This window comes from Triturus cristatus, chromosome 2_1 (assembly GCF_964204655.1).
Source record: "Triturus cristatus chromosome 2_1, aTriCri1.1, whole genome shotgun sequence".
Classification (NCBI taxonomy): Eukaryota; Metazoa; Chordata; class Amphibia; order Caudata; family Salamandridae; genus Triturus; species Triturus cristatus.
Window position 1 is genome coordinate 72,448,641 of NC_140581.1, and position 72,089 is coordinate 72,520,729.

At 43.8% G+C, this 72,089-nt stretch overlaps 1 protein-coding gene across 1 annotated transcript; it reads left to right on the plus strand.

Annotated features, from left to right (window-relative positions):
• The first annotated feature begins 24,096 nt into the window (after positions 1 to 24,096).
• Positions 24,097 to 47,914, plus strand: LOC146863766 (uncharacterized). The gene is made up of 3 exons (XM_085627938.1): positions 24,097 to 24,288; positions 33,287 to 33,410; positions 45,200 to 47,914. Exons 2-3 carry the CDS (start codon positions 33,326 to 33,328, stop codon positions 47,284 to 47,286), a joined length of 2,172 nt encoding a protein of 723 aa, XP_085484064.1. The 5' UTR covers positions 24,097 to 24,288; positions 33,287 to 33,325; the 3' UTR covers positions 47,287 to 47,914.
• Positions 47,915 to 72,089: the final 24,175 nt, after the last annotated feature.

Here is a 72,089-nt window from a genome sequence, read left to right on the forward strand (position 1 = left end):
TTGGCGAACGCGGGGATTCAGGTAAGGCAATCGCACGCACAAGAGAATGTATTTTTTTACAGTGCGAGCAAGAAAAAAAATTCCGGTAAGATGCGGATTGCGGAAATTTTGACATTTTCGCGCTCTCTGCAGAAAGCGAAATTGGCAAATTATCGCAATTTCCGCGAGCGGAACGGAATTTTCACCCAGGCCTAATTGTGACTAGGGAAGGACAGTTACTTTCCCCACCCAAAACTCCTGCATCCCTTATGGTTGCGAAATACGAATATCATACTTGTATTTGGTTAGACAATTGGGTAAAATACACGAAGAATGACAGAGTTTTGGCATTTCCAGAGCACGGTTCGTTTAATTTAGCAGTTTTGAGAAATTTGAGAGAGAAAATGATGAATCTAGAACCAAGACCTAGACCAACACAGTTTGAAGCACTGACAGAATGGGAAGATGAGAAGCATGACAGAGAGAGACAGAGGAGTAGCGGAAGATATAAATACATCTTTGGTAGATAAGGGCATGAAAATCATGATGACAGATTGAGGAGGTGGCAGAATGCAAGTATGACTAAAGGCTTATTTCCTGTAAGAAATGCTGAAGAAGTTGGAGGTAGAAAATGTACGGAAAAGAGACATAATATAGAATCAGGAGGGTATGGAGTGCATGAATCGGCGGATGATGTTCTTGATGACATGTTTTATAAAAATCCACCCCGTATCAACCAGAATCTGAAATGTTGACACCAAGTGCCCCAATGAGAGAAACTTTGTGAATCATTAAGACTGAACCAGTACTAGGGGTGGGCGGAATTTGCGAAAGTCACTTTCGCAAATTATTGCGAAAATATTAAAAATCTCCGCAAACACGCGGAAATATCGCGAAGATGCAGAAGTTTTTTTCCCGCCCGTTCGCGGTATTTTCTGCGTGGTCGCGGCTCACCAATTTACCCATGCGGTTGCTCGCGGGCGCGGCCATCTTGTTTTCACTTGTCTCGCGGTGCATGATCGCGAGAAGAAAGACGTGATCGCGCGACGAATGACATTACTGCGGGCGCGAACTGTCGCGGGACAGCGCAAATGGCTACCACCAATCCAGCATTTCGTGGAGAACGCGACCGGATCGAGAAAACTTGTCAGCGAACGTGGGGATTCAGGAAAGGCGATCGCGCGCGCAAGAGAATGTATTATTTTACAGCGCGAGCAAGCAAAAAATTTCTGGTAAAATGCGGATTGCGGAAATTTTGACATTTTCGCGCTCTCCGCGGAACGTGAAAATGTCAAATTATCGCAATTTCCACGAGCGGAACGTAATTTTAGCCCAGGCCTAAACAGTACCCCAAGAATTAGTGAAAAATAATTCAGTCAGAGAGATAGAGAGAAAATCCGATAATAAAGTGAGTGGTGAAAATTCAGCAGAATTAGCGAAAACAACTTTAGAATTAAACTGAAAAGATGAGAGAATTGACTAAAAATGTAGAAGCTGTGATTGTTCCAGTGACTATAGGCCCAGTGATGCCTATTTTTGATAAACAGAAAGATAGTGAACACTGTTTAACAGTTCCTTATAACAGTAATAAACAGACTGAGAGGCCAAAGAAAAGTATGGATGAAAACCCATGCAGACAAACTATGAGTACGATCGAGCTAAATGTTCCTGAAGTCCAAATATAGCAGAAAGGCATACAATGACAATGGAATCAGCATTAGAGACTCAAAAAGACTTAGAACGAAGTAATGTAGAGAAACCAGTGGGTCCTACTTCAGAAGAATTGAGCGAATGGTTGAGAAGCTTGCAGAGAAAAGACAAAGAATCTCAATCAATAGATGTGGCCAAGCTACGAATGGTTCTGGAAGAATTAATAGTAAGGGTGGGCGTAGTTCGCGTAGCTGCGCTTCGCGAAGATGTCATTGCACTACGCAACTTTCGCGAAGCTTCGCGAGCTTGCGTAGTTGCTTGTGGCAACCTGTTCGCGATGGCTTTTTCTTGTTCACGAGCGCGGTAAGCATGTTCGGGGAGCTGTTTGCATGCTCGGGGGATATATCTCGCGATCTTACCCATGCGGTCGCCAATGGGCATGGCCATCTTGTTTTTCTATTGTCCCGCTCGCGATGCCTTATTTCCTGTTCCGGGTCGCGGATAGCGTGTTCGCGATGTGCATTGATGTGTTCGGGAGCGCATTTTACTTGTTCGCGATGAATAGTACATGTTCACGAGAAATATCGCGCGAACTTACTCACGCGGTCGCGAATGGGCGCGGCCATCTTGTTTTTCACTCTATGCTATGGTTCCGGGCCTACTTTTGTATCCTCCCTTTATCTTTGCCATCCTTTGTCTTTAAAACCTTTTTTCTGACTTTTTTAAATTATTATCTATCTCTCTCTTTGCCTAAGTTTATATTTTACATTTTATTTCTACTTTTACAGTGTTTTTGTTACTTTTATAAAGTTCTTTCTATCTTCTTCCCCCTACCTTTTTTTTACCCTTCTAACTTTTCTTTTCTGCCTCCCACCCACCCCAGAGCCATGGCCAAGGGCACAGCAAGTCCCAGTGGCAAGGGGCAAGGGACCTGCAGGAGCACAGAAGGCCCGCCTGCCTTGCGGCAGAATGCGTCCTGCAGGGGTGCAGGCCCGGCAACTATTTGGGGAGGAGGAGGTGGCCGCCCTTGTTTTTTTTATCCAGCGCCACCTCCCCTTGACCTTGGCAGCAGGCGGCAGGCCCGGCTCCGGCTACGCTACCCAGGAGCGGCACCGTTGGTGGGCGAAGGTGCGCCGGGCCGTGTTCCGGTGCTCTGGGGTCCGGCGCACCCACAACCAACTAGCCCACCGGTGGTCCGACGTCCTGGACCGGGAGTAGGACCTGTTGGACCTGCTAGGTGTCGAGGTCGTCGGGCTTGGTGAGTAACTTATTGTGTATATTAAATTTGATGAACAACAAGATTACTGCTGCGTGCCAGGCGTTGCGGGTAAATTAAGTTCCAAAAAGCAAAATGTTCTTTGATTTAAGGACCCAGGTGCTCGGTGGTAGTCTTACTTGTTTGCAACTTAGTTTGCACTAGCTTGTGCTGATGCTGATTATATAAGATTTTATTTTACAGAACTGAAGTTAGGTAATGCAATTTGTTCGAGAGACTCTAGTCCTTCCGTTGTCCTACTGTGACATAGTGGTGGATGGATATTGGATACTAGGTTTAGTTTGTTAGTATTAGTTAATAATTGTTTTATGCGGTCTGCGTGATGCCTCCTCTGTCACTGAGTGCTGCTTACCCCAGTCCCCCGTCGAACGTTTTGTACTTTGTTTAGTGAGTGGTAGGCTTAGCATGGTCAGTCAGTAGCAGAACTAGATCAGAATCATGCAACTAACCCACAATTAGTTGTATCCATGTATGCACTAATGTATGCATGTGTCCTCCATCTCATCTATGCATTTGATGGCTGAAATAAAATGGAAATGCAGACTTAGTGAACAATTGGCCCGTCTGGAATAGGTGGTGTAGGTCAGGTGGTACTTACTAGGCTTCGTTAGTATTTGTAATCAGAATTATTATGGAACACTGGAGTGTTCATAAATAACTAAGTAGACAGTCCGTGAATGCAGGAAGAAGCCAGTAGTCGATCCATCTGATTAGATAGGTCAATTTTATTGCAATTGTTGTTTCCTAAAATGTTGTTTGACTTATTTTTCCAAATGATTTATTATTATTTCTTTCACAGCACTCCTTAATGTTTGTCTCTTTCTTTATTATATTTTACATGATCATTAGCACCACCCAGGGGCAAGAAGACGGGGTCGGAGTCGGCGGGGGAACCACAGGAGGACCGCTCCTCTACCGAGGCTCCTGCTGCTGGCCCCAGTAAGTCCTCCAGTGGTTATTGACATTTATATTTCCTTAACTTTTACTGCATCTTTTTTTTTCCGAACTATAAATTATGGTTCCACTTTCTAATTCTATTTTTACAAAAGCTTACTTCTTTGACCTTGACTATCTGTTTACAAATTCTGTTTATCCCTGCCTCTAACTAAGTTGCTTCTAACTGCCTCTGCTATGACTCTCTGTACTACTACTACTATTACTATTATATTACTCTGTCTGTAGCGAAGCTTGCACGGTTGCCCACTCTTTATAGAAGGTTTTCTTTGGAATAATAAAACTCTGATTGACCAATAGCTCTAGCCACTGTGTCCTGTCCTTTGGGTTGTCCTCTTCAAGTCTTCTCAATGTTGAGGCTTTGACAATTACCACAAACAAAATGGCCAACCAGATATTTGACTAGTATTTTTGATCGGATAGTACATGATACTACTATTGTCTAGTGATTCTGCAGAGCCACATTCAGAACTATGCACAACAAAATAGGATGTTGCTGATGGGAGATTGGACCTTACTGATCACACCTCAGTCCGAAGAACCCAGGATCCCCTGACCGACTAGCTATAGTGTCTCACATTAGGGTCCCACTCCCGAACCCCCCCACGAAGATACAAAATGTTGATGATGACTGAAACAGACAACCCAGAACATAATAATACCATTTTGCACACTCACTTGTGTAAGTCCTCCCCACCACACCAAATACCACAGAGTCTATGTGTAAGTTCAAAAGGTTTATTTGAAACAAGTATCAAACTCGGTACATCAAAATTTATTTTACTACAGCCATAGTCAATAAGCCAGCAAAAAGCCTAACATTAAAACAGTAAACATTTACAAGTGCATGACAACAAGAAAAAGAGCCAAAATTTTTCGAATTCTGGAAGACCCCTCACCGTAGAAAGTAGAAATACTGGTTACATAATCTTGCATCATTAAATGTTCTGTAAATCTCTGGTTTGTAGAAGGGAATCATCCGCCTATATTATATGAGAAAAATGCTGCGAGTTAGCCGTTACATAGTATACTGGTGAGTGGAAGCATTTTGCAGTCATGGCAAAAATTGTAACATGTATGTGATGGCTAAGCAATATGAACTAAACAAACTCAATAAGTGTGTTTTTTCCAACCTCGTCATTTGTACGCAACAGTCAAGTGGCCTCAAAGGCATCTACTCTCCTGCACATCTCACTAAGCTTGCAGGTATAATTAAATATGCGCCAAAAGAGTAGTAGTCGACATGATGAATCTAAAAGGGTTACACACGGCTCAGGCTAACTTTCAAAAGAGTAGAGTAGGACTAGATGACCCTAGGAAGTGGAACCATATCACCACTAGTGTCTGTCTACTGACTGTACAGACTGTCTAGTGCTGATGTATGTTGTATTAACTTTTTGTTCAAAGTTCCAAGTGAACAACACTTTAAATAGGGGGAGGTTTCCAGGCATCTAAAAATTTGTGATGTTTTTTTCTAGGCACACTACCATCCACCAGTGCCATCGGGGCCAGCGATGCGGCCATTCCGGAGTGGGCAGGCGAACTGGCGGCACCTGCAGGCGAGACAGGGGGGGATGCAGCAGCAGTGGCCGGCGGCGGTAAGTTATATTCATTAATTCTTGACATTACTAGATGGAAGTGTGTTCACTATTTCACTGTACTGTGCGACTTATTATTATACAACGGTTGAAGAAGACACCCTTTACTTAGCATTAGCAGCGTGAGTAGAGTAACCAATGGCCTCTTCGATTTGACTCCAAAAACAGCTGTGAAGGTTTTATGGAGAAGACAAACTCAGATAAGATGACCTTGATGGATGTGTTGAACAAAGAGGGAAATAACTAAGGGTGGAAGGACGGGCGAGATAAATAATATGACTGACTGGCAGAGAAGGATATGTTGTTGGAAGCATGCATAGGTGGCTGATAGTGATAGTAATCAGATCAGATGCATGAGTTGTTGAAGGATGGGTGGAAGGTGAAAGAATGCCTGCCTGGGTGGGCGACTAAGTATGGGTGGATAGTGCTAGATAGCAAAAACCAGTGTTGTTTCGTTCAAATTCAATCTCAAAGCCAAGGCAAGCAAGGAAGGAGCGGAAGCATGGGTGGTTGTTGGTGAAACCAACTAAGTATGAGAGATATAAAAAAGAAGGATAAATGTTTACTTGAATGGATGTATTCCTGGATGTACTATAGACAGTATAGGATTGGAAAGTGTCACTGGAGATTCTTACTTTGAAAAAAATGTAAAAGAAACAGCGCGACATGAGCAAAGCCTAGGGGAATATAGGTAGTATTTTCTGAATACAGTACACTTGCAGTAGTTTGCAAGCACGTCATATATATTTATATATATATACATTATCAAGCGGAAGCCCCTTCCTCCCACTCTGGGGACCACTCCCTACCTATTATTAATGTATTTTCGCTTGTGGCAGCCAGCCTGCAAAGGGCGGCCTATCTGTTGTTTATGGTTATTGGTTACACAATCAATGAAAGCAAAGTACCCTCTGCAGTAGCGGTTGGTGGTGGGAGTGTTTGCAGGCGGTGACATGGGGAGGGGACGGGTGGGTGGCACTGGCGAGTAAACTGTGTATTACGGCCAAATACAGGTAATCAACATAAAAATGTAACAGAGTATGGCCAGTGCCAATGGCTGTAAGGCGTCATACAAAAATATGAGCTTCCCCACCTGCAGACAGTAGTAGTAAATAAAACTAACGTGAGTCTGCATCATGTGGCTCATATCTGTTTCTCTTGGGTGCAAGCTTAACTGACTGAGCTGGCATGCCGGCTACAATAAGGTTATGTAATTGGGCTAAACTACAGATAAGAAGAACAACACGACTGGTGTACCGGTCCGGAGTACATAGTACGATTATATTTATAATGTCGGAAACTCCCACAAATGTTATTGTCCAAGGAAGTAGGAGTAGAGAATAGATACTTACCACCAGATCTCAAATGTTATGAACTGTGTTTGCTAGTGATACTGTGACACTATGTGTTGAATGATTTTAGTGTTTCTGTTTTGCTAAGAGTATTGCCTACAACATGTTATTTTTCTTTCTTGATATAGATACTCCTTCCACACCCACGAAACCATCAAGGAAGGAGTTGGCCGCTAGGGCCCGGCGCCGGAAACTGGAGGCCATCTGTGAGCATTATCGCCGGCTGGTGGCTCAGGCGGAGGAGGAGGAGGAGGCGGCTGCAGCTGCAACCTCCTCCAATGCCCCGGGCCCCAGTCAGGCCCTGCCTCCACTTTCACGGTGCCGTTGTCCGGCAGCCGGCTGCCGGCACCCATCAATATCAAGCACTGCTGCCCCCCACCCTGCATGTAACTGCAGGGCATTTCGCCGCCAGCTGCTCCGCCGGGTGGCCCGCTTAGAGGAGAACCTGGAGGAGCGGGTAAAGATCCTGGTTGATCAACACCTTAAGGCCCGCCGACGATAGAGGACCTCGTCATTCGCCCCTTTTTTAATTCCTTTTGTTGGTGGGTGGGTTTGTGGGCGTTGGGGATTCATTCGAACATTGGGACTTTAGACTTTCGTTTCGTTTCGTTGTGGACATTGGTTGGGGTTAGGGAAGGGGGTGGGTTAGGTCAGAGCGGGATAGTTTATTTTTGTTAGGGAAATTAAAATATATACTATTTACTTATACGATGTTAATGTTTTGTGGTGGGTTACAGTTTTCCGAATTCAATCTAAGTTACATGGTTGTTTACTTTGTTTCCATGCTGCTACATGCCCACAGCCAGTGTTTGATTTAAAAGATCTGCCGATTTTGTAACACACAAACCAATAGATGCAGTACCCCTCACTGAGTTATTTTAATTGTCATAATAGTACTGTCAGTCTCTCCTCCTGGTCCATACCTTCCACCAAACTTATCTTACCTACAATTGATGATGAAGTTCGGCACACTGATGGCTGCATGGTTGGTTTCCCAAATTAACGGACAAGATGCCATTATTGTGGTGGTAGTAGTAGACACTGGCAATAACATTTGAAAAAAGAAAGAGAAAGTCACTTGACTGAGAGACTGTGGGAGGAGTAGTAGAACAGAACACAAAGTAAACTACAGCATGGGTGGGCTAGCAGAAGAAGATCCTTGCACAGCCTCAGTTGAAATTCAATTCGTGTTGCTTTCACCACATCTGCCCCAGCAAGCGTGTGATCAATTGGTGTACATTTAATGTAGTCATCACATCACACCTCAATATAAATCACACAGCCCGGGGGAAGAGGGTTAGGGATTGAAGAATGGATGGGAAGTGGGGTTTTGGGAAAGGTTTGAGAAAGAAAAACAGACAGTATGCATGGACACAACAAAAGTAAAACACAATCTTGTAAGACGACCATGATCCATTATCAAAGAAATCAAAGTATAAAGTGAGAAAAAGCAAATGCATGCATGCTGAGGAAGAGAACTTGATGGTAATGATAATGAGTTGTACTTACTATAACTACTATTACCCAATGAGACAGTACAGTCAGGGAAGAAATTGAAATTTGCTTTGCCTGTCTGCCGCCCTCAGAGCTCAGACCGAACCCAATTACATGATGTACCAGGCTTACTTTTATTTTTCAAGCAAGCAAAGGAAATAAAAAAATAGATGTAGGGATCAATTACCAAACAAACCACAAGACACAGTCGTAATGATTGAAGAGAAAAAAGCAATCAAATAAATTTAAAGACGAATGATGAAGGATACTAGAGTTACTGTATTATCCTTGTCCAAATGTAGAGTTGCATCATTATCGTCATTCCTCTTGGTCCTCCCTTCCATGGACACTCCGACTCCGCACATCAATCTTGGGTACCACTGCCTGCCAGATGCGGATTGGTAAGGTAAGTGTGAGTCGTTTCTCCTACTATAGCACAGGTTAAAGGCCGGCCTGTAAGTGTAGATGGAAAAACAAATGGGGTATTGAAAAATTACTGCATTTAAAACAATAAACTCAATTACAGTGGAGTGCAAGATGAGAAGACAACACTCTGGAAAGAACACTTTCAGACTGAGGCAGCTTGGATAGGATACATAAGTGTCTACTCTACAGCATTAAGGTACAACAACAACGGGACAGGACTCAGGAGCCAGCACAGCCACAGAACAGGAGAACCGCGGCACAGGCCAGGCACCCAACCCCTTAATTACATTTTGAGCGAGCCAGAGAAATGTCATATGCACTGCAGCAACCGAGCATTTTTCAAACGAAGTGAAAAAATCAATGCGCCACTGTCCCTCATACCACTACACTCTACTCCAGTCCACACCACTACACGGACGTCTAGCCTAGGTCTGTGGTCCTTGTTCAAACTGTTTACCTTTTAAGTCAGCCCATGAAACGCCGTTATTCCATCAATTTTCTCCGATCCAACTAACTGTGTGCAAAGATAGTATGCTCAGCAGCATCATGATGATGACCGTGTGGTACGTCTTCTCCAACACCAACTCAGTCTGTAGTGACTGATTAAGTTTAGAATATATTCCATATTACTAAATTGCAACGGATATTGGCCGGCACCTGCAATGGTAGGAGTACAATGTGGTTATTATTAAACAACAAGGAAACATTAACTGTCACCACACCTGAGTCACTTTTACTTTGTCGATAAACTAGTCTAGTTCTACTTCATGCACAATTATTCGTAGTCAGCCAGCATCCAATGCAATGCCTGCCACCATCATTCACAATAATCACTCATTACCTGTCTTGGTGTTCTCTTTGGCTGTCTGATCTGATGCCTGCCTAGCCTTCTGCCAGTCAGTGATGAGTTTCTTTCGGCTTGGAAACAAAATGGAATATTGCTGGAGTCACGTTTCACTTCTTATGGAGGTACTGTTAGAGGCAACATGTATTGTACTATTCTCCATCTCCATCCAATGTCTGGCTTGCTTGAAATGTACTTAGGGAGAGTAAGGAAGATGGAACAGGACCCTGAGGAGTGGAGTGGACAGTTATGCACAGACGTGCAACTTCAATAGGGAAATAAAAAGAGGAGACTGTTGATGGATTTGTTGTGATTAGATTTTGAACCATAAAAACAGATACACAGTCACACACAAATAAAGGAAGGGAGAACAATGTGTAAGCCTAGTTGTCAGGGAAGAGGAGCTCGTCCTCAAACTCTGGTGGTTCAGACAGAAGTAAGTCTAACAACCCACTACTTATGTCATCGAAGTAGCTCTCCTCTTCCTGCTGTGATTCACGTATTTTTGTACTCCGGTGGTATAAGGTGTTGATTCATTTTGATCATGGTTAACCTCTCAACGCTTTTGGGCGAGAGACTGGTACTTTTGACAGTAACAATGGCACCAGCAGCACTGAAAACACGCTCTGAAGAGACACTTGCAACAGGGCAAGTCACACACTTTATCGCCAGCCTGCTGAGCACTGGCCATTGGCTTCTTTTCCCATGCCAATACACCAATGGGCTTTCCTCCATAAAGACCTCTGTTGTGTCATCTAGATAGGCCTGAACCATCCGCTCAATGTTCAGGGGTGCTCCAATTTCCTGGGCCTCTTTTGCCTTTGCATCAGTCATGGACGTACAATACCCTTTCCGTAGAAACCAATCACCTGCCGTTTTTTTTAATGTGCCTGATGATCCTGTTGGTGCTGTTGATGTTATTGCTGGCAGTGTTGTTGACTGCTGGGAGGCAATCGCACTGCTCTTGGCCTCTGAAGTAGAACTTGGCTCTGGGTGCCCTGCAGTACTTTTTCTGCCCTGGGTGGGGGCGGGCCTTTCATGAAGATCCTTTCGTTTTCAAACTCAGTGGCTTCCTCAGCTATCAAAGTTTTGTACTGGGCAACATTCACTTCTGAAAAAGGAATGACTTAATTACTGTGCAGCAATAATTTGTAACGTGGATCTGAAATTGAGGCAGTAATGTAATGTGGATGTGACACAATGTTATTTTGAATCCTTGTATTGTGAGATAAGCGAGCGGATAAGGTGTCTGCCAAATAATATGCGTCTACTTTGTCATCCACACCTGCGTACATTTCTGACACCTCCTTCAGCTCTTGCTCTAGCATGTACAAAAATGGGATAGCTTGGCCCATAGTACAGTCCTCCCTGCTCACTTCACGCGTGAAGACCTCAAAAGAAGGTAGCATCTCTGTCAGGCTTTTGACAAGGTCCCATTGGGCCATCTCAACTCTCAAGCCTTTCACAGTAGGATCCCCTGACCTTTTCATGACATAAGCATTAAGTGGTATGTACTGCTCAAACAGACGCTCAAGCATGTAATACGTTGAGCTCCAACGTGTTGGCACCTCTTGGATGAGTGCTTTGACTGGCATTTTATGGTCACGTTGAATGACCCTCAGCTCCTTCCGGGCTTTAAAAGAATGGTTGAAATGTGTGCATATTCTTCTGCAGGTGGTCAGTAAGCTGCTGACTTTGCTTTCATTTTTCAGAAAGTCTTGAACAACAATGTTAATGCAGTGTGCCAAACATGGCACCCTGAAATAGCCACCATCTTTCATGGCCCTAACTACATTACTGCCATTGTCCGTGGCAACAAAACCAATGGTAAGACCTCTTGGTTGCAGCCACTCAAACACCTTGCTGTTAAACTCATCCAAAATGTTAGCAGCAGTATGAGATTTCTCCATAGCAAACATGGCTACAGTTGCATGTTTGCGAGTGTCTTTAAAAATCTCAGTGGTGTCAACAACACCGTCAGATATCTTATCATTAACACCTGAAAAAGAGACCCAGTGTTCAGTGATGCACATGTAATCAGTGGCTTGGTAACTGGTCCACATGTCTGTTGTCAGGTGTATACTCTGAACAGCACTCTGTTTTAAGGCTTTTCCAAGCAATTCCAGCACGTCGTGATGTAGTGCTGGAACAGCAACTCTTGCGAAATAGTAGCGGCTGGGAACTTTCCATTTTGGGCAGATGGTGGTCACAAACTCAAGAAAACCCACCCCTTCAACAGAAAAAAAAGGGAGAAGGTCCAGTGCTAACATTTTTGCCAGCTTTGCATTGTCCAAACGTGCTATTGGGTGGTTGCGTTCGTACTGCCCCTCCGGCCTACTAAACATGCTAAGAATGGTAGGCTGCATGGTATTCCTTCCTGTGGTCAACGTCGCACTTTTTGGGCCAGCAGTACTCCTTGGTGTCTCAGGCTGACTCTTACTCTTGTGCCAATGAGATGTGGCTGAGGATGTGGGCGTTACCACTGCAGTGCTGGGGACAGGGCTACTTTGTGTACCACTACCACAGAGAATGTCTCCCTCTTCTTCCTGTTCCACCGGGAGCGGACTTTCTACTCGTTTATGGCCAATGGTTCCAGTTTTAAAGCGACTAAGGTGCTCCTCCCACTGGATTGCGTGGTGTTTTTTCAGATGGGTCATTTGTAGGGGTGGGCGGAATTTGCGAAATCCACTTCTGCAAATTATCGCGAAAATGTTTAAAATTATCGGAAACAAGCGGAAATATCGCGAAAATGCAGAAGTTTTTTCCAGCATGTTCGCGAGATTTTCTGCATGGTTGCGGGTCGCCAACTTACCCATGTGGTTGCTCGCGGGCGCGGCCATCTTGTTTTGAGTTGTCTCGCGGTGCATGATCGCGAGAAGAAAGACGTGATCGCGCGATGCATGACGTCACTGCGGGCGCGAACTGTCACGAGACAGCGCAAATGGCTAAAAACAATACAACATCTCATGGAGAACGCGACCGGATCAAGAAAACTTGTCGGCGAACGCAGGGATTCAGGTAAGGCGATCGCGCGCATGCGAGAATGTATTATTTTACAGCGCGAGCAAGAAACAAATTATCACCAAGCTGCGGAAAGCGGAAATTTTTACATTTTCGCGCTTTCCGCAGAACGCGAAAATGGCAAATTATCGCAATTTCCACGAACGGAACGAAATTTTCGCCCAGGCCTAGTCATTTGGCCTCCGGTACCATAGTTTGTACCAAGCTTACCACGACTAACAGAGGTATGACAAACGGAGCATATAGCAATGTTCTCCTCCTTTCCGCTAACCGTAAAGAAGTCCCACACTGGGGAGCTTAACTTTTGTCTCCTGCTGGAGGTGCCACTCCCACTTCCAATGCCGGATGAACTGGAGGGTGTGTGTTGAATTTGACTCTGTGCAGAACCACTACCTACTTCTGCTGAGGTGGTGCTTGTTGTGCTGGATGTAGGACGCTGCCGGCGCTTTGCTAATGTAAATATGGAAGCTGGAGGTCGTGTACCTGTGTTGGAGGTATGCGTGCTACATCCCTCGCATCCATTTTGGATAGTGTAAAAATGTTGGTCTCCATCTCCTCAGGCCCGGGAGTGATGTTTGTGATGACTGGCTCATCATCATCATCATCATCATCATCCTGCTCTTCTAAATCAACATCCATAAGTGTAAGGCTTTCTGGAACCTTCCTTTTCCCATGCCTGCTCTTGTAATGTGTTTCCCTCTCAGACTCAGTTTGTGGATTCCAAGTGGCATCTAGATCATCAGAAGGGGGGCTTGGTGAAGAACTTGATGTACTAACCCTCCTTTTCCTTGCTGGGGATTTGGAAACCAATGGAACTTCTAAAGGAGTGGCTTCCTCTTCTTCCTCTGCATGAGGCTCAATTTCCTGAACTGCCCCTACTTCGAGAGGAACAACAGCTACTATTGCGGGCGGTGGCTGCGGCGGTTGACCACTTATCTGCTGTGTTGATGATGTTCCCTCCTGCGTTGATTGTGTACTACTTTGAGATAGCGACAAGTTTAGTTCAGGCTCAGCATCACTGCTTTACACCATAAGGCTGGCTACCTCTTCCACACTCATCTGCTTGGGCCTGGTTTGGTGGGTTGGGCCCACTGATGTGGAGGTGCTGCCCCCAACTTGGCCCCCCGACACCGCTGCTGCAGGCGTCATTTTTGGTGTACCAAAAAAGGTTTTGGGAGGCACACCAGACTTAAGTAACACTTCCTTCTTCTTCTGTTCCTTCTTCTCCATGGCAACTTTCTTGGTACTGGAGGACCTGCTACCGGCTTTCTTTGGGGGCATCTTCAACAGATGTCAAAACAGCACTCAGTTGCACAAGTTGCAGAGATGCCTGGTCAGGTCACTCACACGTCACGTTGTGTACAGCAGCAGGACGGCGGTCTGGCACCACAACAGTGGATGACACACCTCCTCTGTATTTTGTGCACCTAAAAGCAAAAAAGCCAGAAGAACATCAGTCAAAACATCCATAATATAATATATAACTTATTAATGTCTGGTGGGTGGTCATCACAATTATTAAATTATATAAAGTCAGTGAACGACAACAGTATAGCCAGCCACTAAGAGACTGACAAGGCCAGGGATCCTGTTGTATTTGTACTGTGTACACTCATGAAGAAGAATAGCAAGGAACAAAAACATAAATGTAGTCTAGCCTGTTTGACCTAAATAAAAATGTGGGAATCTTATGGGATGGATGCAGCATCAGGGAGCAACAACACAACGAACATATACACATAAAAACTAAAGGCGTTTATTTCCAACACCCAAAAATTGAAATCTAACCCCGTAAAAAAGTAAAGGCCACATTTTACAATTCAATCCAAAGCCATACATGATGTTGAAATTTAACGCACAACACAAAAACAGTTGTTTAAATTCCATGCACCCGTGATGATTGATGACTGAGTAGTACCCCTGGGCCTACTGTACGACTAGGCCACAAGCTTGGAGGCCTATGCAAAAAGCACAATGCCTGCCTTCCTAAAATGGCCGCCACACACATGCACAGGCCACCCACAACAAATAACCAAAAAGTGATTACAAAGGACAGGAACAGGAAGTTGTAGTGTCTGTGGAACTTACTTCCTCTCATAAAAATATTTTCCAAAAAATAAAAGCTTCTCCGTGCTCCAAACCTACAGCTCAATGACAGCCTGAGGAGTTTTTTTTGCAGAAATGCACAAAAAAGCGTTTTCGAGAAGGATCTATGTTGCTCGCGAGATATTGTTTGCCAGATTGCAAAAGCTGCGTGTTCGGGATCGCGAACTGTACAAAAAGGCTTTATCGCGTGCGCGACCATGCATATTGCGAGCGCGAAAATGACGAAAACTGTAAGTCCGCGTTGTCGCGCTGTGCAGAGTTACCAAAAGTACGCAAGCTGAATCCCTAGGCTTACATACTGGCTAAAAAGCCCAATTTATTTAACACACAACCAAAAAATGCTATTCCACCCCAAAACACACCTTTTGCAATAAAATCCAAAGCCATCTATGGTGTAAAAGAAAATCAACAGACAACACAAACTGTACATTTAAATAACGCACCAAAGATTGGAGGCTGACTACCTCTGGGCCTACTGGCAGACTAGGCCTCAAGCTTGGAACACTCAATGTAATCCTATGGCAAAAGCACAATGCCTGCCTTAACAAAATGGCCGCCACACACATGCCCAGGAGGACACAACAACAAGCATAATCCAAGGGGAACAAATAAAAGAAATACAGGCCTTTATGGAAAAAGAAGCACGCACTACTAAACTACCACCACAAAATTGCCACAAGCCACATGGGCACACAGTCACAACAGGCCATGGAAAACAATGAACTGAAGCAGGCCTATAATATATGACCGGACAAAGAAGGCCTGCTAAACAACACAGCTTTAATACACAAATGAAAATCAACAGGGCTACGAAAGGATTGATAAGAAGTTACACATCAAGCACACACATCCCAACAGAGAAATACACCACAGCCACATTTAGCATTTCAAATAATCCTATGCCATCCATGCCCTACATGATGTTGAAAATTCTACAGACACCACGAAACATGAACCCATGGGTACCCGACTGGCTGAAATTGCAGAGAAAAACAACTAGGCTCCTATTGAAAGCACAGGCCACCCGCCACAACAATAATTTTAAAAAACAATGAAAAACCCAGAAAAATGTAGGTAATACAAGCCCCAATGAAACAAACACACCAATTCTTCAACTTACTTGTAGTAAATTAAATCTCAAATCAAAAAGTCCTAAAAAAAATCCAATCCAATGGTATGAGCAGACAGACACAAAAAGTGATCCTTCCAGCTCCAAATCCAAATGAAAGTGAACAGCACATGCACAAAGCACTGGGAGGAGCCTGCTGGATAGGAACAGGAAGTTGTAGACTCAGGGGCACTTCCTTCCTCTGGAAAAGACTACAGCAAAATCACAATCTGAGGAGTTTTTCTGAGCTAAATAATCATTTTAGAGAAGGTTTTATGAAGATCGCGAGATACTCTTCGCCAGATTGTAGTTTTTGCATGTTCGGGATCGCGATCTTACCAAGACAGCCGCCGTAAGTCAGCTTTCACTTCCGAATGACGTGTTCGCGTTCGCACACTCTCGCGGGCTTGGGCAGCCATAGTACCAATCTCGTGGCGCTCGCGAACGGACAGAAAACCAAGTTGGCGTACGCAGAATCACGGTAAGACGTTACCGCGCACGCGAAAATGAATATTGAGCGCGCCAGGAAGCAAAACTACTACGCTACGCGCTAGATTGCATAGCAATCTGCAACTTCGCGCTCTATGCGAATCGCGAAGTTGCCTAAACTTCGAAAGCTCTGCGAACGGAGCGTAGTTCAACGCCCAGCCTTAATTAATAGTAGGAACTATCCCCACAGAGAAGTTAAAAACTTATCAGGATGAAGAGTTACTATTTCTGTGTAAATGTATAACTTGGAGAGAAAAAAATCTGCATGAAAGATTAGAAGAAGTAGCAAATGAAATGGGTATAGATATTGAAAAGGTAAAGGCTGTACAGAAACCATATTGAATAGATTTTACTAAAAAGATATTGAAAATGTGAATACCACAGGACGAATAAGTCAGATTAAGGAAATAATTATCTTGTTGAGAAAATGGGGAGATGTGGATAAATGGAAAAGCAGGTGGTACCGAAAACGAGATGATGCCTCAGATAAAACTTTTGCAGCATTCCCTGTAAGAGAAAAAGAAAAAGTAGTAACAGAATGCCGCATAAGAGAAATTCCAAGAGGAGGATATGTACATGTTCCATGGACTAGGCAAGATATTTTGTCATTTACCAATGATTTCCCTCGACTACGCGAAAAGCCTGTCAAGTGGTATTGGCAAGTGGACAGATTTGTGAAATTATTTAAAGTATTATGGATTGATCTAAGCAGTCTATTTGACATGATAGTACCAGCAGATTTATGGACAGAGTATAAGCTGATGATTAATTGGCCCACACAAGAATACCCTAAGGATCCAAAGACAGGAGTCCCTGACCCAGAAGTTATGAAGAAATATGAACAGGTTATTGCCTTTCTAAAAATAAAGTACCTCCCAAAGAAACTGATTGGGTAAAAATTGACAGAACTCATCAGGAAAGTAAGGAGTCAGTACATGCATATTACGAGAGATTAATCCTGGCTTTTAAACAGTTCAGTGGTGATGAAAATTTAAGTGGAAAGGATTTGAGCCATTTTGTATACTGATTTGTATATGGTTTACGTCCAGAAATTAGTGAAATGATCAAGCGATTGGCAAAACAAGAAAATAGATGAAGTATTGAGACATGCAAAACATTTTAGTGATGAGATTGAAGCCAAACAGCGTAAATGAAAAGAGAAAGCTATGTGGGCACAAGTAACGATGGCAGAAAGACAGGAAGCTCAGTTAATGGAACAAGTGAATAATACAGGACCCAGACTAAAATTCACTCCTGGGAAAAGTAAGGGAAATTTTAATATAGAAGAAGCTAAAAAGAAATTCCCATGTCATAATTGCGGAAGAGTAGGGCATTGGAAATCCGAGTGTAAATTTCCCCCAAGTACTAATAATGAAAATGCATCATTGAATCCACAGGTGCAGCATGAGGTGAGTAGTCAACCGCAGCGACAGCAGCAGGTTGTTACCCAACAGAATCAGGTGCCAAAACTGCCTTTTCCACAAAGCAAAAATTCACAGAAATACAGTAATGAGACAGGATTCTACAACAAAGAACACGTAACTAAGCTGCCGCACGCTAGTGCTGTTTTGCAGTATTGGCTACAACGCGATGAGAGCGAGTCAGAAGAAGGTTATTGACGGTAGCGAGGGGAGGAAGAAGAGTGCATACTTGGCGCAACTCAAGAAGTAGACCAGACAGGCCCATTTGTGGACGGAAAAATAAATAATGAAAATAATACTTTCCTAGTCGATACTGGTGCTAGTCAATCAACTGTTAGGTCAGCTGATGTTAAGAATCTTCCTCTCTCGGATTAAACAATCCAAGTAGTTGGTGTATCCAACAGACAGATTAAAACTTATCTTACAGAACCAGTGAAAGTTAGCATAGGGAAATTCTCTGCAATGCACCGCTTTGTTGTGTGCGGTACAAGTCCTGTGAATTTATTAGGTAGGGACTTGCTGTGCAAAATGAATTGCACTATTTTCTGTACCCCTGATGGTATAGCATTTGAGACCCCTGATGAAGACGTGCTGTATAAAATGACTATTGCAAACAGGGAAACTTAGGTTACTGAAGCCTATGCTGTATTTAACCCTGATGAATTGCCTAAAGAATTGAAACAGACTAAAAGCAGAAGTCTGGGATTTCATGGGAGAAGATGTGAGACTAATGATAAATGTGGACCCAGTAAAAATAACAGTGAAGGAAGGAATAAGCTACCCAAATGTCCCTCAAAATAAATAAATTGACCCCTTAGATAATTGAAGGAGTTACTCCTGTAATTGAGAAAATGATAAAACAAGGCATTTTGAGAGAAATAATGAGTAGTAGATAAACAAAATAGTTGTGTCATGTTGTCCCATTGTACCAAATCCATCTGTGATTTTGTATCAGATTCCTCATGATGCAGAATGGTATACTGTGATTGACTTATGCCATGCTTTCTTTTCCATTCCATTGCACCATGACAGCCAGCAAAATTTTGCGTCTCGTTTTGGCGAACGTATTTTGGCCTGGTGCCGAATCCCACAAGGGTATACAGAAAGACCCTCAATATTTAATCAGATATTGAAGAAATCCTTAGAAAGCCTAGAAATGCAATAGGATCCAGTGTTAGTACAATATATCGACGACCTTCTTGTGGCGTTGAAGACTCGTGAAGCTTGTGTAATGGACACTATAGCCTTGCTGAATCATCTGGCCGATGGAGGACTTAAAGTATCACCATCAAAGTTACAATTTTGCCAAAAAGAAGTACATTATTTAGGCCATAATATCGAAAAGAGACTGAGAAAAATAACAATAGACAGAATCAGGATCATAAAAGGAATGAGAGCCCCCATGACGCAAGGAGAGGTAAGAATGTTTCTTGGAATGGTTGGATATAGTCGCCAGTGGATAAGCAATTTCTCCCTGATTGTAGAGCCCTTGGTATGCTTGACAAGAAGTGATGTGAGAGATCCCATTTATTTGAACAAAGAGGAATTGGCAGCTTTTAAACGATTGAGAGATGGTTTGTGTGAAGCGCCAGCATTAGGAATGCCTGATCACGAGAAAGAATTTGAGTTGTATTGCAGTGAGAGGAATGGCTGTGCACTTTCAGTTTTAATACAGAAGCATGGAAAACTGAGGAGACCAATTGCATACTTTTCATCTATGCTAGACCCAGTAGCTGTAGCCTTACCTGGGTGCTTGAAAGCAGTGGCTGCTACCTGTAGGAGTTTGAAACAGAGTGAAGGAATTGTGATGGGATATCCTGTGAAAGTGTTTGTACCTCATGATGTGGCAATCCTTTTAACAAGGAGTCGCACTCAGTTCATGACACATAGTCGGCTGACTAAATACGAGAAAGTCATATTAGGTGCAACGAATGTGACTCCTTCAACGTTGTTGCCTGATGCAGAGAATGTGGAAGTTAGAGACGAAGCAGATCATGATTGTCTGGATGTACTCGATTTCTGTACCAAACCACGTCCTGACATAAAAGATGTACCATTGCCAGAAAATGATTTTGTAATGTTTGTGGATGGGTCTTGCTTGAGAACAGATGACGGAATGTTGAGTGCAGCGTATGCAGTATGCACGGTTGCAGCAGTAATGGAAGCATCCTACCTGAAAGGAGTAAGATCAGCCTAAGTAGCTGAACTTGTTGCTTTGACTAGAGCATGCAAGATTGGAAAGAATGTGAGAGTGACTGTGATAACTGATAGTCAGTATGGTTTTGGAGTGGTGCATGACTTTGGCCAAATATGGCTACAGAGAAGATTTTTGACATCAAGTGGAACTCCCACCAAGAATGCTGAAGTGGTTGGAAATTGCTTGAGGCGATACATCTGCCTAAGCAATTGGCTGTTGTGAAGTGTGCTGCACATAGTCAATCTGGCGATTATACTGCCATCGGCAACAAATACATCAACGATATGGCTCAAAATTGTGCACGTAATCAAAATTCTGTGAATCGGGCAAAGGAGAAAGATATGAATTCTTGCGCCTTAATGTTTACTAACATTGTGGGTACCTGGGAGGAAGTGAGGCAATTGCAGGAAGAAGCAGGAGATGAGGAAATGAAGCAGTGGGTAAAAGTAGGATGTGCACCAAGGGAAAAGGATCGTGTGTGGGTCTATCGGGATGGAAGACCACTTATGCCTGATAGCATGGTGTCTGCCATGGCACGAATGTATCATGGACAGGGACACATAGGGAGAGATGCTATGATAAGGTCATTTAAGCAGACCTGGTACAATGCAAAGTTTAGACTTGTAGCAGAAAGTCTTTGTCAGAGATGCCTTATATGTTAGCAGTACAACCCTGGAAGAAAGACAGTGGTGAGTCTAGGAACAATAGGTCGAGAAGGAGGGCCTTTCACCAGAATGCAAGTAGATTTCATTGAGATGCCTCCCTGCAACAGGTTGAGGTATGTTCTAGTCATGATCTGTTTGTTTTCTAGATGGGTAGAAGCATACCCAACAAGAAGAAGTGATGGAATCACAGTAGCTAAATTGCTTTTGAGGGAATTTATTCCTAGATTTGGGTTCCCAGTAACAATTGAGTCAGACAGAGGAAAACATTTCCATAATGAGATCAGAAAATTGATTTGTGAAGCATTAAATGTACAGCAAAAACTACATTGTGCCTATCGCCCAGAGGTTTCTGGTGTGTTAGAACAAATGAATGGTACTATCAAAAACAGAATAGGGAAAATGTGTTTAGCAACGGGTATGAAATGGCCTGATGTCTTGCCTCTAGTACTCATGACTATTAGATCAACTCCAGACAGAACTACAGTGTTAAGTCCCCACGAAATTATCATGGGTAGAGCAATGCATCATGTGTTCATATCAGTCAACAAAATGTTGCCTATAACTGATGACATGGTGTTGGATTACTGTAAAAGCCTGGCTGACGCAGTTCACTCTGTTTTTCATCAGGTTGGAGCGGATGCCACCACCCTTGAAAAGAAGCAAGCTCATGATCTGAGCCCAGGGGACTGGGTAAGAATCAAAGTACACCGATGGGGGGTGCTTCTTTGCATGTGGTGGCACGCCACAAGCATCGTCCGTGGGGCACCCTTTCAACCCTCTCAGCTCCCCCTCGCTCCATGCGTGTACATCGCGGGTACTTCTGAGTGCCCGGTGTGTGCACTGCTCCATGTGGTTGTTTATTTTACAATTTTTTCTTTCTCGCCGTTTCTTCAGATCTCTAATTGTTTCTTTCTTTTTTCCATGTGTTTCCTCTATTTTTCACTTCAAAACCCTAAGCTTTCTACTTGTTTTTAATACCTACATTCTTTTCTTGCCCGTGACAATACTATGTTCCACTCATGCACAAGGCCCCTTTGCTGTACTGTCTGTGCAAGTCGGTCTTTGCTGCCTGTGTCTGCACTCCGTCTCGTAAAGTTGTGACGGAGGCGCCCTACAGGGGGTGCTCAGATCTTGCCCCTAGGGGTGGCATTACTTTCATACGAAAGACTTGGCACCTCGGCTGGGACCCGAGAAGCGGCGCCAATGACCAGTTACTGCCACCCATTGTAGAGCAAGGAGCAGAATTTACAACTCCCTTGTGTGGTTGCGGGTGGGGTGGGGGTGACTTAGTAGCATGTTGGGGTACATGCTCGTGGTGGGGCGTTTCCGTGGGTTCTGCATGGGCTGTACACTTCTGGTTACACTTTAAAAATATCCGGCTGCACTACAACCAATTTTACCTCTCAACCTCTAAACCCCCCGCTCTCTCACACATGCGCACACACACACATTTTCTCACACAGACATTTTGAACTTTTTCTCAAGTTGTCTATCACACACATTCTCATGCACACGTTCTCTCAAACACATGCATCCAAGTTCTCTCACGCACTTATTTCTCTAACACATTTCTCTCTCACACATGCTTTCAGATGGGCTCCCTTCTCTCACAGACACTGTTAAACACTCTCTCTTGCTAGGACCCGCCTTCCTCATGCACACTCTACGTTTGCCCTATCTGATGCATTGCATCCCATGTGACCTTGGACATATTGAACAGGTGTAGCACAGGGGCTGCTTCAATTAACAGCGTAATTCATATTACAGTTGCACTTAGGACATTTTAGGAGTGGAATGACAGGATAAACTTTAGCTGGTGGTAAAAGTGCAGAATATCCATCAGGGTATAGAAAATGTACGTCTGTCTAACACAGTAGTTGCCACAAGGCAGCTAGTATGATATAACAAGCATTTGCAAAGCAATAGGTCTCGCATTTGTGGGAGTTTGATCTACTGCCACTGTAAATCACAATGTCTCCTATTTATGAGTTGGGTTTTGAAAACATAAATAAAATGCATTGTCGTTTTCAATGCCAGGAGCTTAAACTGTTGCAAATGCAAGACCTATTGCATTGCAAGTGCTTGTTTTACTTGCAGTTTATAAGTTAAAATCCTAACTTAGAACAGTGAGCTATTAACTGTAATATAAGAGCTGCATGCAAATCGCAAGGTGTATATGAGGGTATTATGAATTTTGTACCATGTTTCATTATCCTAATGTTGGAAAAATGGTTCATTTGGGTAGAAATCGGTTCTGATTATTTAAGAGAGCCCTCAGCCAGGGTGTTCCATTTTAAATTCTGAGTTTGTGCTTCCACAGACCAAGCACTCTTAAACTATACTGCCTACCATGATTGATTGTCTCTGTGTAGTGTGTGTGGGGTAAAGTGCTCTGAAACACTACACTGGTATGAGCGGTGCTATAAACCTAATTAACTGCATCTGAGAGAGATGTTATAGAGACTTGAGGGGCACTGTTAGAGGGTGGTAGTGAGGGAATCCGTGTCAGAGGCGGTCAATTGGAGGCACCCCAAAAAATGGTTGCACTGGGCGCCCCACAGTGGCGTTGCTAGATGTAGGCGTTTATCTCGTGAACATGTGCAGGTTCTGTTGGAATGTTAGGGGAGGAGGTGCCGTTGCTGCGGACTTCCTGCGTGAAGGACGTGCTCCCTGCTCACCCCTATCTGTGTAACATAAACTCAACTTTGAGAAGTAATTCTTGTGGACTCCTCACTACACACACATCTTAATGCAAAGCCTTTTTTGTGACATGCCCTGTAGAGTTGCAGCAGTTCCGCTTCCCGCCAGGCTCATATATTGTGCACGGTCGCATTTAGATTTGCGTCGAATGATGCGCACACTCGCATCTTGGCGCAGTGCTGCACCGGATGACAAGGAAACCCAGACCCAGATTGTTAGGTGTTCATTGCACTAAGATATACATTATTAGGCCCTTTTGTATAAAATGCAATAAAAATGAATAATGGTAGCCAAGCCAATAGTTCAAATTATGTTTTACTGCTGTTAAGTCACAGTTTATAATCACGCTTAAACATGTCCTGCCTTTCGACGTCACTTCCGGTCTTCCAGAATGTTATACATGTCCTGGGCTCCCGGACCTTGGGTGACATCCTTACTACATGAACCCGGGTACCTGCTTCGGCAGCATTAAGGGCTTCGTTTAGAGAGTGCACCTTTCATTGGAGTGGTTAAATATGATTTCATGCACAGACAGGGCTCTGCTATGCGTAAACGATGTGTGAGACCCATTTTAGATTTGTTCGCGTTTGAATCGCGTGTCTTACTCTCACAGTCCGGTCTGAGCTGCACGCGACAGGCCTAAACGTGATCAAAGAACATTTTTGCTCTCATATATTTGCCAAGATACCTCACTGTCTGCTGGCGCCTTGCAGGTGATTGATGGCTTCGGTTCTGTGGAAAAATGTTTTCCTCCCAGACCTCCCCCCTACTTTGCATTGCAGGGTCTATATCTAGAGAGATCTCTACTCCAGTATCACTCACCGAGTGTGGGAGATCCCTCCTGCGTTCACAGCAGAGAGCAGCAGGCAGAGGTGAGACCTGACACCATCACTCACCGAGTGTGGGGGATCCCTCCTGAGCTCACAGCAGAGATCAGCAGTCAGAGGTGAGACCTGACACCATCACTCACTGAGTGTGGGAGATCCCTCCTGAGCTGACGGACAGAAGGTGAGCAGAAAGGATGTGTAAAGGTTTATTCTCTTTGCAACTTTGTGTAGTTTGAATAGATAAAAAAGCAGATTTCACAGCAGAAAAATCTCTGCTGAATGTTTACTTGTGTGGGGAATTTACAGCAAAAAAAGAGAAACTGTATTTGCAACAAATATTTTGAATGAAACGTACATTGCAACCCCTTTTTTAATGTTTAGGGAGCTTGTAGACATGTCAGCCTACAGGAGGAATTCCTCCATCATAAGTGGTCCCATCAACTCACCAACATACTCTGCCCTGATATTTCCACCATGGGACCCTAAGAGGTTAAAACCGCTGCCCTTTCACCTCCAAGTGAGCTGCTCAGATTCTGGCCACCATCACTCCTGACACTATCTACATGGATCATGCAACCCCCTCAAACATCCTCGTCCCACAGCACCACACAGGCCTACAGGATACGGTGATTGAGAATAGGTGCTGTTGAGCACTGTTGTGACAGCCTGCCCCTATGCGCAGTGACACGGTGGCCATATCACCAGTACAGCTCTGCTGAGAAGGTCTGTGCACTGTATTAGTGTCTACATGGCATTCACATGTGGAAGCGTCAGCGCTCCATGGCACTGCGGGTCCACTGAGGCGCATTAGTACTGTCCACATGTAACATGTCAGTGCACTCCTGCAATGCATGTCTGATCTGTTGAGAAATGCTGGGATGGGTCACTTGTGTGTCTTGCAATGCTACTGGGATCGGCCTACACTGACCTACAGCACATGATGCCATTCTGCTGAAATCTGGCACCGCCCTGTCACAAAGTGCCATTTCTGTCCCCTGCTCCAACACACTGTACATACATCAATCCTGGGCCTAAGAGCAGGTGGTGGGAAGACTGCTGGCATTACCCTCTTCTAAGAATACAAATACATTGTCAGCATCTGGCTGCACACATCTGGAGATGTCTGGTAGCAGCACTAGTGAGTTCTATACTACCAGAGAAATGACATGTCACAGATGTTTTCATCACGTCTCAGGTGAGGTGGCCACAGTTACTTTCTGGTTCACAATTTTAAATCAAGGATTAATAGGGCCACCTTCTGAATTTGGGGTATTGCAGGCAAGCCAGATGTGCGAAAAGCTTGTTTTGTAAAACGATTATTTTAGCAAAGTTCTAAGTTTTGTAAATAATCAAAGCAACTATTACTCACTTTTTTGGTACTCAATTCATCAGTTTTAGAATAGTGAAAAGCTAAGCTGGACTAGACAAAACTTCAACTTGTGACATATATGCAACACAGACATCAGCAGCGAGCAGCAAACTCACCAAGGAATCGTGCTGTGTTGCATTAGTGCAACAAAGCGCAACACAAACCCAGGGGCATAGGTGCAAGGGAATTGCGCCACCAAAACGTCACTTGTTCCAACGTTCCGGCTGCACAATGCCCTGCACCATATTTACAAAGTGGAGTTAAGCCACTGTGCATGTCTTAACACCGCTTTGTAAATGTGGTATCCTTTCACGCAGGTTTTGCATGAAAGGGGCGTGCAACGGGTGCTGCTTTGAGCGTTTCGCCACAACACCCACTGCTTTTTTACGCTGCCCCAGATTTACAAGGATGTGTAAATCTTAGGCAGCACCAAAAACTAACACAATGCAAAAGCAGGTGTTAGATTGGTGAAGCGAGGAGGAACATTTGTTGTGCTTTTTCTAAGTCTGCTGAATTCTGCAACACACCTAGAAAGAGCAAAGCGCCAATAATGATTATTTATGAGCAGGAAGGTGTCCCTTTGCACAGTGGCACAACGGTGTCTATATTGGTGGTAGGCAGCTATTTTTAGCGCCAGTGCTATGGAAAACACAGGGGTGCACCATATTCTTGTAAATACGGAGCATCCCTGCATTATGGAAATGACCCAGCGCAGCCCTGCGCCGCACCATTTCCTTATGCATATGCCTGTTAAGGTACTACATGCTCCAATGCAATAAAGCACCCTTTTATACTAGTGCATCAATGTTATGACACACCTGTCCTGACAAGATGGTGGAAACGTGACGGAGCTGAAGAGGTCTTTCCTTGGGTGTTACTTTTCTTCTTCTGTCTTCAGGAATAATGTCACAGCTAAAGTACTCACTGACAATGCAAACATGATCTGTTCATTATCAAATACTAACAATAATTCTGGTAACATTATCTCCAGTCCACATATTTTACATTGTCCCCCAAATCTGACTCTGCTTCATGATGAGGTGGCAGAATGGCGAGAGCTTCCGAACTGAGGAAGTAGGGGCCAGATGTTTTGTTCCTAATAGTAGTGAGTAGGAATGTGATTTACCTCATGATTGAGGTAGGTCGCAAATTGCAACTCACAAGGATTAGAGGCCATCACAGGGATGGTGGGCTGTTGTGGACAGGAGAACACCATGCCTGCGATTGTTTTTGAATAAAGCAATATATTCTTAATGCAGCCTGTATTCCTTAATGGAAACAGAACTGCGTTTAAATAGAGCAGTTCTCTTTTTTTATTTGCTTATGATGTGGCAGTGATCCCCTGGACCACTGCCTACTCTTTAACAAACTTCTTTTTAACATGTCTGACTCCGAAAATGCGCTTAGTGCATAAAAAAAGACATTTTAATGGTAGCAAATACCAACCTGGAGAGGTTGTGTCCATTAAAATGCTTAAAAAAGCAACATGTGCATGTGATGTAAACTTCCTAATTCCTATGTAAAGTGCGGTGATGCCCTTGGGCCAAGTTTGTGCTTTATAAAACTGCAACAAAAATAATGAAGTGCACGTCCTCACCCCCATGGTTAACACACACTGTTCCAGTCCTACATCCACAGCTGGCTGTGTAATGTACAGCACGTAGATATGTAGCCTATTAACACATACTATATTTCGTCCTTTGTCGAGTGACCCAAAGACTAAAGATCCTTGAAAATCTTGGTTTGTATTGACCCGCCAGCCCAAAAAACAGTTTCTTTACCGCATGTCATTTCTGGATCAAGATAGCACATCAAGAAAAAAAAGATTTATGGCCCTTTGGGTGTGCCCAGCAAATCTTGAAATGTTCAAAATGGGCTGTATTCACACAAAATGTGTTGTGTCGATACACTTGAGCTTCTGGTGCCACAGATCTCCCGTGGACATACCTAGGGAGCAGATTCCTGGCACCCCTCATCATTGACAGATGTTGTGACATCTGCGCCAGGTAAACATCTTGTTACACTCTGGTAGGCCCACTTCAGGAAGGGGGAGATGTGCCACTTCTGCATTGCAACCCTTTGCTCACACAGGCCGCACCCTCAGGAGCTCATGACTATCTTAAGTGTAGAGGAGTAAGGGGGTGTAGTGGTGACCGCCTACGGACTCCCTGAAGTCACCTTGCAGCACTGCCCTACATCAAAGTGAAGGGGCGCAAATGCATTGTATTTATCCAATATGAAGCATTCCTGTCCTTTCCCCCGTGCTGGTGTCATTTCAGCAGCCTAGAGCCAGAGCAGGTACCCTTGCACCACGGTGCAAGGGTACCTGTGTTGTAGGCAGCAATTGTTTTTGTGCAGAAAGGACCACCTTCCTCTACAACAACAATCCTGGCAGGCTTTTTCCTCTTTCTATGTGTACTGCAGAATGCAGCACACACGAAAAGAGGAAAAAAGTAGGAGAAATGAAGTTATTTCTCCTCATTGTTCCTCCACTAGGGAGGAGTAAGCATTTGGCACAACTTCAGGTTTACATGGTTTTGTAAATCTGGGGAAGCATCAATACCCATTGGTGTTGCGTCGGAAAACCTACCATGATGCTCATGGAGCGCCTCCCTAGCGCAGAATCAGACAGCGCAGAGATTTGCGCTGCCTTACCATACTCCGCATCTATGAGGCCATTCAAAGCCACAACATCTGGCTTAGCTTGACCTCATAAATATGATTTTGTAGTTTCCAAAAAACTGGCACTACGATGGTGCAAGGGGCTCATAAATATGCCCGTAGATTTTTAGCATAAAAACACCACTAACAAAACAGAACAAATGTTCTGGAAAGGTTGGGTTGGAAGGTAGGTAGGGGAAACGCAGAATATTTAGGGAGGAGGGGAGAAATATAAAAGGGAGAGAACACAGAGGCAAGATGTGGGAGAGAAGCACAACAAGCATTTTCGTAGACAATATGTCTCACCTTTGGGACCTTATAAGTGTTTAGCCATTCAGCACATTATCCTGGGTGCTGTGCCACCAGGGATTGAAGAGCTATAAAATTACTACATACTGGGACTTGCAGATTGATGCAGGAATGCATGCTTGCCCCAGGAAACATTTGTGTACACATTCCCAGGCTTTTTAATGCATAGACAGAAAGGCAAGTGCCTTGATGCAAGTCAACAACACTATAACATTCTGGCCCTCATTACGATGTCGGGCGAACTTGCGTCTGCCTTACACCATTTTGGTGAGGGAACCGCCTGACCATAGTTCGGCGGTTCCACATACTGAATGAGGATGCTACCGCGCTTGGTGCACACGTGCATTTTACAATGGGAGCTTGTGCAGTGTTCCAAACCGCCGGCAGCACAAGCGCCCATCGTAAAATGAAAGTTTTTGCCCATCCCTGCCAGTGTGGCAGGCTGCTCACGATGAGGTGCCTGCCATACGGTGCAGGAATGTGAAGGGGGGCAGCCCAGGTCCCCAGCCCGAGGGCCAGGGGAGAAGGGGGCCATGTGAGGGGCCCTCAAAGTCGCTCTCTGGCAGCCTTTCCATGTTAGAAAGGCCAACATGGGAAGGCTGTCAGAAACCAACATCATAATCCCGACAGCGGAAATGCCGTCCTTAAGGGATTATGAGCGGCTTACGACTGGAGCCCATCAGAACTCAGTCGGTTCCCCCAGACGGTTAACACTCCGACCGCCGACATAATAATTCAGCGGTCGGAATGTAAACTTACCATGTCTGTTGGTAAGCGTCCGACAGGCGGGCAGAGGCTTACCGACAGACATCGTAATTAGTCCCTCTTTGTGCAACTGCATTGCTACAGTATTGAACAGCCTATGAAAATAATGCTTTTTAGTGTACAGACAGAAATATAAGTGCCTCGAGGCAAGTCAACAGCTCTATAATATTCTGTGTGTGACAGAATCACAACAGTATTGAACGATCTATGAAAAAAAGCAGTGAAGTACTTTCTAATGGCGGAGATGCCACAACCCTCCTCCCCAAGACCTGCATTCACCAGGCATCTTTCTCCAGAGTTTTCCATTCAAAACACTGCTCGTACCATCCGTTTACCAGCAGGCCCCTGACTCTGCCCTCTGTCCCAGCCCCTGGGTAATGGGTCACTGGACATAGCAACAACAACAAAATGCTTCCATTTGTTAGGTAGAAGGGCAGTAATGAATAAACAGGGAAGGCATGGGCATCACTTAATCTCCATGCACCCAAAAACAAAAAAATGAATCTGACCTTGTGTAATGTAACTAGAGCTCATTTACAGTGCTCCAAAACCTTTTGGCCACTCAGTTGGTATTATTTAAACAAGGGTCAGAGACAATGCGACAGGAGTTGCCCAATCCTTGCCCTTAACTGTGCTGCAAGGTTGGGCTGCAGAAGGTCCGGTGACCGAGGCTCGCTAAAGGAAAAGCAGCGAAGCGGGGGCAGTTTGGGGGAAATCATTGCACTTTGAAGTCAGGGAAAATAAAAGAGGCGATTTTGAAAACTGCATCTCAAGCGTCTATTTCTTCTCTGTATTTGAACGGTACAGGGAGAATAAGTGATGAGCGACCCAAGCTGAACCACTGAAGACGGGGCAAACAGTGACACGAGCAGGGATCAAAGAAAAAATAGTCTCCCGAATGACCACATAAGCAAAAATACGCAATGTTAACAGTAATTGGGCAGTGTTCTGTGAGACGAAAAGAAACACAAGATTTTATCATAAGTGCAAAGTGCAAGGGTGGTTACTCTCATCACCCACCTATAATCTGTGTGAGTGGAGCCTTTTTACAGAAATAAATATATTGCCTATGCAGTATTATTGGTGTTATCTGGATGTTGCTTTAAGGGGCTTTCAACGGATTTCATTGTAACAGATGCAGAGCACAGCTGAATGAACTGTAGGAGGAAGAGTGAGTGATTTTTGGCTGTATAGGACAGAGTTTTGAAATGAACTTTGTTCAAAGAGGTTAAGGTATTGCACACGATTAGCACATTTAATTATAATAATTAAGTTAATTTGTGTCATAGGTCCAGGGAGTTCAACAGATTAGCTCAGGTCCCTCGCTCCCAATATTAAAGGTGCTCGAGTTTCAGATATTTGCAGCTGTGTGCGTGTTATGACTAGAGCGTGGGCCGATCAACCTGAATTCAAAAGCATACATTGTTTGTTGGCCCTGACTGTTTCTGCACACAATGTTCAGACCAAGGTCGCGGTGCAGGTCTAGGGATGTGAACAACAGACCGTTCTCATGTGAAGAAAAGGCAGGCAAGCAGTTTCATATAATAACAACTATCTGCAGTGTCGTGCACAAAAACAGCAAAAGTGGCAAGATGGCGTTTCTAACTTCTAAGACGCTTATGCTAACATAGCAATGTGTGTATCTAAAACTCCATCTCCACTACACTGTGACATAATTTTGTCCTCCATTGCTTCATAATTCCAGTAGTCCCAAAGCAGTCATCATATGTTAAAAGTGCTTGTGCACGAAGCAGAGAGACTGTGAAGCTTGCAAACTTAGGGGCACATTTACAAACCCCTATCACCACATGAACGTCACTTTTTATGACGTTCCTGTGGCGATAAACCCTTCACCTTATTTACAAGATGGCATTTAGCCACTTAACGTGGCTTCACACCGCCTTGTAATAAGGCCCCCTTTCATGCTACACTTAGCCTGAAAGGGGCATGCAATGGGTGTTGTGATGGGAATTCCAAAGTAATACCCATTGATTTTGACGTTGCCTCCTATTTACAAGAGTGGTGTAAATAGGAGACGGTGCCAACATTAGGACTAGGTAAAACTTGGTCTTAACATGGCAAAACGAGGAGAAATGCTTAATTTCTCCTCATTTTTGCTGTTTCCGCACTGGAAACAGCTCTAACACCCACCGACCATGCACGCAGCCTAGGGGTCATTCTCGACTCCACCCTCTCCATGACTAAGCAGGTCAACGCTGTCTCTTCCTCCTGCTTCAACACCCTCCGCATGCTCCGCAAGATCTACAAGTGGATCCTCACCCAAACGAGAAGAACGGTCACCCAGGCCCTCGTCAGCAGCAGGTTGGACTACAGAAACGCCCTCCACCCAGGTGCCTCGGTTAAACTCCTGAAACGACTTTAACGCATCCAGAACGCTTCTGCACGCCTGATCCTTGTCATCCCTCGCCACAGCCACATCACACCCCACCTTAGAGACTTGCACTGGCTCCCCATCAACAAGAGGATAACCTTCAAGATCCTCACCCACGCACACAAGGCACTCCACAACACCAGACCAGCATACCTCAACAGATGACTCAGCTTCTACAAACCCATCCGCCAGCTCCGCTCTGCCAACCTCGCCCTCGCCACAGTCCTCCGCATCCGAAGAGCGACCTCCGGCAGCAGATCATTGTCCCACATCGCCGCCAAGACCTGGAACACCTTTCCCATCCACCTACGGCAGACCCAAGACCTGCTGACCTTCAGAAGACTCCTCAAGACCTGGCTTTTCAAGTAGTAGCAGAATTCCCCCCCCCCCCCCAGCACCTTGAGGCCCTCACGGGTAAGTAGTGCACTTTACAAATGCTATGATTGATTGATTGATTGGCTTCTATGCGCATCCCTGCCTAGGCTCAACCTAAAAAAGAGAGAGAGCAGCACAGGAGGAGAGAACCAAATGGATGAGGGACAGCAACACAGTGTGGGGGGAGAGAAGCACACAAAGGAGACAGCTGGAAAATACATGCATAATGGAAAAGGCAAGAAGAAAAGAGACATAGCAGTGTGAGGGGGAGAAAAGCAAATGGACAAGAGAGAGCAAGACAGAGTAGGAGGGAGAGAAAGAGTCACATGAGGAAGACAGGTGGAAAATACATACACTCTAGTGGAGTGCATAAGCAAAAATAAAAATGTAGCTCACCTGAAAGTGAGCAGTGCAAGTGAAGATGCTATTACCTAGGAGAGGAACAAACATAATATGGACAAGCCTAGTAAATGAATGAGAAGATAGTAACTGAAAATGACAATAAGGCAAAACAATAATAAGCAACAGGCCAGCTTTAAAGCCACTGTAAAATCTTGGTAAGCTGAAAAAGGTATTTTGCAATCAGAGAGCTTGCTCTCTCTGCTTTGCTTGAACCATAATAAGTAGATATTAGACAGCAAAGAGGTGCAGTGGTGGCTTTGTTATGTTGGAATAGCGGGTAATTTCCTTGGCCATCTAAACTTTAGTTATGAGTTGTACCAGAGTGCAGCCTCTCGCAGATGTCTATCTCTGTGAAAATGGTGACAGAAAATAGCCTCACCTAGAGACAATCCTCAACTCTTGGGTTATGTCTTATATCACAACTCCAGTGTCACAGGTCATAGAACAATGCAGACAGCTCCCTTGCAATATACAAGTTCACCCTGCTTGTCTATAACTCCTTAAAATGACATCAGGGACACAGTTGACACAGGGAGGGAGGTGAGTAGTTACTGTAAACCCTGCTTGTAAATGGGGAAGACTTTTCTGACATTGAATATCCGTCATGGAAGTGGTGGGCAGTAAATGTATATAACCTCTGTTAAACTAGGAAACAATGCTTCTGAGACAGTAAGGGGTATGTGTTCAGTCTCTAATCAGAATATTGGAGCTCTTCAGGGGAATGGATGAGCCGAGGTAGAGGCAACGTCCTGCAAACTTTATTACCTTTCCAAGAACAAATTTCCATCTCTTCAAATTTTAGGCCCAATACTGTTCTTGATAGTCGTTGCTTCAGATATTTAGGGTTTAAAGTTGTCTCTGTATCCTACATAAGTGATAAATGGTATTTACTGCTTTCCTATGCAGGAAGAAGACCCGGCTAGCAGATCACTCAAACCTTGCACCATGGGGACCCGAATACTGATTTACTCTCTGGTCATCGTGCTCTCCATCTTCGAAAGTTCCTATTCTGGTCCACTTGACATTTACAGTAAGTTTTCTGCCACAGGAGTCTGAATTACTTTATGATAAAGAGTGACTTCATGCAGTGATAACGGTGATCATAACACTATTAGACACCCTCCCTCCACAGCAAGAGGGCTGAAGGCCATCTCACCCTTACAAAGAGTAATCAAAAGAAGGGATCATGGACGGAGTGATGGAGATATTCTTTGGAGGTACCTTAGATTTCATGAATTCAATGCCACACTCCACATATGCTGCAGCTTGCAGCTTGAATGATGTCTCCATAGTACCCATGCTCTTGGTTGGTGATGATCACAGGAGGCTTTATTCTCTGAGCTGCTTTACCTAAGGTTCAGGAGTTTGCACCCGATTCAGGACCACCATTTTCCTGCAGGTTGTTTCCCACACTCAAATTTCTCCTACTTTAAAGAGGTTTGATCTACTGTGTTTAACAAATTGACACAGCAGAAAGTTGCGCCCTTTAGCATCTGTTAAATGGGAGCTCCGTTGCCACTGAACCCATCTCTTTTCTGGGCAAAAGATAGTACCCTATTTAGAAAATCAAGTGTGATCCCAACTGATCACCTGCTGCCTGGTTTGCTGCCTGCTGCCGCAACCCTACAAGAGAAGGGCACTTCTTCTGTTCCCCACAGAATTCCTCCCTGGAGGGCCCCCCTTCCTGCTGCCATTCGGTCAGCCCGGGTAGGTCCCCCAGTTCAGCCACTTGTTCCCCTGTAGGCTCCAGGGCATCCCCCTCAAAGAGTGCCTCCTCCTGGACCATGGGAACAGTGGGGGTCGGTTTCCCACACCCCCTGCATCTTCTCTTACTGGCAGGCACCTGGGCCACTGTTTCATGCCCCATGTTCTCTTGAATACCTTTACTGGCTACCATAGACAGAGTGGTCACACACAGCCACTCAGGTAGACCCAACATCTCCAAATGCGCCTGGCGCTCCACCTCCTTCAAGTGGGAACTCTCCAGGTCATTCCCTAGCAGACAGTCTACAGGCATGGATGGACTTACAACAACCTTCAAGGAACCTGAGACCGCTCCCCATTCAAAGGGAACCAGCGCCACCTTGCAGAGGTGCACTGAATTGTCTGCTGACATTACAGGGTGAAGCACATCGGGAATTACTTGCGCTTCAGACACCCACTGACACCTGACAGATGTCAAACTGGCTCCGTTGTCCCCCCGAGCCTCCACCCTCCATCCATTGATGGTCACCCACTGCCTGTACTTTTTAGTGTTCTCAGGCAGAGAGATTTCCTAGACCATCTCTCGATCCCCTAAGGAGACCAGGGTCATAACTGCTTGCTCCTCCCCATTCCAAGGACTCAATTCCTCCCTCAACACTACACTCACTAAACCAGGTGTTGGAGCACCAGTGGGTGCAGATTACTTTTTGGGGCATTTAGGGGAAATATGATCCAATTTTTAATAGAAGTAACGCATAGGAGGACCTTGGGGCTCCTTCTTGCCCTTGGAGGCCCAGGCCCTCTTGGCCTTGGGGGACTGGGACTCTTTCTTGGGGGAACTACCTTGGGGCCCTTTAGAGGACTCCTTGTGGTTACCCTTGTCCTCCCCCACCTTTGGGAGGGGACCCTGCATACTCTTGGCAGTGGTACTACCAATCCCCTTGTGGACCCGGGTACTAGTCCAGCGGTCCACCTCCTCAGCAAGCTTACTGGGATCAGTCAGCTTACTTTTCAATAGATGCTGGCGCAGCTCTGGGACACACAGACTACTCAAGTGCTCCCAACTGATTAAATCGCATAAGCCATTAAAATCATTGATGTTGGTGCCCAGCATCCTTCAATCCAGTGCCCGTGTGTACTCATTCATACATTCTACCCACGTACAGGATTCTAGTTTCTTGGAGGTCCTGAACTTCTGCCGCCAAATGTTGGAGGCCAGAGTCCCAGTCCCGCACCACTGTCACCAAATGCAAGAATTGGGACTCCACACTCAACGTTAAGCCAAGTAAGGACACTGTTGGAGATAGCTCTGCTCACCCGCTTAGTAGCTTGGCATGAGCAGCCAGGTCTATCTCAAAGGCACAAGTATACAGTATGTGCAACCACACCCACCCCTTCCGCCAAATGTTGGTGGCCAGAGTCCCATTTCTGCACCACTGTCACCAAATGCGATACCTGGGACTCCCCACTCAACATTAGGCCAAGTAAGGACACCATTTGAGATAGCCCTGCTCACCCCCTTAGTAGCTTGGCACGAGCAGCCAGGCACATCTCTCGAGTGTACAGTATGTGCAACCACACCCACAGCAACCCACTGGTGACACCACAAATGGACTCCACACAAGTTTAATAAAGCAAGTATAAACGTTATATAAAAAGATATATGATCAGACCACACGATACAAACGCCAACATATAATAAAGGGTAATATTCATTCCGGCTGACTGGTAGGTTCAAATCCCAACCACTGCATTCAAAATGCTATGCTGGTCGCACAGCTAGAATCACACATGTTGCAATGGACAAACAATAGTGCGTTGCATAATGATACAATCCTGTGCTAGGCAAAGGAGAAATAATACAATGTGTAACGATACACCCGGTACCTTGAAATTGGAGAAATAATGCAATGCGTACAGCTACAATCATGTACTGCGCAATGAAGGAATAATGTAATGCGTCACACCCCAATCACGTACTTTGCAATGAAGAAATAATGCAATGCGCACCGCTACAATCATGTACTTTGCAATTAAGGAATCATGCAATGTGGGCTGCCACAATCCTGTACTTTGCAAGGGAGAAATAATGCAATGCGTAGAGCTACAATCGTGTACTTCGATATGCAGAAATAATGTCAGGCATCACAAGACAGTCCGGCAGTTCATTAGCAGCAATATTTGCAATGTGTATTACGACAGTCAGCCTCTTCGATAACAGTTGCCCCCACAAAGATCAACGATGACATAAAGTACAGCTTCCCACTCTGGCCCCAGTACTGCCACTCCTTCCATTCCAGGTAGTGAGTTATAACTCGAGATGGCAGATGGCATTATCACTCATTCTATCCTCCAAACCAAAGCAGTGCACAGACTCCATCAGCAGACATTTAGAATTACCGATCAATCTGTGGCACCAGCACTGAAGGGGCAGTGCTTAATTTGTTAAAAAACTAAATGCCATGGACCCCCTTAGGAGGCCACTTATCCCATTGCTCCTGCCAGCACCGCCAACGACAGAATCAACACAACCACCGAACATCACACCCTACAAGTGTAACAATTCAGGCTATTCGGGGACCTCGAGGCTATGTGAATTACTTGGGTGGCAAGTATTAGTCGACTTATTAAACACCTGTTGTTCTGATCTTCTCTAATTCAGACAAACGGTGCCAGCATGTGGTTGGGTGCTTTTTCGTTGGTCTGATTGCAAACAACAACCCAAATATTAATGGTCTGTCTGATGACCTCTCATGATCCAAAAAGGGCCTGTGGACGGCTTGGTCACAGTGCAGGGATGTCTTCTATGAGTCACTGTAAATTAATATTGTTTTCAGAATGAGGTCTTGAAATAAATATTGTGTCATAGATATCATCCACAAAGTTATACCTCCATTGGAGTTGGTAACAGAAAAGCTGCACTCGCATGGGTCAATATTTTTGTAAACAATATTTAGGACACAATATTAATTTCAAATGACATTGTGACCCACCGTCCCCTTTAGATTCTGCCCTGTATCTTCTACAGATGGAACAGGTTCTTTCTACGCTGGTTAATATTTGTGGTATATCGATTGGATTGATACATTTTGCAGTACATTTTGAATTGTGAGTCTCTTACACATCCGGCAAAGCATGTATAATATTATACATTATAAACACACTTAAAAACCTCGGTGTGAATGATCCATGGTACAGAATGTAACTCAGCACCTGTCTCCCTGTTTGAGATTGTAATTTACATTAAGGTTGGATGCACTGGATGGGATCTGATGAGCCATTAATTGTAGAGACCAGAGGCCCTGTTATATTTTGGGCGCTCTTTCCTTGTTTGCACCACGGCGCACCATCAAACTGGTGCACCATGCACAAATGGGGAAATTGTGCCCAATTATGTTGAATGCATTGCTCTCAGGGCAACCGTGAAATCGTGCTGCCCTGGCGTCAGTGAATTCAAGCGAAATACTGAGCGACTGCTCCAAAACCACTCTATGTTTCACTGTGCAGGGGAAACCCCCCTGCACTTTCAAGAGGAGAGAAACATCATGTTAGACCTGGGGGTCGCTCGTTGGCTGAAGTGGGTACCTTAGGCCAAATAGAGACCCTTGCTTCTACATCAAGGAAAGGAAGGACACCTTCTCAGACAGCCCCCGCTCACCCACTTGGTAGCTTGGCACGAGCAGCCAGGCTTATCTTCAAAGCAAGTGTTTAAAATATTTGCAACCACGCTCTCAGCAACTCAATGATGACACCACAAATGGACTCCTCACGAGTTTCATAAAAACAAGTATAAATTTATATAAAAATATATACGATGAAACCACATAATATAAATCCAAGATATATGTATTTGTAATATTACTCCTGGGCGGTTATTAGGCCAGCAAGCCCTTGTAAGTTCTGGCGATATTAATAAGCAATTCTTAATGATCCACTGCAGTCATAATACAATGCTATGCAGTTCGTAATGCAAGAATCAGGCACTTTGCAATGTAAAAATAATGCAGTTCGTTATGCAACAATCAAGCAGTTGGTAATGCCAAAATAGTGCAATGCGTAACACAACAATCAGGTAGTTCATTATGCAAACTAATGCAATGCGTAATGCAACAATCAGGTAGTTTGTTATGCAAAAATAGTGCAATGCGTAATGCAACAATCAGGCAGTTCGTAATGCAGAAATAATGCAATGCATAATACACTAATCAGGTAGTTTGTAATGCCGAAATAATGCAATGCAAAATACACTTCAGGTAGTTCGTTATGCAGAAGTAGTGCAATGCGTATTATAACAATCAGGTAGTTTGTAATGCAGAAACAATGCAAAGCGTAATACACTCAAGCACCGATCATGGTGCCTTAGGCGGTCTCTCCGGCCCTTGTACTGACTCGCAGTCAGCGTCCATCAAAGATGCCCCCACACGGGTATGATGTAGCTCCGCATTCCGGACCCGATACTGCCACTTCTTGGCAAGTACGGGCTGCGATATGAGCCGAAGCAGAGGCTCGCTCTGCAGGAATGGGAGAGGCCAAGAGTGTCCCTCTCCGAACCCGCACCCTGCCCTAGGCAGTGACATATGTTACCTGGGAGGTGCAACCTCGCTCTCCTCTCCTCGGGCCCTCCCTCGACGGGGTTGGTTCGAGGTCCCGCTCTGGCAAAGGCGGGCTCAGGCTGGCGGCTCAGCTCCTCTGGGGCTGCTGGTCTGGGCCGTTGGTGCTACGAAGATCTCAGGCTGCAACAGGGCACACGCACACAGCGTCACTGAGATTCACTTGGGCTTCAGGTGTGCATGATCACAGGGCACTCCTCCCGAAGGTCTCAGGCTGCACGAAGCACATACACACAGCATCGCTGAGACTCATTTGAACTCCGGGTGCACACGATCACAGGCCGATCCTCATGAAGGTCTCAGGCTGCACAAAGCACAGACACACAGCGTCGCTGAGACTAACTTGGACTCCAGGCGCCCACAATCACAGGGCAGTTATTACGAGGGTATCAGGCTGGAAAAAGCACATGCACACAGTGTCGCTGAGACTCTCCTGGAAACTTTTGTGCTCCTGAGTTTCCGCAACAGGGAGCCAGCTCACCTTGGGCCCTTGGGCATAAGTTACTTCTGGACACAGCACACAGCAACGTCCTTTCACCTTTCAAGCAAGGGGACACAGCACACATCAAAGTCCCTTAAGCCTCTCCTTGGTTAAAGCGGCAAACCGCAGGCCAGCCCCAAAACACACAGCATGGGTCAGTCCTTTTCTTCAGTCTCTTCAGCTGTCTCTTCCTTGGCAAAGGTTCCTCTTGACCACGAAGTGGTTCAATCCTTTACAGACTTGATCACTTAATTTCTCCATTCAAAAGTCCAGGGGTTTCAGCTCTCACAGTTGTACCCCTAAATGGCTTAGAAGTCTTTGTGTTCAGGGGGGCACTGACCCCTGTTCATACCAGTTCTGGGTGCCTCCCTGCCAGTGACACCTTCCTTTGATTGGTGGGGTTCTGGATTCTCAATCAATCAGGAGATGGGACCATTGTTTTATGGCAGCAACCCAGGCCTCTTCACCTCTAGGGGCTACTTCTCCCCCCTACACTCCAGATGCAGGTCAGCCTGTTGCTGTCTCACCTCCTCTCCTCGGTCAAGACATTCCCCAGATCCTATCACTTTCAAATCCAGACACAGACAGTCAATCCATAACCAGGCAGAGACACACAGAAATGTTAGAGCACAAAAACCGAGCCACTTCTAAAAGAGTGGTTTCTAAACACACAATGGACAAACCACCTGCATAGATGTGGAAAAAGCAGTTGATGCAGTGCACTGGGCATTCCTTGATCGTACATTAGTAACATTTGGTATGGGGCCTAAATTTCTACTTTACAGAGCACCCACTGCCACAGTCAGGGTGAATGGAATGTCATCTTCAGCATTTCCCATTGGTCAGGGTACAAGCCAGGGGTGCCCCCACTCCCCATTTTTATTTGCACTCACCCTGAAGTCTCTGGCCTGTGCCATTCGTTGCCACACACGAATACAAGGTTTTAGAATTACCCCCACCAACTAGGAGGAAGAAAAGATTACCCTTTACATGGACAATGTCCTTCTTTATGTCAAAAATCCCTGTAATACTATCCCTGTTCTGTTTGATACAGTAGAAGAGTATGGGAGACACTCTGGGTATAGGATCAAAAATCTCACAATATACAACCCAGGCGAGATCTCTGCGGGGCTGTCTTTGCCCGTTGATTTGAAAGTGATCTCCGACGGCTTCCAGTACCTGGGTATTTTTATCACTCTGCATAAGGAACTTTGCAGGCAACGTAACCTTGGGAAGGTAATCACAAAATTCAAGCAAGACACTGAGAGATGGAGGGACTTTTCCCTCTCACTCCTCGGGAGGACCACTATTTTTAAAAGGATCACTTTGCCACAACTACTGTATGGTCTCCAGAACACGTACCACTCGCTCTCATGAGTGGTGTTTACTGGGCAGCAGGGAGATATCCGGTCCTTACTGTGGCAAGGAGGTCATCTCAGATATAGCTCTGGAAATGCCACAGCACAACCCCTACAATGGTGGAATCGGGCTGCCGGACATAGAGGCATACTATTGGTCCGCACATCTAATCGATACCAACAAATGGCTACACAGGGCACAGGATCATCCCACACACAGGTTAGACAGGGATGTGGAGGGGCCACATAACGAGTTGCACTACCTCTATAGTGACAAGGGGCAATCCACACTACTACCAGAGACTCAGGCTATCCTGGAGTTGTGGGACAGACCAACGAAAGGAATGGGATGGATGCAACAAGTTACAAAGAATACACCTCTCAGGGCGGGGTGATGGTTTAGTGAACTGAGAAAATTAAAGGGATTCAGGGCAGGGGATCTATTGGCCATATCAACGATGGGTGATTGTGGAAAAAGGCGAACTTAACACCGGGTCCACGTTCAGTACAGAGTATGGGCTCCATAGATCTCAGTTTCTCAGATATGCACAATTACGCCATAACTGGCAGACAGATGGAATATTGTGCACTGACTTACCCGAATATGCTCCAATGGAAGGGAGATTGCTACAAGAAGAACTTGTGAAGAAAGCAATCTCTACCACCTATAAAACAATAATCATTAACATACCAGACAACCTTGGGAGACTGAGTGAGAGGTGGGAGAGCGACCTGGGAAGCCTGGAAGTCATTCACTTGGAGGCGGCACTTATGCACCCTAGGTAAGTGGCCATTAAATCTAGACTGCACCTTGTCCAATACAAAATCCTACATAGGGTATACTATGACTGCATTGGATGGGTAGGGTGGGGATGCCATACTTCCTTAAATGCAGGAATGTCAAGGGGGACTTCTACTACACAGTGTGGGTTTGTCCCCCATTGCAGACATACTGAAAGAGAGTGGTGGGGAAGCTGAAGAAGACTTCAGGGGTAGCCCTGCCAGTGGACCCTGGTTTCATCCTACTGGGGATCCCGAGCGAGGTTGACATTGATAGAGCCCAGCTACTTTTTGCTACATTGGATCTGGCGATGGCCAAGAGAGATGTGGCACGTTGGTGGGGAGTGGAAGAGATTCCCTCGATACAGAAATAGAGGAGGGGGCTGGACCTCTACATGGCCGCCGATTGTACAACATATACCAGCAGGGGATGCCCATGTACATTTTATAGAATATAAAATGTGTCTGCACCCACATTATCACCCACCAGCCACACCAAAACCATTACTCAGAGGAGCCATCACAAGACTACTTATACACCCACCTGGTCATGATGAGTTCTTGGTTAGGATGTGATACTGGGGTTAGCAGATTGTTGTGCTATCCATGGTCTTTCAAAGGAGCACATAAGTGCTGAACGCGTGCTGTCCATATTGACTATAACTCACGAGACATAAGTTAGTGTTTTGATGTCAATATGTTTTTGCTGTTTACAGAAACAACATTAAGGTGGGTATTGAAACCTGTATGGAGGGAGATGGCTCTCATACCTGGCTCTTTTTCCTTCAGTAGGGGACAGCTTCCAAGTAGAGCAGTGAACCAAGAGGACAGATGAGAGATGACAAGAAAAATAGTAAATGCTCTTAAAAGGACTTCTGTTCCAAGCAAGCTCAGATGTTCCACTTTGGAAAATAACCCATAAATAGGAACATACAAAACCATTTTTTAATATATGTTCACACTAAAACATGTCAACACATGTAAATTAGTGAAGTCAATATAGCTGCTCTGTCTACGAGAAGGGAACCTTTGGCTTAAGAAACTGTGGATACACCAAGCAGTCCTGGCAGGCATGATCTCCAAAGGAACATGTCCATTCAAGCAGTGGTGATGCTCGACCTGTGGACTGATGCCACTACTTTGTCTCAATGATTCCCAGTGCCGGCAAAATATAAAGAAGGGTGCACATACACAACTTCATTTAATGTTCATGGATTCTTCCTTTACACAGTGTAAAATGTCTTCCGATGCCTTTGCTCTTTTTTCAACAGTATATGATTCCTCCTTTTTCATGGAGGCATCTAAGTCCCTTATAACACGTTTCACGTTTCCTTTTCATTTCGATGGGTCTGAAAACAGCAAACACCATCACCATAAAAGTTACAAGACACTCACCCTTTTATACAGACATTTTGACTGCTGAAATCTCCATGTGAAAATCCAGGTGCAATTAATAATGGACAAAATCTTTATCATCACTTGAGTTGGTGTTACCCCTAGCATCAGTAACTCTGGCTGTGGGAAATACTGCCCCATTGTCTGGTCTTCTCATAATGAGAGTCTGCAATGGATTGTATGTGATACCACAGTAAGTTTGAATCACTAAACTGAGGTGCTGCTGAAGCTGATGTCTTTCAGACAATCCTCATTACTGTGTGTCAGAGTCAGTATCAGCCTCTGATGCTCTGGACTGTATTGTGTCAGGCATATCCTGCACTATGTCTACTAGGTCCATGCCTGGTATCACTAGGTACAATTGTAGTATACATATGTCTGGTATCACTAGGTGCATGTGTAGTATGCCCATGTATGTTATCAGCAGAAGCATGTGTAGTATAAGCAAGTCTGATATCACTAGTTACATGTGTAGTATGCTCGTCCCCTGTATTACCAGGTACATGTGTAGTATGCCTGTGTCTTCTGTCACTAGGTACCTGTATAGTATGCCTGTGTCTTCTGTCACTAGGTACCTGTGTAGTATGCCTGTGTCTTCTGTCACTAGGTACCTGTGTAGTATGCCTGTGTCTTCTGTCACTAGGTACCTGTGTAGTATGCCTGTGTCTGGTATCACCAGGTACATGTGTAGTATGCCTGTGTCTTCTGTCACTAGGTACATGTGTAGTATGCCTGTGTCTTCTGTCACTAGGTACCTGTGTAGTATGCCTGTGTCTGGTATCACCAGGTACATGTGCAGTATGTCCGTGTCTGGTATCACTATCTACATGTGTATTATGCCCATGGCTGCTGTCACCAGGTACATGTGTAGCATGTACATGTGTCTGGTGTCACATGGTATATGTCTAGTATGAACATACCTCCTGGTATGAAAATTACACATTTGCACAGGGGTCGATTTTCTACTCTCTCCTTTTAATAAAACTTTCATCTTGAAGCCTGGGCAACATTGACTTTTTCTAGGCTTGCTTGAGTTGAAGTTTCGCTTATATTTTTTCTCGTAGAAAATATTATTTCCCTTGGGAAATGCCTTACCTGACACCACTTGAAGTCTGGGGTGTTCTTCTTACCCAGGAAATGTATTCTCACTCAACAGGAAAAAACCTCCAACCATTATTAGGATGAGCTGCAAATCCTGGTACTTCTCTCGTAAATGGTTTTTACAAGTGAAAATGACTTTGTGGAGTGGGATCAGTACATCTATTGTGTGTATTATGTCTATGTAAAGTATGTCTGGGTGTACTAGTATTTTTTAATGTCTACTATGTATCTGTCTTTTCTTAGGATCCCCATGTCTACTAGTATGCTTAACTGTTTCTGACACAATGATGACCTCTTAGTCACAATCTCCTAACCAGAGGATACTCCTCTGTAATGGCGGAGGAGCGTTGCCTCACTGCTCAGAGCATGGCCGGACTGGGAACATAAACCAGCCCAGGCAATACTGCTCGACCGGCCTGGGGGAGGGGGGGGGGCTACTGATAGAAGAGCCACCCTGGAGGGGGGTGGGGGGAGGGTTGGTGCTAGTTTCAAGCACAGCTGCTGCGTTTGTTACAGGGGGGGCGATATTGCAGCACTGCCCCATGGGTCAAAAACCGGCCCCCACCTTGACGGCCTACCGGGGAAACGCCCGGTGCCCACTACGGCCAGTCCAGCCTTGGCTCAGCACCAGCAAATGAAAAATGAAATGATAATAAAACAATTGTATTATCATTTTATGTTTCATTTTCTGACTGAGTGAGACAATGCTACAAGTGCAGGGTGGGGCAGGGCTGGGCCATCCTCCATGGACAGCAGGGAGGAGTGGTGGGCAGTCTAAGTGCGCATGTCAGTTTTTGCTGTCCATCTTTGGATGGCCAAACCGACATACACACTTAGATCTCACCTTCACTGCGACAATAACTTATGCCTAGGTTATGCTTCCATTTTGTAGTAGTCCCAATTTCAGTCAGGGCATGCAGATACATGAAATAAGGCATCACAGTGGGAGCAGCCATTGGACAGGATGTGCACTTGTGTCACCCGGAAGAGATTATATTCTCTATCATCTCCATTGCATGCAAGAGAAATAAATTCATCTAGATAGTTATGCTATATTAATGAAGTGTGCAGAGCATTTATTTGCCCATGCTTTCTTGCTGTTATGTAGTGTAGAGAAAATGTTCCATTTGTACCAAATAAATATCTTTTCAAATGAGAAGATGAACCTTGCTCCTACTGTCCTACAGGTGAAGTCTAGTTGTGAGAGCGATTACTTCAGCAGCAGGATCGGAAGATTATTTTTGTTGGCATTGAATGTCTGAACTAATGTGAGAACCCTTCCAACTGGACATATTTTGCACCAAATTTTTGTTGTTACCCCTAGTGTTCTCTCATGCTTAATGGTCACTGAGTTAATTAATACAACTTTTCTGGAATATGTTTTCTCTAGGACTCAAGAGGGAAGTTGACTGTAAAACATCAGAGTCTAATCTCAAGGATGCCGTCAGGAGCGTCACTAAAGCCCAGGACGTGAGGGCGGAAAATGAGCTGATGATGAAACCCTACGCCAACTGGGAAGAGTTCCTGATGCCCGCCCCCATCTCCATCGCCATTCTGGGAGAGCTGGCCGCCATTTCATCAGCTGGAGGGGACTTCTCTATCAATCTGAATCCACCAACAAATGGATTCAAGTACATGAAATACCCAGAGTCCTTTGCTGCCACCCTTATGCAGGTCTGCAATAAAGCCTGGATTTCCTTCAGCACAGCAAACAAAAACATGGATCAGATCAGGCTCCTCACAGGTTCCATGCCCAGTGCTAATAAAGAAATAGTCACAATTCTGTTCCAGAACACTGCTATTGTGAATGCCCTGCTCCCGAAGCGCCTAAGCGCTTTGCTCAGTGTGTCCAACGAGTGCATATCATTAGCGCAGTCCGTGGAGATGAGTTTTAGTGAAACCATTCATCTAGTCCAGGAGGTGCTTGAAGCTTGTCTGAACTCCAAGAGGGGCTACGAGAAGAAGCTGACGGATGTGACGATCGCCCTGGAACAGCTCACCATAAGAGAAGCATCTTCAAAGAAATCTGTGGAAATGGCAGAGGAGTTCAAGAAGACCACTGAGACACAACTAAAGGATGCCTCAGATGCTTATAAGCATGCTATGAATAATGTGCCCTCTGTGTGGGAAACCATGGCTGCTAATTTTGTGGGTGGCATTCTTGACGGACTGTCTATCTCTTCAAACAATGGTATGGACAGAAGCACTGACACGAGCAGCCCTGCTGGTGCTGCTGGCGCAGGAGATGTGAAGTCCACACATGCGACTAACAATATTTGCTCCAAGTCCAATCAGATGACCGCTATCACAGATGACTTTCGAAAAGTCTTAGACAGTAAGGAAGAAACTATTAACATGAAGATTGTTTACGATGACAGAGAGAACACAGTGACAACAAACTATGTAAAAAGACTGATATTGACTTTGAAAAAGGATATAGAGGATGAAGCTGAGTGTAAAGCACAAACACTGATGGACGCCATTTTACAATCTGGTGTTGATATGTGTGAAGACTTGGAAAGAGCAGCATTATCCAATAAAACAGACGAGAACTACTTAAAATTACTTGCTCAAAACATAAAGTCAGTAATTACCAGGTCACTAAAAGTTGATACTTATTGTAAATCAGCGACTGACGCTCAGCCTTTGCAGCAAAAGCCACCGAATGCAGCCAAAAGTGAAGGCAATGTCGGCATAGGCACGCAGTCGGCACAAATGGCACAGGCACGAGTGGACCAATCCCTACTTCAATTAAAAAAAACTCAGGACATGTACAAGGAATCCTTTGAAAACCTTAAAAAAGAGAATGAGAAACTAACAGAGATCCTGGTTGAAATGAGGGGCCATAATCTGGAAAAGATTGATTTTGAAACAGCTAAAAATATGCTCATTAAAGGATTGGACTCCCTGGGGAAGGTGAAGGAGCAGTGGGAGAAGATGGTCCGCTTCTTCCAGATGATATCCAGCCTCATCGGGTCCTGCCTCTCAAAAGAAGTCAATAAATTAGTGGAGGACGCCAGATCTACGCAGAACATTCCCAACTATTCCACTGATGCCTTTGTGAAGGACATGTTGTACAACCGAGCCTTCAAAGCCAGCAGTGTTGCCCACTTAGTCAACATGATCGCGTCTACCTACAGCGAGGTGTCCCAGCGCTACCTGATGGACCGCGTGAGCGCATTAGGACGACTTCTCACCATGACTCCCTCAAACCCACAGTTCCAGATCGAGCGTGAGAAGTTACAAAGTGGCTGTGCAGAGGCACAAAAATCAATCCAGGATTTGGTGATTGCAAAAAAAGAAGAGTTTGACATGAGTGTGGAGGCGAGAGTTAAAACGATCAATTGCCAGCTGGGCGCTGCCATCCCACCCATGCCAGCAGAAGAAAAGAACCGCATCAAGGAGGTGGTAAATGCAGGGGTAAATGCTGCAAAATGTTCAAAAAACACGGATCTAGACATATCTGGATTTTTCTAAGAGGGCCGACATATTCTCTCTAACTCGTGTTTAATTCTTTGAGCTTTGACTTGAACAGGATTGAATTGGATTCAGTGGGTGTAAATGTTTCCATTCCAATGGGTGTAGGTGGCAGGCAGTCTACAGTTGGTGTATCAAGTCTTTCGCTCTAAATACAGGCCCATTCATTTGAAATATCTCTGCCTTGGATTAAAAGATCTGTTAAGTATCTCTGTTCTTGACGCCTAAAATTAAAAGACCTCAAGATACATTTATGTTTGAATTTTAGGCAAGTCACTTACCTTTGTTCTTGGACTCAGTAGAGTCTCAGATATGGTGGCCTTTGATCTCAAAGTGGTGTCAGGTGCCTCTGAATGTCTTGCCTTGCCCTGACCAAGAATTCTGCATTTAAAGCACCACTACCTCAGAACATATCCCTGCATAGTAGATGGCTTCTAGATCAAGACCTGCACAGACCCAATGTGTTAAGTAGGAGTTAATCATTGTGCTTTCTGTATGTTATCATTCTTCAAAAGTTAGCTAAAACATGTACACCAACGTCTTTGTTTTTTATCCTGAATCATGCATGTGCTTTTGTTCCTCGCTATTGTGATCTGTAAATCAATAAAGTTCCCTGCATATGACTGAATATTGTTTTCAGTTCCATTTCTTTGGTAGGTAGGTTTTCTTATTTGCACATTTGTGGCCACATAATTATTCAATTCATTCAATCAGCACTTGCTCATTTTAAGGCACCAAGGACTGAATGTTAAAAAAATTCCAGGATAACTAAACTCACTCTAGTATTTGTTTATTCATGTTCGATTAATAAAAAACATTATATGTGGGTGAACTGGATGACACCATTGCCTATAACAACAGCCAGTCAGTAATGAAAAGCCACTTAAAAAGTTTTACCAACAGTCATTAAAATCGTTTTTTTTTGGAAAAATTAAAATAATAAATTCGACAATGTTTTCTTAAAGATAAGACGAAGTGTATGAGTGGAATGTAGGCAGTCCATAGAAAGTTACAATGCTCATTGAGTTTAACAGGTGGTGCGTCAGGATGTGCATCTGGGCAGATGTTCATTGGTGCTTGAATGATCCTCCGCAGGAATATCTCTCCTCCTGCCTTTATCAATGTCTGCAGTGCTAGGCTGTGTGCAGTGCCGCTTGGATGATGCTGTTGAATTTCCCCAACCTTGTGAGGGTTTGTGCTATCTTGTTAGTGAAGCATAAGTCTGATACTTACCTGCAGCACCTGTAGGAGTCACCCTGGCAGACTAAAATTATGAGGCAACGTCGATCGTCGCAAATTGGGGACAGCAGCACAGCAGATGTAGACAAGACTCAAAGTGGTAGCTGCACAGCCTGCATGATTGCTGCCAATCCCTGCGTGCCCACAGAGGATTATTTGAATGGTACAAAAGGGGGTGGTGATGGACGGAGCATCAGAACCAATCACACACTCACACCCAGTCAACAGATCTGGGTTTGATCCATCACCGTTCTTTAGCCCACTCTGATACCCCAGTTCAGAAATGGCCATATGCAAATCAATCTGACCCTGTGCCTCATGGGAACAGTCCAGCCCGAACTGCCAAGCCATGCCTTCCCTGGACCGGAAACAAGCTTCCTAGGACCGGTTTCTGGCATTTCAGCCGTCTTCAGCCAGGCTTGCTTGGATCCAGTGGCAAAGTGAGCAAGGGACTCACGTCTGAGCATACCCTGCCAACTTATGGTGAACAAAGCGGTACAAAAGGGGGTGGTGATGGACGGAGCATCAGAACCAATCAAACACTCACACCCAGTCAACAGATCTGGGTTTGATCCATCACCGTTCTTTAGCCCACTCTGCTGCAGTATGGTTGTGCTTTCTCCATGATGTACAAGGGGCTTGTGTTGAAGCCTTTCAATGTCCCTTTCATATGATGCTTGAGTGGTTTGCTTATTTATTGTTTTTTCCACATTGACAGGGGGATGGTTGGATTGGACAAGTTTCTTTTTTCAATTTTGAATGCACTGACGGCTGATTGCAGCTGCGAGCGCCATGGGGAGAGCTCGTCGGCAAATATGGAGTGTGATTCCGCTTTCAGTGATAGGGCTGGGGCGTGCAGGATGCAGATGAAATATTTCACTAGGTCTCCTAGACAGTAGAGGTCTGCGCTTACCAGGCCCGTATCCAGACTTATCCTGGCCCTCCTTGCATGCCGGGGGGACGGAAAATATTTTTTTCTATGCCAGTATTATTTGGTAGTTCATAAGGCATGGGCCCACTTTACCTGGAAAGGCTAGATGACCATAGGGCAGTGCTGGCAGCAGCTTGGCTTGTAAAATGTTTAATATTGGCGGATCACTGACATAATATCGACTACAAAAATATAGACTTACAAAAATATCGATGCCAAAATATAGAATACCAAAATATCGAATTCCTATCTCCAAACAGGAAAGTACAAAAATATCGAATCCAAAATATCGTTGTAAATAATATAGTTAGTCAAAATATCGAATTTTTTAAATGTTTTAAAAGTAATGTAAAATTAATGAAATAATACATATAATTAACTGACACATACTTAAAAATACTTAAATAACATTAAAATTAATAAATTTATACATATATTAACGTAATATTTATTAAAAATATTCAATATTTTCTGCGTAGGATAGCGGGCGGGTAAAATTTACTATTACCACTCCAGTAAGTGGAATAGTAGGGAAAGCGTTGGATAGCAGGAGGGTAAACATGACTATTCCCACTCCAGAGAATACAACAGTAGGGAAAGCGTTGGATAGCGGGAGAGTAAAAATTACTATTCCCACTCCAAAGAGTGCAACAGTAGGGAAAGCGTTGGATAGCATAGGGGTAAAAATTACTATTCCCACTCCAGAGAGTGCAACAGTAGGGAAAGCATTGGATAGCGGGAGGATAAAATTTACTATTCCCACTCCAGTGAGTGCAACAGTAGGGAAAGTGTTGGATAGCGTAGGGGTAAAAATTACTATTCCCACTCCAGAGAGTGCAACAGTAGGGAAAGCATTGGATAGCGTAGGGATAAAAATTACTATTCCCACTCCAGAGAGTGCAACAGTAGGGAAAGCGTTGGATAGCGGGAGGGTAAAATTTACTATTCCCACTCCAGTGAGTGCAACAGTAGGGAAAGCGTTGGATAGCGTAGGGGTAAAAATTACTATTCCCACTCCAGTGAGTGCAACAGTAGGGAAAGCATTGGATAGCGTAGGGGTAAAAATTACTATTCCCACTCCAGAGAGTGCAACAGTAGGGAAAGCGTTGGATAGCGTAGGGATAAAAATTACTATTCCCACTCCAGAGAGTGCAACAGTAGGGAAAGCGTTGGATAGCGGGAGGGTAAAATTTACTATTCCCACTCCAGTGAGTGCAACAGTAGGGAAAGCGTTGGATAGCGTAGGGGTAAAAATTACTATTCCCACTCCAGTGAGTGCAACAGTAGGGAAAGCATTGGATAGCGTAGGGCTAAAAATTACTATTCCCACTCCAGAGAGTGCAACAGTAGGGAAAGCGTTGGATAGCGTAGGGATAAAAATTACTATTCCCATTCCGGAGAGTGCAACAGTAGGGAAAGCGTTGGATAGCGGGAGGGTAAAATTTACTATTCCCACTCCAGCGAGTGCAACAGTAGGGAAAGCGTTGGATATCATAGGGGTAAAAATTACTATTCCCACTCCAGAGAGTGCAACAGTAGGGAAAATAATAAATTAATATTTTGTAAACAATTAATTAATTATTAATACCAAATCACGTATTACAATTAATTACCAATCACACAAGATTTAATAATTGATTATTTATAAATGCCAATATATTTTTGTTTAATTAATTACCTATTAATAATTAATTAACAACCAATTGTTTTTCAATAACAAACATTAATAAATGCTAATAATACCAATTAATCATTAATTAATAATATATTGATTAACGATATACACAAATTATTTAAATAATTAATTTTTTACAATTATATTACTTCCCACCATATTCCCCTATAAACACACTACCCACTACAAATATTAAATGAATACAATTAATATAATTATCAATTAAACAATTAATACAAATTAATTACCAATTAATACAAATTATTTACCAATTAATAATTAATCAACAACCAATTAATTTTCAATACCAATTAATAATTAACTAATAACAATTAAATTACTTCCCACCCTATTCCCCTATAAACCCACAACCCGCTACAGAAGTAAAACGCTAAATTAAATTAAAGATATATTAATTAACAATCTACACACATCAATTAAATAATTAATTATTTACAATTATATTACTTCCCACCATATTCCCCTATAAACACACTACCCACTACAAATATTAAATACAATTAACATAATTATCAATTAAACAATTAATACAAAATAATTACCAATTAATACTAATTATTTACCAATTAATAATTAATCAACAACCAATTAATTTTCAATACCAATTAATAATTAACTAATAACAATTAAATTACTTCCCACCCTATTCCCCTATAAACCCACAACCCGCTACAGAAGTAAACCGCTAAATTAAATTAAAGATATATTAATTAACAATATACACACATCAATTAAATAATTAATTATTTACAATTATATTACTTCCCACCATATTCCCCTATAAACACACTACCCACTACAAATATTAAATACAATTAACATAATTATCAATTAAACAATTAATACAAATTAATTACCAATTAATACTAATTATTTACCAATTAATAATTAATCAACAACCAATTAATTTTCAATACCAATTAATAATTAACTAATAACAATTAAATTACTTCCCACCCTATTCCCCTATAAACCCACAACCCGCTACAGAAGTAAAACGCAAAATTAAAATAAAAATTATTAATAATTCCAATAAATTATTATTTAATGTATTATAATTAAATTACTTCCCACCCTACTCCCCTATAAACCCACAACCCGCTACGGAATTAAATTACACAAAAATAAAATAACATAAAATTCATTACTTTAAAAATATTCTAACATATATTACAATATTAATACATACTTTTAACACATATACTAACACTTAAAACACTATAAAAAATTCGATATTTTTAACAACTATTTTATGACTGTCGATATTACTTACTTCTATATTATTGCAATCGATATTTCTTACCTGTTTTTCGATATTCTTCACCACTATATTTTTGCAAGTCGATATTCTGTCCATTCGATATTAAAAACTCGATATTCTGGCTACTCGATATTTTTTTTTCGATATTATGTCTAGTTACCAATATTGGCTAGGCTGTTGGGCTGTGTAGTTGGGAGTTTAAGCATCTTAGGCTCCCTTGGACTTAAGGTGTTTGAGGTGAGCCGCTTGATTTGCTCTTGTGTTAAACCAAACACCCATGTAGTTGTGGCTGGTGCAGGTTTCTATTCCCTGATCTCCTACTTGTCAGTGCATGGATTTCTTTAGTCAATAGCTGCTGAAGACCATTACTTTGTTTTTGACTGATTCCCCAGGAGTTTGTTCATCATATGATACTTGTGGAGGGCGTTGAGGGCTCTCTGAAGACCTGTTCTTGTTTGGTCCATGATGACGATGTCATCAGCATATTGCATAGTCTGGAGGCGTAAGCTCCCAAGTCTTTGGGTGACTAGACTTGTGCCTTTCGGAGTTTTAAGCAGATCATTGGTGTCGGGATTGAAGAGCAGAGGGCTAACACACAGCCTTGTTGTAGGCCAATGTTGATGGAATTTTTGCAGTCACTGTCATAGCACTGGTTTTTATCCTCACCCAGTTCCCCTGGTGAAGAGATGTTATTGCTGTGAGAAGTTTGGGGTGGATCCCCTAGGAGTGTAATTTGTGCAATTAAATTCCCCAGTCAACTCTAATAAATGTTGTGCTGTAGTCCACGTAGCCATTACTAAACAATGGCGAAACCCAACAAGCCATAGGACCTGCGTAAAAAGTAGTACAGAAACAATTGGCCCCAACCGGGTTATATTCTTATAGGAGGTACCCACACCATCAAAAACAGACACTAGAGGAATGCAAAAGAGTGTTAACCCTTTGTCATAAGTTTGATATTTGATACAGATTCATGCATTCATTTCTTATACAAAAAAGTTGCTCAAAGGTGAGAAAGTGATTGAAGAGAGTTCTCATGAAAGAAATTAAGGGAAAGGCAAAGGTATAAGTGCTAATATACATAAAACAAATGTATACAGATTCATACAAAACAAGAGGACCCTGTCAGGAAGTTCCTTGTAAGACTAATTTCCAACGTCTTACTTAGAAATTTATATGATGGAAAAAAGTTAAGACGAGAATTGTATCTTTGGTACAGGTGATTTATATATGTTGATGTTTCGAGTCCAAAAGAAAGACAGGCCAATTAATTCCTTACAATTACACAAATCCTGGAATTTGCGGTTCCCAGGTGGGCTGAGAGGTCCTCACACAAGAGGATAGAAAGGACACGTCCTCCCTAGTTTATAGTTATCAACACAAGAATGTCCCTTCTGTGGTTGAATGGTTGCTTTCTCCCTAATTGATTATGTTATGATAAGTGTAGCCCACTGGGCTTACGTACAGGATTTTAAGGTTGACAAAAGAAGGGAAAGTGACCACTTCCCATTGTGCCTAGATCTATCAGGGAAATGGTTTCTGATCCATACATCTTTTGCAACTGACCCAGGGGCTGAGACTATATCGCCCTTAGCGAGTAACAATCGGAGGGCAGTTAAGTGGCCCACTATAATGGACTAAGTCGAACCCCTCACTAATATATACAACACTTTTAGTGAACTTTTAACCTCCTGTCTAGAGTTAGGCCCTGAAAATATACCTATAACTCAGATTCACCAGAGGTTGGTAGAAAATCTGAAATCCTATTTAACCAAATGCCAGCCAGGAGGTAGTAACTGTAAGGGCAAAATGCAGCTGTAGAATCCTTGGTTTAACAAAGAATCCGTAGTGGATAAACAACGTCTCATCAGGGCTATGAAGGCCAAAGAAATAATTTAGATTAGAAGTGAAAGAAAGTAATATAACAAAACCATGAAAATAGCTCATAGAAATTGGGAAGTTGCTAGCTGGGAGGATTTGATAATAGCTGCAAAAGCCGGTGATCAGTCCTTGTTCTGGAGGATTATATCACATGGTAGTAAAGTAGGTAATCCAGTCCAAAACCACTTTTTAGATCCCTGCACATTGCAAAGACATTTTGCTAATCTATATGCTACACGAAATGTGTTGGATAGAGATCCCACAAGTAGCACCAAGGGTTCCTTGATTTTACCTGAAACTACGCCTTTACAGTTTAGCATAGAAGACACCTTATTTGCTATAGCTGCTATTAAGTCATCTAAAGCACCAGGACCTGATAAGATACCAGGGGACCTTTTCACACATGCTCCAGAAGAGTGGGCACCATATATAATTTTTTTATGTAACGTAATTGCTAGGGGACAACCCATTCCAGAGTCCTCGAAGGGTGGGGAGATTGTCCCGATCCATAAAAAGGGTAGCAGGGACGATCCTGCAAATTACAGGCACATAAACCTGATAGATATAATGCAAAAAGTTTATGCAAAACATGTCTTGGATAAGCTAAACGACTGGATAAATGAAACAAGATGTACTTTCACCATGCCAGGCTGGGGTCAGAAGGAAAACTAGTACAATAGATCAAGTCATCAGACTTGTAATTCCAGCCTGGAAATACACAAAGTTGATAACCGGCCACAATCCCTAGGGACCGATTATGGAAAAATTTGCTGCAGCGGGGGTACCGGAGGAGATTCTTCTCCAACTCATAAGGCTACATGAGGGAAATTTTGCATAGGTGCACTGAGGTAAAGGCGTGGATCTTACGGAAGAGATTCCAGTCAGGAGTGGTGTGCGCCAGGGCTGCGACCTGGTGCCAACGTTGTTCCTTTTATATGTTAACGATATGATTCAGTTCCTTAAAAAAAAAAACATGATTCCCCAAAGCTTGGAGGGACCGATATTTGCGTGTTAGCATTCGCAGATGACACGATTTTGTTGTCTCAAACCCCAAGGGGTTTACAAAATCTTTTAAATACACTTATTATGATTATTGTAAATTAAAACGTCTGGAAATAAATCCTATAAAAACAAAATATTTGTCCATGAGACCCCATAATTGTTTTCAAAACAACATAGCATCGGATGGAATGACCCTGGAGCGTGTTTCCATCTTTGTATATCTGGGTGTTACCATTGATTCAAATTGGCTCTCGAAGTTTATAAGTCCAGAGCCCAAATCGATGCCCTGTATGGCTCAGAGCTGTGGGGGGGGGAAACCCTCTACCCTTTAACTGTGGGGAAAAATAAGGTTTTAAGAAGGTTTATGGCTCTTCCATAGAATACCCCAGTTATCCCTTTAACACATGATTTGGGCAGTGGTGGCTCCTCGAGGGAGTGCTGCGGGGCAGTGAGGCAGGGTGGGGGTGGAGCGGGGGAGGGGTAAGGTGGGTTAATAAACTCCGGCATGCAGCCGTATGAGTTAAGTAAATAAATAAATAATTAAAACTAATTACATTGCACGCGCTGCAATGCAATTCAGTGTGGCAAATTTAAATCGTTTTATTTATTTATTAAATATTTAGCTCCGTACAGCTGTATGCCAGAGTTTTCTACCCCCCACCCTGCCCCTGCCCCTCCCCCACCCCGCCTCATCATCCCGCAGCACTTCCTCGAGAAGCCGCCACTGAATTTGGGTATAAAACGTCTGGAACATCAGGCGATCTGGAGAACACTGTCATACTGGGTTAGAATCTGGTCTACAGTGGATTTAGAGCCATACAGACAAACATTGAGGGAGCTGCTGTCACTTGATACCTATGTTACTTTTCCCAGGTTGGCCCATATCTGTAAGTGGCTTTTTGATTTAGGTCTGAGCAGCTTTTGGACAAATCCGAGTCTGCTGATGCCTGATTCAAAGCGTGATATTAAGACCATTTATTGGAATTTTATTTTGCACAAAGTCACCTAAAATAGTACATCAGGAAGGCTTACAACACAATGCCCAATGTTTAAAACGACTCCTTGCTTCGAGTCTTTTTTGGATGCAATTGAACCCCAACTGGCAAACACATTATATCTGAAGTTTAGATATGAAACACTTCAGATAAAAGCTTTTACATCAAAAAGGGAAACGCCACAGGGTGGGGATAAGGATTGTAAGTGCATGTTATGCCAATTAGGAGTAAAGGAGGACATCGCACACGTCTTATTCTTCTGCCCAGCGTATGTAAATACCAGAAGGAAATAGATAAAACCACTAGGCAGAAGCTTGAATGTTAGAAAATACAATGAGATGTTTCTGAATATTAAAAACTGATAACACTAAACTCATTGCATTTGGTGTTAGCAGATTTCTATTGGCCACAAATTTTACAAGGAAAAAGAAAGGGCTAAAATTTTAAATCTTTTACTTGTAAATTTTTAGTATGGGGGCTGACCTCTCCATCAGTGTAATCTGTACTTGGGTAGAAGGATGTGTAATATAAAATGCCAATGTTAGGAGTAGAATTGATTGTAGTTTTAGCTAGAATGTATTTATCGATATCATTGAATTATTCTCAGCATTGTATTAATCGCGTTTTCTTAAATAAGTCCCTGTTAATTTGCACTTTGCATTTTTTGCCGTAATTTACAAAAAAGTGTTAAATAAGAAACTAAGGCCCAGTGACAAAATGAATTAAAGATTCTAATTTGTGCAATTAAAATGTACCCTCATAAAATGAGGATAGTGCTAAATGTAAATATTAGGAGGAATAATGTACTGTATGTGTTTTTAGAAATGTTTTATAATATTTGAATAATGCTTTGATGATTCTATGAATCGAATAAAGATCTTTTTGAATTTGATTCGAGAATACGAGTGGGATAGAACAATGGCAGCAGGCTAATGCAAGAATGCCGTGCTAAAGTGTACCAGAGGGTAATTACCCAGGTACATTTAGCCCGGCTTCAGAGGAGAGGGTTTGCCAATTGCCTTGAAATAACATTCAATTCAAGCCAATTGAATCAGTTCTGAAAATGAGGTGGCGATTTTCTTTACTATTTTGTGTGCATGAAGGAGTCTAGCAAGAGCACTCCATGGGGATTCGCACATGCCTTTTACGCTTTCGCTTCTTGGCCTTTTACCCCCCTGTGCAAAGCCTTTTTTGGCTATTTGGGGTAGTTTGTGCTTAGACTCCTGAAACGTTTTGTCCACATAAGGTATCCACGCCACATTTGTGCCCTTTTCTTCCAACATCATAGGGATTTCAAAGGTACCCAGAGTTTGTGGATTCCCCTGGAAGGGACCCAGAAATTAGCCAAAATACAGCTAATTTATTTGGGGGGGAAATGAGGAAAAAGTGCTGCAGAAGAAAGCGCATGTTTTTTCCCCTGCAAATGGTATCAAAAAACGGTTTGTGGTGCTGAAATCATCATCTTCCCAGCTTTCAGGAACAAGAAGACCTTTGTCCGAAAACCACATTTTTTACAGTTTTGGCATTTTACTGGGACATAGCCTATTGTTGCTGCTTTTTGTGATTTCAACCTCCTTTGAGTTAGTGGTAGAAATGGGTATGAAATCAATAATGGATCCCGGAAAGCTATACATTTCTGAAAAGTAGACAGAATTTTGAATTCAGCAAGGGGTCATTTGTCTAGATCCTGCAAGGTTTTTTTATGGAAACTAAGAGTTGAAAATAAGAAAAATTGAAAAGGAGTTGAAAAAAGTCCATTTGTGCCAACGTTATTACCTGTAACTTCTTCTAAGTATTACAGATGTTTAAAATCAATATACTGTTACATTTGCTGGGTTCTACTGTTTGTGGGGATATATTGGACTTGTAGGTTCATCAAGAACCCGAGGAACCCAGACCCTTTGTGAACCGGGTATATAGCAATTATTTGGAATAATATAAAGAGTGGAAAAAGGTATCAAAGACACCTATGAATATCCGAAATGGGAACAAAACATGGAGTTTAGAAACTGTACATCTCCAAAATTGTGGTCACCGATACTAGCCTTTGAATTGCAGGACATTTTTCAAAGTGACTTCTTTTTTACACATTGTGTTACATCAGGAAGGCAGAAATGCATAAAATATCAATAGGTTATAACAGTTGCTCCACAATTCTGAGTTCCCCTAAGTCTCCTGATAAAAATGGTATCTCACTTTTGTGGGTAGCCCTAGTGCCCGTGACAGGAAACGGCCCAAACGCAACGTGGACCCACCACATTTTTACAGTAAAAAAAGACCCTTTTTTTCATAGTGCCAAGCTGTGGAGTTTGAACACTAACTCAGCCGGCACCTAGGGAATGCTAACAAACCTATACATTTTTTTAAACTAGACACAGAGATGAATCCAGGATTGGGTGACTTGAGTGGCTCTCACCAGGTTCTGTTACCCAGAATCCCTTGCAAACCTAAAAATGTGTTTACCAAAACACATTTTCCTCACATTTCTGTGGTGGAAAGTTCTTGAATCTGCGTGGATCCACAAAATTCTACCCACCCCGCGTTCCCCAAAGTCTTCCAATAACAAGCATTTGCAATGCAATAGGTCTCGCATTTGCGAGAGTTTAAGCTATTGGCATCATAAATGACAATGCCTTTTATTTGAGTTTTCAAAAACAACACATATATAAAAGGCAGTCATTTACAATGCCAATAGCGCAAACTCGCGTAAATGTGAGACCTATTGCACTGCAAATGCTTGTTTGTGCTTGCATTAAGTGCAACATGTCTTTGTTGAGAGGCCGTTTAGAAGGGAGCAGGAGTTGCAAGAGATTTTGGTTTAACTAGTTTTGAAACTCGTTTGACACAAGTATCTGCGCAAAATTGGCCATTAAGGAAAATTAGACTGACCTGAACTCTAGTCGACCCTGGTGGCTTTAAGAGATTGTGTCCCTGGCACATCATCACATTAGCCCACCCTAGACAATATGTGGTTCATTACTAAAGTACACTTTTATCTGATTTAGTATACAATATTTTCCACTTAAAGTTTTTATTTTTATTTCAGGGATCACTTTTTGAACGACAGGGGGGTCAGTAATCGTGTGACATCACTTTCTGTGAAATAACTAAGGTCACAGTAAAGTGACATTACTTCCTGTGATGTCATCGAATCAAAGGGCAGATTATGTCACTTCCCCCACCCCGGCACTTAGGCCACTATGGACCATAGCTCAAAGCTGCCAGAGTGTCATCTGCACAAGAGCTACTAGGACGTCACATAACTCCAACCCTCTGAGGCATAGATGCAGTGGATTGGCTCCATCCACTGAAGTCTGTTGGTCTCGCCCACTGTAACTTAAAATGACCAGCGACCACTTGATTGCAAGAATGAGAAGGTGTGTGGATCTGCTCCACACCTTGGCAGTCTGGAAAGTTGTGTGCCTATCTGCATCAGAAAACATCCACAGAAGTTATTGCTTTTCCCCACCCTCACATAGGCATTTTGCTGCAGCAACACCATCACTATGCAGGCCGGAGGCATCAGGAAAGGCAGCCGATTGCAAAGCAGACTCCCAGCCTATCTTGCTATGCCCCGCAAGGTGCTTTCAAAGCACTGAGGGGTAAAGAGAGGGGAGCACGAGAAACGAAAGCGAAAGCGCGGATAGGAAAGGGAGATGGGGGTGGGATGCGGGATGTGCAAGGAACAGTACAGGAGAGATGGAGGGAATCTCATAAGATATTGGGGTTGCTTTATATGCTCTATGAACCAAGTTGTTTCTAGGTATGGCTCTCAGAAGACACTAAGAAGGAGGATGGAAGAGAAATCAATAGGTCAGAGAGAGTAATCCAGAGTGAGTGATGCTTTCAATAAGATACAGAAAATAACACTTGTGAAATGGAATTGCTAGAACAAAACATTATAGGTGACATCAAATTATTATAATATAATGTTAACACTAATGGAATAAAATATCCAGTTGCAATTTACTGCACACCATAAATTGTACCATGGTTAATTAAAAACTGAATGTACTGTCTAACAAATAAACCTTAAGCTAACACATTTATCATAAGAATGTGTATTATAACTTACAGAAAGCCATCTCTGCTAAGCATTTTTTGTGCAGTACTGGTTTCCACAGAACACATTACACAGAACAGATCAGACACAACCAGTATAGGCTGATAAGCCTACAGTAGGCTTCAATGTAACGTGCAACAGCATTAATCGCAAAAAAACACACACACACTTTCAACATAACCCAGTAGACAGAAGACCCTGCATATACACAACGCAGCACATAGATGGCATGTAGCTGGTTAAAAATGCAATTCAACAGCACTCCTCAGCAAGATATGCCACCAGCCAATCTAAAAAAACACACATTTTACATAATTCACATCCAAAACAGCATGAAATGATATACAGTTGACTTTGTAGTTCCCAACAAGTTTCATTAAAGACAAATCTGAAATATCAATATGATGCGAAATGGGCAGGTCCATAAACAAACATGCACCCCAACTGGAAAAGGCCTCAAGTCTTTAACACTAAAACAACTAGAGCACAATGAATACAACAAACCTCCATAACCAAGAATTGGGTCGGGACACAATACGTGTAGTAAATACACAATCCAAGCTCAAACCACACTCCTCCTGTCCGTGATGGTAGCTCCGTAACACAAGCCGAAAGATATAGGATTGACGAAACTGATTCGAAGTCAATGCCAGTGAAAAACTGTGTGCTAGACAAGTGCCCAAGAAAACGAACAATTGCAGGTTATATTACGCCTTTTTAAGTTAATTATGGACTGGGAAACTTTTAGGAAACTCACAAGTAATTAATCTCGAAAATAAGTTCTGAAAAGGTAGAATTTTCGTTTTTTTTGTTACTTGGCTCTCCAAGAGAAGAAACAGGCAAATATTTTAAATTTTGATCATCAATTTGAATGAATGATCGGCTTGACACGGCTTTGAATTTCTATCTTGAGAACGACTAGATGAGGGGGTCAGCTAATCTTTGCAACGCCAGGGCAAGTCTGGGTCTTGCCCATTTGGCAAAAGGATCCATTCAGGCAGGGGGCTATCAAGTCCTAGTCTTCCACCATTCCATAAGCTGTGTGTAACCATGCTTGGAGTACCATTGTTGCTAGAAGTGTGTACCTAAGATGATACAATATTTGTGATCAGTAGTGCATTACAGCATTAGGGAGGAATAAATGTTTCATTAAAGTACTATGTAGCTGATTTTACGGGATATCAATGACCTGCATTCCTATAGGATTCCTAAAAGACCCTAATGAGTAGCTAAGCTCTGCATGGTGTCAGGTAACCCCTCAAACAAAAGCCTCAAAGCACATTACACAGGTTGATCTTCTGTTATAAGATCTCGCAATCTAAGCAATAACTTATTTCAACCATTACATTTGTTTCAGAACTTGAAATTCTGTACCTGGCGGTTTCAGTTTTTAAAACCTTTGGGAAATTAAAGAGCTTATTTCTACCATATTATTTAAAGCACACCCATCGTGCATGCAAGCATGAAAAAATGAGATTACCACGCACAGTTTTGAACCTCCGACTAGCACTCCATTTACTATGCCAATAGCTTTCTTCATGCAGCAGAGACGTGACATGGTGCATACGATTCCTGCAGCCTCTCCCGTCCCTACTGCATGTTTAGAGAGCCTGAGGCAAGCAGAGAGTACAGATACCAATGCCACAAGTCTCCTGTGAAATAAAGAGAGCTTACCTGCCTGCGCGCATGTGAAGTGTTGCTGCGTCCAGGTCGAGTGAGTCCTGTGCATCTGTGCATTCGCCATTGCTTCCGACCCGCAAGTGGTGTGGTGGCGGCCGACGCCATTATAAAACAAAATGAAACTGGAAGCGCGCACAGCGCGCGGAAAATCAAAAGTATTTAAAAGATGAAGAGACAGTGCTCCAGACTCACCGGCGTGTAACAAATGTAATGTGTGATGCGTGCAGCGTTCAGTATCACGTGACCACTTGCCAGACGTTGAAACGCTGAAGTATATCTGCAAATGGAGTGCTGGAAAAAAAAAGTGAAAGCGAAAGCTTGCACGCGTGCATTGTGCGAGCTGTACCCGTGCAAATCGCCTGTCCAGGCGCGCACGTCTTTTCCCCCTTCGGCCAAGAAACCGACAACAATAGATCTCGCCAATGCGTGCAGCGCGCGTGCTCTGCGTCGCTAGGCGAGACCTAAAAAAGACATGATCATGAGATGATTTGGGGAAGTAGGTTTGCATTTTTAGGAATGGTGTCCATAAAAGGAACCATCACCAGCATCACCATATAAGCCTGTTTATCATTATAATAGGACTCTGTGGACATTTGTACTGGCACATAATTATAGAGACAAACAATACCTCAATCTTGAAAAACACGCCCATGTAAAACCAACTTTGGAGACCCTTTACTAGCTTATTGTGGCACCCAGAATCAAATTTAAAATGATTTGCACCATTAGCAAGGCTTCCTGGAGTAAAGTTCCCGGATACCTTCTCAACATGCCCCTACTTTACATTCCAGGTGAGAACCTTAGATTAATAAACATACACCTTATCCAGCAGCGATCCATCAAACAATAAACACGAGAAGGCAAGTCTCCAAGGCCCCACATTTTGGAATACCTTGAACCACATCCTAAAAGCAGAACACAGTAATCTCCAGTTGAAAAAACACTTAATGACTGAACTCGCCAGCTTGAATGCTACCGCAGTCTGGGTTTGTGGTTCTGAAACTTGGGGATAGTGGTCTGTGCCGAGGGGCTGCTCAATGATGGAAGAGATATCTGCATTTTTTACCCTTTGGATTGTTTTGCAGCACTCATTGTCAGCTCCACTTAATAAGGCTCACTTTCTCTGAAGAGTTTTAAGGGAAGCAAAACGTCAAGATATCAGGAAAGAGCGTTAGTGAAAATGTAACTAACTACCGTATTGAAAATTAATTAGTATTTAAATCTTTAATTAAAATAAAAAATTAAAGTTATGGGGCCTTAGAGGAACGCAAATAACCGTGCAAAACTCTGTGCTGCTTTGTTTGAGAATTGTATGTCAAAATATCATGGAGCCAAAATATAACAAGCATTTGCAATGCAATAGGTCTCGCATTTACGCGCGTTTAAGCTATTGGCATTGTAAATGACAATGCCTTTTATTTATGTTTTATAAACCAAAATATAAATAAAAGGCATTGTCATTTACAATGCCAAAGGCTCAAACTCGCGTAAATGCGAGACCTATTGCATTGCAAATGCTTGTTTCTGTTGAGAGTTATCCACACGGCTCTTCGTGTTCCCTTGTAAAGCGCTCTGATGCCGTGGGTGGCGATACATTTGCGCTACATAAAAGGACACAAATAAACAAAGCAGCTATAGATATTTGCATTTTCAAGGGTAAACAAATTGCCAGATCTTCTCAATAAGTTAACACTCGTGGCAGCCATCCGAAGTGACATGCATGCTGAAGTTTGGATGCGAGCAAGGTGAACTCAGCACTCCATCCTTCCTAGGTTGGTAAATTGAGTACCTTTAAATAGGGTATAGTGCCAACTATGGTGCTTATAAACATCTAAAGAGCCCCCGGCTAGGAAATGTGCAGACTTTGCAGCTAAGAGTTTGCAGTGCTGCGGGACTGACACAGGGCTTAATCCTTTGAAGGTCAATGAAAAACAACGCTCAGAGATGAGTTAGGTAATAATCCGCATTGTCAACAAGGACCTACATTTTGTGGTGTGAACTATTTAAATGTCCTTTATTCACCCCTAACCAGAGGGACCTTTATGACCAGTCTGCCTCAGTGCCCCTCCCCACTCTTAACACGTCGGCCTGACGTCCAGGGCCTGCTCCCTGGAGACTGGGACGGGCTACGCTGAGGTTCCCCAGCTGCAAACGTTGTTTCTATGACTGAGCTCTCGTTTCAAGCATTTCCTCTGAGCCTGTCCCTGACACGAGTCTTCCACGGACTCCACTCATCACCCTGGGGTCTGTCACTAGAGAGAGCGCCATGGAAACCTGTGGGTGGTGGCAGGAGACGGAATACGGTCATCACACCCACCTAAAAGTTTGATTCAGGTCAGACACTATATCAGTATAAAAGGAGGAGTCACAGCTAAAATGCGCCCCACTCCCAACTATAAACTTTTACACTATATAATAAAAAGGGGGCATAGCCAATAGGTCTCGCCTTTGGGACCTTATAAGTATTTAGTTATACAGCACAATATCCTTACTGCAACAACATCAACTGTTGCATGGCTAAACACTTATAAGGTCCTAAAGGCGAGACCTATTAGCTGTTTATTTAGGCTATCTGATGGATCTGCATGCATATAGGATAGATGGATAGATAGATTGTGACTGCCGCAGGGCTTGTAATTACATAAACAATTTTATTATCCGTTTGGTTCTGGCTGGCTGCGCCTCGGCCAAAAATTAAAGATAAAGGAAGAGACTGCGTCGTGGAGCACGAGGCAGAGGAGGGCTGTAGAGGGGAGAAAGCGTGCGGGGGAGAGAGAGAGCACAAGGGAGGGGTAGAGGAGAGAGAGCACACAGGAGGGGTAGAGGAGAGAGACAGTCCAAGAGAGGGAGAGAGGCAGTCACAGAGAGACGCAAGCCAGGCAGTGGTTAGTGAGAGAGGCAGAGACAGGCAGCAGAGTGAGATAAAAGCATAAAGAGAGAGAGAGAGCGAGAGGAGCGAGGCCAAGTAGAAAAGACAGGCAGACAGAAAGTCAACGGAAGAGAAAGAGACAGGCAGTCAAAGAAAGAAAAAGAGACATTCAGCGGAAGAAAAAAATGAAACGGGCAGAGAGAGCAAGTCAAAAAGAGAGGGTGGGGCAGAGATGGACCGTGGAAGAGTGAGACTGGCAAGGTAGAAAAGAGAGACATCGGAACAGAAAGAGACAGGCAGTCAGAGAGACTATCTGGGGCAGACAGTGGAAGAAAGAGGGGCAGAGACAGTCAGGGGAAAAGAAAGGGAATCAGCAGAGGCAGAAAGCGGAGCAGAGAGGGAGGGAAATACAGGGAAAACGATAGAGTGGCGGTGACAGAAACAGTGCAATGCACAGAGACAGGGAGACTGATACACAGAGCGAGGCAGATGCGGACTGTGGAGAGATAGACAAGGAGACACAATGGAAAAGATAGAGACATTCAGGGGGGAAAACAGAAGCGAAGAATGACAGTGGGAAAGAGGGGCGCAGACTGAAGCACAGAGAGGCCTGCTTGGAAATATTTCTGCGGTTTGTTTTGGTTCTGGCTGGCGGCGCCTCGGCCAAAAATTAAAGATAAAGGAAGAGACTGTGTCGTGGAGCACGAGGCAGAGGAGGGCTGTAGAGGGGAGAAAGCGTGCGGGGGGAGAGAGAGCACAAGGGAGGGGTAGAGGAGAGAGAGCACACAGGAGGGGTAGAGGAGAGAGACAGTCCAAGAGAGGGAGAGAGGCAGTCACAGAGAGACGCAAGCCAGGCAGTGGTTAGTGAGAGAGGCAGAGACAGGCAGCAGAGTGAGATAAAAGCGTAAAGAGAGAGAGAGAGCGAGAGGAGCGAGGCCAAGTAGAAAAGACAGGCAGACAGAAAGTCAATGGAAGAGAAAGAGACAGGCAGTCAAAGAAAGAAAAAGAGACATTCAGCGGAAGAAAAAAATGAAACGGGCAGAGAGAGCAAGTTAAAAAGAGAGGGCGGGGCAGAGATGGACCGTGGAAGAGTGAGACTGGCAAGGTAGAAAAGAGAGACATCGGAACAGAAAGAGACAGGCAGTCAGAGAGACTATCTGGGGCAGACAGTGGAAGAAAGAGGGGCAGAGACAGTCAGGGGAAAAGAAAGGGAATCAGCAGAGGCAGATAGCGGAGCAGAGAGGGAGGGAAATACAGGGGAAACGATAGAGTGGCGGTGACAGAAACAGTGCAATGCACAGACACAGGGAGACTGATACACAGAGCGAGGCAGATGCGGGCTGTGGAGAGATAGACAAGGAGACACAATGGAAAAGATAGAGACATTCAGGGGGGAAGACAGAAGCGGAGAATGACAGTAGGAAAGAGGGGCGCAAACTGAAGCACACAGAGGCAGATAGCGACAGCTGAAAAAGAGAGAGACAGGCTCAGTGATCGGAGACGCAATCAAGGGAGCAGAAAGGAAACTGATTAGAAGGGAGGGGGTAGTGTGAAAACAGCGGGGAGAGAAGGGAGGGTGTACTAAAAAACAAAGGAGCCAAAGCTATAGAGAAGGGAGGGGGAGTGGGAGCAGCTGTGCACGTGCATGTGATCGTGCACTCAAGGTTTAGGCCAGCCAAAACTGTGGGTAGCACTTTGAAAATCCCACATATAAAATGTCTCTTCGAGCCTTTGGCTCGCGAGACCTAAAAATGGGGAGAACAGTGAAAATAGTTCTAGGGACCGCAGGGGAGATGCAGAGTGACAAGTGAAATAGAATCAGTGGAGGAGACGGGGGTTGATCAAATACATGAAGAAAAAAATCAAATGACGAAGCTGACGAAGAAAATAAGAGACAGGAAAAGACATTGGGTGAGTAGATGAGGACCCTGGAAACGGAGGAGACCACTGGGAGGGAAGAGGGGGCAAGGAGGGGCTAGAGAGGAGGAGGGCGAGATACATGAATGAGAACGAGTCAGGAGAGAAAACAGAGGAAATAAGATGCAGTTTTCAGAGAATGAGATTTGAGAGGAACAGGGAGGCATTCGGCGTCGAGGGAACGGGATCAGAACGCTGTGCAAAAGTGCCATGTGTATGGATTAGGCTAGGCTATGTAATATGTAACTTCGGGCACTAGAGTGTTGCTGCAACTGAAAGATAATGGAGTGACGGGAGAGGAACAGAGCAGCAAGCGACGAACATAGGGGGTGACAGATCATAGGGGAAAGGTAAAAAAATAGAGACTAGAAGGGACTAGGCAATCGTCAGGAAACTGTACAGAAGACACTACACAGGAGAGTATGAAAGCGTAGACAGTAGGACAGCGGGTAAGGAGAAACAGCAGGAAAGGGAGGAGAGAAGGACCAAAGGACATACAAGAGGGAGAACGAGCAGGAAAGGGAGGAGAGAATGGCTAGAGGACATACGGGAAGGGGGGGGGGGAAATGCAGTTGTGTAAACACGGAAGTATTCCACACATTAATGTCGGTATGTTTAACGCATATCAAAGAACTCGGCTGGTAGAGGGCCCGGTGCTGACAGACCTGTTACCCGCTTTTACATAACACAAAATTAGAACATTTCCTGCAAGTGAAGTAAACTAAAGTAATTAAAAACAAGCGGAAGTGATCGCGTTTGCGATCAAACATCAAAGCGGCGTAAGTGAAAGTAATCGAGCAGAGCATCAAAGGGCTGGGTGAGAAGGGAGGGGGGAATGCAAGGGTCAAAGCGGCTAAAGTGAAAGTAATCGAGCAGAGCATCAAAGGGCTGGGTGAGAAGGGAGGGGGGAATGCAATGAGCAGAGGAGCAGCTGTGCACGTGCACGCCATCGTGCACTCAAGCCCTAGGCCACCAAACCATGTGGGTAGCACTTTTGAAAGCCCACTTACAAAATGTCTCAAAGAGACCTAAAAATGGTACCTCACTTGTGTGGGTAGGCCTAGTGCCCGCAACAGGAAATGACCCAAAACGTAACATAGACACACCTCATTTTTACAGTGAAAACTGATGGGAAGTAGGCCTGCTCAAACAAGTGAGGTTCCATTTTTATTGGAGAGACTTTGGAAAATGCTGGGTAGGTGGAAGTTTGTGGATCTGCGCAGATTCCCAAACTTTCCATCATAGAAATGTGAGGAAAATGTGTTTTTTTTACAAAGTTTGAGATTTGCAAGGGATTCTGGGTAACAGAACCTAGTGCAAGCCACACAAGTCACCACATCCTAGATCACCCTGGGTGTCTAATTTTAAACAATTTACAGGTTTGCTAGGTTTGATTGGGTGCCGGCTACGCTAGGACACAAAATCCACAGGTAGACAAATTCCGACAAAATGTCAATGCCGAGTAGAATTTCTTGGTTTGGGGCAGCCCCCACCCCTAAGTATTAAAAAGAAGAAAAAACTGGTGCCTAGTGGGCTTTCTGCCCGCCCGGGCTATTGCCCCCATCTGACTCCTGGGGGGGGCTAAAAGTCTTTTGCCTTTGTTGGGGGGGCAAGGTGGGGGCATTGGCATGCCTATTCTGGACAGCCCCCACCCCTGGCCTATAAAAAATATCCCTGGCATCTAGGTTGCTTTCTGCCACCTGGGGGGGCATAAAGACTGTCTGGGGAAATGTTAAATGGGGGAGCAAAGGCTCTTGCGCAAGAGGCCGCTCCGCCCTCCCTGGTGGTTAGTGGGTGGATCCCTGCTTGAGGATCGCCCTCCTGGGCCGATCCTCAAGCAGGGATCCACTAGGGAGTGGTACCATTAGAAAGGGGAGATTCTTCCCTTTCCAACTATACCCCTTCCATGGGTTTCGGTGCTTGGGGGGCTGATGTAGCCCCACAAGCACCGAAACTGTGAAACTGAAACTAAGTTTCAGTTTTGTTTTGATTGTCATGACGACAGCGCGCTATGCTCGCAATCGTCATTGCAAGGAAAATCAAAACTATGACTTGGGAGGTTGGGGAAACTCTTCCCCACCTCCCAAGGCAGAACAAAAAAATAGGAAATTCCTCTGCTGTTTGCAGCAGAGGGATTTTTTCAAGTGTGCTAATGATGGAATGGTTCCGTCATGAGCACATTTGCACTTGTACTCATGACGTAACCGAACCATTCCATCATGAGCACAGGGGTTAATGTCCGAAACATCTTCTGAGGGAATAGGATCTGACTGAGAGCCTCCCAAAAGAAATGTACCTAAATATGACAGAGCCGGCCGGACGGCGTGCACGCGCCTAATTACTAACGGTACAGTTGCTAGCTGCTGTCAAGGAAAAGGGGCGTTTCTCACATCCACATGGTGATGGAACAACAGTGAAAGAAGCATAAATGATTCTGTACAGGATATTGGGTCTCACAAAGTTAATGAGGCCACACTGGTATGATTTATAAAAATATAAAAAAATCTATGTATACAAAATCAAACCTTCAATGATGACACAGTAAGGCCAATGCGTACTTTTGCATTTATGAACAAATTCTTGATCACAAATAGAATTTTTTTTGTGTAATCAATATTATTGACCTGCAAAAGGACGGTGAATTATTTCTCACTATTACAATGGCCCCAAGCCCATCATGTGCAATACATAAAAGAATCTTAAAAAACCTTTAACAATGCCTGGAGGTCAGAGGAAAAATCGGCCCACAAAACGGCATCACAACTTTCCAGTTAAACGGTCATGCATGCCAAGCTTAGTGAATGGAACCCTAACTATTATAAATCATGCAGAGTTGTTTGGGAAACACATGAATTAGATTGGAATGAATTTACAAAACAATGTTATGAGAGGGCAGATACATATTTTTTGCATTTTCTTAACACAATAGACAGAATGATTGCGATTATGAGAAAATCTAGTGTACCATCTATCACCTGAGAATTTAACAATGTATGTTATCATCCTGTAAAACCGGTCAGAGGATCATTGAATTTCCTCATGTCGGATACATAAACGAAAGGTGGTAAGGTGGGGGGGATATATCTGCCTCCATAAAGGCATCATAAAATGACAGGGTGATGCCTGGCAAACCCCCTGGTTTCGTGAAAAACAGGTAAGTACATGCCGGTCATGTGAGACTGTTGCTGAAGGTATTTAGCCTGTATTAAGCAGGGAAAGCTGCCTGTTTGCTTCTTCTTGCTCATTCAGCCCTTTGGTCACTGTGTCCACAGAGGCATCCATTTGCATTCATGCAGATTCAGCGTGCCCCTGAGGTTACCTCCCCTCGGCCCTAAAGACACCTTCTCCAGGACTAACCAGTTCATGCTATCAATTGAATATTGTAGTGCATGAAAATGCTCAACCAGGGGGGCACCTAGCACTTTACACTGTATCCTACTGCAGTGCTGAAGTATCTGGGTTTTTACTTTTTGTTGTGTCTGACCAATGTAAAGTAGGCCACATGGGCATTAGATGGCATAAATCACATTCGTGTTTTTGCAATTAGTATGATCTTTTAGCACCACTCTATGTTCGTGGTGACTAAAAAGTTTTGTTTCAATTGTTAGATCACATGCTTTACAGTGGCCGCATCTGAAGTGTCCAACTATCTGCAGAAGATTCCACAGTGAGCATAATGATGGTGGCGGGGGAGTCTCAAGGAAGGAACTGACTATGTGATCGCTTACTCATTTTCCCTTCTGGAAAGATTGCCGTGGTGGATCCCTCATGTGGACATCATCAGATATCAGTTCCCAGTGTTTATTTACAATCCACCTTATGTCATTACTCCTTATGCAGAACGTTGTGACACAGATCATTCTAGCTTAGGTTTTTTTACCTGAGTCCTGGCCTCTAGGAGTGCTTCTCTGGGGTTATACCATGCCCTCTTACAGGCCTTTCTCAGCAGACGCTTAGGATAGCCCCGATCTGCAAATGTTTTTTGTAGGTCTTCCGATTCTCGTAACTAATCTGTTTTCTGTGAGCAATTCCTTTGTAACCTAAGGATTGTCCCATAGGTTTCTGGGGTGGTGACTGGAGTAGCAAAATAGGGGTTTCCTTTCACTGCTCTTTCTAAAAAGTGCTGTGTATAGTTCTCCCTTATCTACCTTTATAGCGATATCAAGAAAATCGATGTTAGTGGGGCTATATTGCATCATACATTTTCTGTCTTGCGATTTCTCCTTCAGCCAACTATGGAAAACCTGGCGTTCGCCCTAATTGCCCTTCCAATTTAAGAGTACATCGTCAATATAGCATTTCCATAGCACTATATTGTTGTGGTATGGATTATTCTCATTGAAGATGACCTTGTTCTCATATTTATTTTGGAAAGAAACGGGGCCCCTGTATCTAGGATAAAAAGCCTGGACAGGGATTATCAACTATGGGGAAAGAGACACCTGGGCAAGGTGGTTTTTAACACATTGCAGGCATATCAATTCCAGACATTCATTGAGATAACATTACTTCCAAATGCAAACTGATATTGTAATTATTTCAATTATTTTTTCACTGTTCATTAAGATAAAAATATATAATCTTTTATTTAATTTACAAAAATATAACTCCAACATGTTTATTGTCAATTATATGATCATAAATATGATGGTAATGTTGTTGTGAATAATAACGAATAGAGAAATATGACAACTGTGAGATTTAACATTTGTAGATATATTTTTGTAAATTAAAAAACTAAATGCAAAGCTTACCTGCGATAACAGCCGCAAAAAACAACGCCACTGATGACCCCGGCAACTAATGCTAATGAGATGCAGAATAGGCGTTCCCGTGCAAAAAGCTGCGAAAACACCACTCCACAACATTCTCAACGACCAGCCAGATCTGCGCTAAGGTCCCAAAACAGGCGATAAGGCGCGTTAGCAGCAGGAATTTAACACCTGCTCTGACCTGATGTAAAGTCGTATGACAACCTGCACCATAAAAGGGAGCCCAGCCCAGAGCCACACCAGAAGAACAACAGATGCCATGGAGCTACTGATCATGCAGCTCGGAGCCCCAAGAGAGCCACAACACCCACCGCCACCACATCGCACTGACTTTAGCAGAGGATTTAGCAGCTCTGCAACTCTCTCAACGGGTCTCCTCTGCCACCCACGCGAAGGGCCATCTGCTGGACCCGGTTTTCAGCAATTGCCCTGGTCTCTCAACCAGTCCTCCCATTCCCCTGCCCTGGACGGACCATTTTCTAATCCCCATCAACTGG

What these genes read in the sequence shown, in the direction of transcription:
- LOC146863766 (XM_085627938.1), top strand. Translation starts at nt 33,326, where the DNA reads ATGGGGACCCGAATACTGATTTACTCTCTGGTCATCGTGCTCTCCATC. An exon ending in TGGTCCACTTGACATTTACA is followed by an intron (nt 33,411 to 45,199) that starts GTAAGTTTTCTG and finishes TGTTTTCTCTAG; the next exon opens with GACTCAAGAGGGAAGTTGAC.